This window comes from Lipophrys pholis (assembly GCF_963383615.2).
Source record: "Lipophrys pholis genome assembly, contig: SCAFFOLD_25, whole genome shotgun sequence".
Taxonomy (NCBI): Eukaryota; Metazoa; Chordata; class Actinopteri; order Blenniiformes; family Blenniidae; genus Lipophrys; species Lipophrys pholis.
The window spans coordinates 2,388,376-2,460,464 of record NW_028292149.1 but is presented as its reverse complement, the minus strand read 5'-3'; the positions used below and the strand labels follow the sequence as shown (position 1 = coordinate 2,460,464).

The 72,089-nt window shown below is 41.9% G+C and overlaps 1 protein-coding gene across 5 annotated transcripts; it reads right to left on the bottom strand.

The window, feature by feature from the left end:
- Positions 1-26,126: 26,126 nt before the first annotated feature.
- On the bottom strand, positions 26,127-48,602 carry LOC308128136 (NACHT, LRR and PYD domains-containing protein 3-like). 5 transcript variants are annotated; one of them, XM_080493795.1, is made up of 15 exons: positions 48,458-48,602; positions 47,650-47,723; positions 46,212-46,331; positions 44,938-45,057; positions 42,793-42,912; positions 41,343-41,444; positions 41,188-41,266; positions 40,668-40,875; positions 38,506-40,309; positions 38,252-38,425; positions 34,721-34,903; positions 33,082-33,264; positions 27,944-28,126; positions 27,475-27,648; positions 26,127-27,170 (listed from the first exon to the last, which is right to left on the bottom strand). In XM_080493795.1, the coding sequence occupies exons 2-15, from the start codon at positions 47,691-47,693 to the stop codon at positions 27,158-27,160; spliced, it is 3,507 nt and encodes a 1,168-aa protein (XP_080349921.1). In that variant the 5' UTR covers positions 47,694-47,723; positions 48,458-48,602; the 3' UTR covers positions 26,127-27,157. The 5 variants fall into 5 exon arrangements, with proteins under 5 accessions (XP_080349921.1, XP_080349920.1, XP_080349923.1 ...); XM_080493794.1 differs by lacking the exon at positions 26,127-27,170 and having other exon boundaries at positions 27,249-27,648; XM_080493797.1 differs by lacking the exons at positions 26,127-27,170; positions 46,212-46,331 and having other exon boundaries at positions 27,249-27,648.
- Positions 48,603-72,089: the final 23,487 nt, after the last annotated feature.

The following is a 72,089-nucleotide window of genomic DNA, read 5'->3' as shown; positions in this document are numbered from 1 at the left end:
TATAGTGACTATCAAAGGAAAATAAGATTTTTTTTTTCAAAATAAAGTGACAATCAAAGGGAAAATAGGATTTTTTTTTCAAAATTAAAGTGACTATCAAAGTGAGAATATGAGTTTTTTTCAAATTAAATTGACTATCAAAGTGAGAATATGAGCTTTTTTCAAATTAAAGTGACTATCAAAGGGAAAATATGAGGGTTTTTTTTCAAATTAAAGTGACTATCAAAGGGAAAATGTGAGGGTTTTTTTTTCAAATTAAAGTGACTATCAAAGTGTAAATAGGAGTTTTTTTCAAATTAAAGTGACTATCAAAGTGAGAATATGAGCTTTTTTCAAATTAAAATGACTATCAAAGGGAAAATATGAGGGTCTTTTTTCAAAGTAAAGTGACAATCAAAGGGAAAATAGGATTTTTTTTTCAAATTAAAGTGACTATCAAAGTGAGAATATGAGGTTTTTTTCAAATTAAAGATACTATCAAAGTTAGAATATGAGCTTTTTTCATATTAAAGTGACTATCAAAAGAAAATATGATTTTTTTTTTCAAATTAAAGTGACCATCAAAGGGAAAATATGAGGGGTTTTTTTCAAATTAAAGTGACTATCAAAGGGAAAATAGGAGGGTTTTTTTCTAATTAAAATGACTATCAAAGTGAGAATAGGAGTTTCTTTCAAATTAAAGTGACTGTCAAAGGGAAAATAGGAGTGTTTTTCAAATTAAAGTGACTATCAAAATGAGAATAGGAGTTTTTTCAAATTAAAGTGACCATCAAAGGGTTAATAGGAGTTTATTTCAAATTAAAGTGACTATCAAAGTGAGAATAGGAGTTTCTTTCAAATTAAAGTGACTATCAAAGGGAAAATAGGAGGGTTTTTTTCTAATTAAAATGACTATCAAAGTGAGAATAGGAGTTTCTTTCAAATTAAAGTGACTGTCAAAGGGAAAATAGGAGTGTTTTTCAAATTAAAGTGACTATCAAAATGAGAATAGGAGTTTTTTCAAATTAAAGTGACCATCAAAGGGTTAATAGGAGGTTATTTCAAATTAAAGTGAATATCAAAGTGAGAATAGGAGTTTTTTTCAAATTAAAGTGACTATCAAAGTGAGAATAGGAGTTTCTTTCAAATTAAAGTGACTGTCAAAGGGAAAATAGGAGTGTTTTTCAAATTAAAGTGACTATCAAAATGAGAATAGGAGTTTTTTCAAATTAAAGTGACCATCAAAGGGAAAATAGGAGTTTATTTCAAATTAAAGTGACTATCAAAGTGAGAATAGGAGTTTCTTTCAAATTAAAGTGACTATCAAAGGGAAAATAGGAGGGTTTTTTTACAAATTAAAGTGACTATCAAAGTTAGAATAGGAGTTTTTTTCTAATTAAAGTGACTATCAAAGTGAGAATAGGAGTTTCTTTCAAATTAAACTGACTATCAAAGTGAAAATAGGAGTTTTCGTTCAAATTAAAGTAACAAATCAAAGGGAAAATAGGAGTTTTTTTCAAATTAAAGTGACTGTCAAAGGGAAAATAGGAGTTTATTTCAAATTAAAGTAACAAATCAAAGTGAGAATAGGAGTTTTTTTCAAATTAAAGTGACTGTCAAAGGGAAAATAGGAGTGTTTTTCAAAATAAAGTGACTATCAAAGGAAAATATGAGTTTTTTTTTAAATTAAAGTGACTATCAAAGTGAGAATATGAGTTTTCTTTCAAATTAAAGTGACTATCAAAGGTAAAATAGGAGTGTTTTTCAAATTATAGTGACTATCAAAGGAAAATATGATTTTTTTTTTCAAATTAAAGTGACTACCAAAGTGACAATATGAGCTTTTTTCAAATTAAAGTGACTATCAAAGGGAAAATATGAGGGTTTTTTTTCAAATTATAGTGACTATCAAAGGAAAATATGATTTTTTTTTCAAAATAAAGTGGCTATCAAAGTGAGAATAGGAGTTTCTTTCAAATTAAAGTGACTATCAAAGGGAAAATAGGAGTGTTTTTCAAATTAAAGTGACTATCAAAGTGAAAATATGAGTTTTTTTTCAAATTAAAGTGACTATCAAAGTGAGAATATGAGTTTTCTTTCAAATTAAATTGACTATCAAAGGTAAAATAGGAGTGTTTTTCAAATTATAGTGACTATCAAAGGAAAATATGATTTTCTTTTCAAATTAAAGTGACTATCAAAGTGAGAATATGAGCTTTTTTCAAATTAAAGTGACTATCAAAGGGAAAATATGAGGTTTTTTTTTCAAATTATAGTGACTATCAAAGGAAAATATGATTTTTTTTTCAAATTAAAGTGACTATCAAAGTGAGAATATGAGTTTTCTTTCAAATTAAAGTGACTATCAAAGGGAAAGAGTGAGGGTTTTTTTTCAAATTATAGTGACTATCAAAGGAAAATATGATTTTTTTTTCAAAATAAAGTGACTATCAAAGTGAGAATAGGATTTTCTTTCAAATTAAAGTGACTATCAAAGGGAAAATAGGAGGGGTTTTTTTCTCATTAAAATGACTATCAAAGTGAGAATAGGAGTTTTTTTCAAATTAAAGTAACTATCAAAGTGAAAATATGAGTTTTTTTCAAATTAAAGTGACTATCAAAGTGAGAATAGGAGTTTCTTTTCAAATTAAAGTGACTATCAAAGTAAAAATATGAGCTTTTTTCAAATTAAAATGACTTTTAAAGGGATAATAGGAGGGTTTTTTTTCAAATTAAAGTGACTGTCAAAGGGAAAATAGGAGTGTTTTTCAAATTATGGTGACTATCAAAGGAAAATATGATTTTTTTTTTAAATAAAGTGACTATCAAAGTGAGAATAGGAGTTTCTTTCAAATTAAAGTGACTATCAAAGTGAAAATAGGAGTGTTTTTCAAATAAAGTGACTATCAAAGGGAAAATAGGAGTTTCTTTCAAATTAAAGTGACTATCAAAGTGAAAATAGGAGTGTTTTTCAAATTAAAGTGACTATCAAAGGGAAAATAGGAGTTTTTTTTTCTAATTAAAGTGACTATCAAATTGAGAATATGAGTTTTTTTTCTAATTAAAGTGACTATCAAATTGAGAATATGAGTTTTCTTTCAAATTAAAATGACTATCAAAGGGAAAATAGGAGTGTTTTTCAAATTAAAGTGACTATCAAAGTGAGAATATGAGCTTTTTTCAAATTAAAATGACTTTTAAAGGGATAATAGGAGGGTTTTTTTTCAAATTAAAGTGACTGTCAAAGGGAAAATAGGAGTGTTTTTCAAATTAAAGTGACTATCAAAGTGTAAACAGGAGTTTTTTTCAAATTAAAGTGACTATCAAAGGGATAATAGGAGGGTTTTTTTCTCATTAAAATGACTATCAAAGTGAGAATAGGAGTTTTTTCAAATTAAAGTAACTATCAAAGTGAAAATATGAGTTTTTTCAAATTAAAGTGACTATCAAAGTGAGAATAGGAGTTTCTTTTCAAATTAAAGTGACTATCAAAGTAAGAATATGAGCTTTTTTCAAATTAAAATGACTTAAAGGGATAATAGGAGGGGTTTTTTTCAAATTAAAGTGACTATCAAAGTGTAAACAGGAGTTTTTTTCATATTAAAGTGACTATCAAAGGGAAAATAGGAGGGTTTTTTTCTCATTAAAATGACTATCAAAGTGAGAATAGGAGTTTTTTTCAAATTAAAGTGACTATCAAAGTAAGAATATGAGCTTTTTTCAAATTAAAATGACTTAAAAGGATAATAGGAGGGGTTTTTTTCAAATTAAAGAAATTATCAAAGTGTAAACAGGAGTTTTTTTCAAATTAACACTCCTATTTTCACTTTTATAGTCACTTTAATTTGAAAGAAACTCCTATTTTCCCTTTGATAGTCACTTTAATTAAAAAAATAACTCCTATTCTCACTTTGATAGTCACTTTAATTTGAAAGAAACTCCTTTTCTCATTTTGATAGTCACTTTAATTTGAAAAAACTCCTATTTTCACTTTCATAGTCACTTTAATTTGAAAAAACCCTCATATTTTCCCTTTGATAGTCACTTTAATTTGAAAAAAATTCTATTTTCTTTTTGATAGTCACATTAATTTGAAAAAAACTGTTATTTTCCCTTTGATAGTCACTTTAATTTGAAAAAACTCCTATTCTCACTTTGATAGTCACTTTAATTTGAAAAAAAACTCCTATTCTTACTTTGATAGTCACTTTATTTTGAAAAGAAAACTCTTATTTTCCCTTTGATAGTCACTTTAATTTGAAACAAAACTCCTATTCTCACTTTGATAGTCACTTTAATTTGAAAGAAACTCCTTTTCTCATCTTGATAGTCACTTTAATTTGAAAAAACTCCTATTTTCACTTTGATAGTCACTTTAATTTGAAAAGAAAACTCCTATTTTCCCTTTGATAGTCACTTTAATTAAAAAAATAACTCCTATTCTCACTTTGATAGTCACTTTAATTTGAAAGAAACTCCTTTTCTCATTTTGATAGTCACTTTAATTTGAAAAAACTCCTATTTTCACTTTGATAGTCACTTTAATTTTAAAAGAAAACTCCTATTTTCCCTTTGATAGTAACTTTAATTTGAAAGAAACTCATATTCTCACTTTGATAGTCACTTTAACTTGGAAAAAAAACCCCTCATATTTTCTTTTTGATAGTCACTTTAATTCGAAAAAAACTCCTATTTTCACTTTGATAGTCACTTTAATTTGAAAAAACTCCTATTTTCACTTTGATAGTCACTTTAATTTGAAAAGAAAACTCCTATTTTCCCTTTGATAGTCACTTTAATTAAAAAAAATAACTCCTATTCTCACTTTGATAGTCACTTTAATTTGAAAAGAAAACTCCTATTCTCACTTTGATAGTCACTTTAATATGAAAAGAAAACTCCTATTTTCCCTTTGATAGTAACTTTAATTTGAAAGAAACTCATATTCTCACTTTGATAGTCACTTTAACTTGGAAAAAAAAACCCTCATATTTTCCCTTTGATAGTCACTTTAATTCGAAAAAAACTCCTATTTTCACTTTGATAGTCACTTTAATTTGAAAAAACTCCTATTTTCACTTTGATAGTCACTTTAATTTGAAAAGAAAACTCCTATTTTCCCTTTGATAGTCACTTTAATTAAAAAAAATAACTCCTATTCTCACTTTGATAGTCACTTTAATTTGAAAAGAAAACTCCTATTCTCACTTTCATAGTCACTTTCATTTGAAAAAAACCCTCATATTTTCTTTTTGATAGTCACATTAATTTGAAAAAACTCCTATTTTCACTTTGATAGTCACTTTAATATGAAAAGAAAACTCCTATTTTCCCTTTGATAGTCACTTTAATTTGAAAAAAATTCTATTTTCTTTTTGATAGTCACATTAATTTGAAAAAAACTCTTATTTTCCCTTTGATAGTCACTTTAATTTGAAAAAACTCCTATTCTCACTTTGATAGTCACTTTAATTTGAAAGAAACTCATATTCTCACTTTGATAGTCACTTTAACTTGGAAAAAAAAACCCTCATATTTTCTTTTTGATAGTCACTTTAATTTGAAAAAAACTCCTATTTTCACTTTGATAGTCACTTTAATTTGAAAGAAACTCCTTTTCTCATTTTGATAGTCACTTTAATTTGAAAAAACTCCTATTTTCACTTTGATAGTCACTTTAATTTGAAAAGAAAACTCCTATTTTCCCTTTTGATAGTCACTTTAATTAAAAACATAACTCCTATTCTCATTTTGATAGTCACTTTAATTTGAAAAAACTCCTATTTTCACTTTGATAGTCACTTTAATATGAAAAGAAAACTCCTATTTTCCCTTTGATAGTCACTTTAATTAAAAAAATAACTCCTATTCTCACTTTGATAGTCACTTTAATTTGAAAAGAAAACTCCTATTCTCACTTTCATAGTCACTTTCATTTGAAAAAAACCCTCATATTTTCCCTTTGATAGTCACTTTAATTTGAAAAAAACTCCTATTTTCCCTTTGATAGTCACTTTAATTTGAAAAAAATTCTATTTTCTTTTTGATAGTCACATTAATTTGAAAAAAACTCTTATTTTCTTTTTGATAGTCACATTAATTTGAAAAAAACTCTTATTTTCCCTTTGATAGTCACTTTTATTTGAAAAAACTCCTATTCTCACTTTGATAGTCACTTTATTTTGAAAATGAAAAATCTTATTTTCCCTTTGATAGTCACTTTAATTTGAAACAAAACTCCTATTCTCACTTTGATAGTCACTTTAATTTGAAAGAAACTCCTTTTCTCATTTTGATAGTCTCTTTAATTTGAAAAAACTCCTATTTTCACTTTGATAGTCACTTTAACTTGGAAAAAAAAACCCTCATATTTTCTTTTTGATAGTCACTTTAATTTGAAAAAAACTCCTATTTTCACTTTGATAGTCACTTTAATTTGAAAGAAACTCCTTTTCTCATTTTGATAGTCACTTTAATTTGAAAAAACTCCTATTTTCACTTTGATAGTCACTTTAATTTGAAAAGAAAACTCCTATTTTCCCTTTTGATAGTCACTTTAAATTGAAAAAACTCCTATTTTCACTTTGATAGTCACTTTAATATGAAAAGAAAACTCCTATTTTCCCTTTGATAGTAACTTTAATTTGAAAGAAACTCATATTCTCACTTTGATAGTCACTTTAACTTGGAAAAAAAAACCCTCATATTTTCTTTTTGATAGTCACTTTAATTCGAAAAAAACTCCTATTTTCACTTTGATAGTCACTTTAATTTGAAAAAACTCCTATTTTCACTTTGATAGTCACTTTAATTTGAAAAGAAAACTCCTATTTTCCCTTTGATAGTCACTTTAATTAAAAAAAATAACTCCTATTCTCACTTTGATAGTCACTTTAATTTGAAAAGAAAACTCCTATTCTCACTTTGATAGTCACTTTAATATGAAAAGAAAACTCCTATTTTCCCTTTGATAGTAACTTTAATTTGAAAGAAACTCATATTCTCACTTTGATAGTCACTTTAACTTGGAAAAAAAACCCCTCATATTTTCCCTTTGATAGTCACTTTAATTCGAAAAAAACTCCTATTTTCACTTTGATAGTCACTTTAATTTGAAAAAACTCCTATTTTCACTTTGATAGTCACTTTAATTTGAAAAGAAAACTCCTATTTTCCCTTTGATAGTCACTTTAATTAAAAAAAATAACTCCTATTCTCACTTTGATAGTCACTTTAATTTGAAAAGAAAACTCCTATTCTCACTTTCATAGTCACTTTCATTTGAAAAAAACCCTCATATTTTCTTTTTGATAGTCACATTAATTTGAAAAAACTCCTATTTTCACTTTGATAGTCACTTTAATATGAAAAGAAAACTCCTATTTTCCCTTTGATAGTCACTTTAATTTGAAAAAAATTCTATTTTCTTTTTGATAGTCACATTAATTTGAAAAAAACTCTTATTTTCCCTTTGATAGTCACTTTAATTTGAAAAAACTCCTATTCTCACTTTGATAGTCACTTTAATTTGAAAGAAACTCATATTCTCACTTTGATAGTCACTTTAACTTGGAAAAAAAAACCCTCATATTTTCTTTTTGATAGTCACTTTAATTTGAAAAAAACTCCTATTTTCACTTTGATAGTCACTTTAATTTGAAAGAAACTCCTTTTCTCATTTTGATAGTCACTTTAATTTGAAAAAACTCCTATTTTCACTTTGATAGTCACTTTAATTTGAAAAGAAAACTCCTATTTTCCCTTTTGATAGTCACTTTAATTAAAAAAATAACTCCTATTCTCATTTTGATAGTCACTTTAATTTGAAAAAACTCCTATTTTCACTTTGATAGTCACTTTAATATGAAAAGAAAACTCCTATTTTCCCTTTGATAGTCACTTTAATTAAAAAAATAACTCCTATTCTCACTTTGATAGTCACTTTAATTTGAAAAGAAAACTCCTATTCTCACTTTCATAGTCACTTTCATTTGAAAAAAACCCTCATATTTTCCCTTTGATAGTCACTTTAATTTGAAAAAAACTCCTATTTTCCCTTTGATAGTCACTTTAATTTGAAAAAAATTCTATTTTCTTTTTGATAGTCACATTAATTTGAAAAAAACTCTTATTTTCCCTTTGATAGTCACTTTAATTTGAAAAAACTCCTATTCTCACTTTGATAGTCACTTTAATTTGAAAAAAAACTCCTATTCTTACTTTGATAGTCACTTTATTTTGAAAAGAAAACTCTTATTTTCCCTTTGATAGTCACTTTAATTTGAAACAAAACTCCTATTCTCACTTTGATAGTCACTTTAATTTGAAAGAAACTCCTTTTCTCATCTTGATAGTCACTTTAATTTGAAAAAACTCCTATTTTCACTTTGATAGTCACTTTAATTTGAAAAGAAAACTCCTATTTTCCCTTTGATAGTCACTTTAATTAAAAAAATAACTCCTATTCTCACTTTGATAGTCACTTTAATTTGAAAGAAACTCCTTTTCTCATTTTGATAGTCACTTTAATTTGAAAAAACTCCTATTTTCACTTTGATAGTCACTTTAATTTTAAAAGAAAACTCCTATTTTCCCTTTGATAGTAACTTTAATTTGAAAGAAACTCATATTCTCACTTTGATAGTCACTTTAACTTGGAAAAAAAACCCCTCATATTTTCTTTTTGATAGTCACTTTAATTTGAAAAAAACTCCTATTTTCACTTTGATAGTCACTTTAATTTGAAAGAAACTCCTTTTCTCATTTTGATAGTCACTTTAATTTGAAAAAACTCCTATTTTCACTTTGATAGTCACTTTAATATGAAAAGAAAACTCCTATTTTCCCTTTGATAGTCACTTTAATTAAAAAAATAACTCCTATTCTCACTTTGATAGTCACTTTAATTTGAAAAGAAAACTCCTATTCTCACTTTCATAGTCACTTTCATTTGAAAAAAACCCTCATATTTTCCCTTTGATAGTCACTTTAATTTGAAAAAAACTCCTATTTTCCCTTTGATAGTCACTTTAATTTGAAAAAAATTCTATTTTCTTTTTGATAGTCACATTAATTTGAAAAAAACTCTTATTTTCCCTTTGATAGTCACTTTAATTTGAAAAAACTCCTATTCTCACTTTGATAGTCATTTTAATTTGAACGAAACTCCTTTTCTTACTTTGACAGTCACTTTAACTTGAAAAAAAACCCTCATATTTTCCCTTTGATAGTCACTTTAATATGAAAGAAACTCCTATTCTCATTTTGATAGTCACTTTAATTTGAAAAAACTCCTATTCTCACTTTGATACTAAAGGAAGAAACCAGTGTTATGAGTGATCAACACATTAGTTTGCATAGCAGTATAATCCGTTTGTATCTTTTCTGCTCAGAACTGTTAATAACATGACCATATATGTAAGAACCATCCGGTGTGTGAGGCAGAACAATTGAACTATTGAGTCTTAGGAATAAGCAGACCATTGACCTTGATTCCCAGGCAGATAACGCCATGCTGGAGAAGGGAGTGAGGGAATCTTATCTCGTGGAAAGCCAGCTGGAGAAGGTAGTAAATCAAGAAGTCGCTAATTTAAAGCCGGGAAGATGTAAAGCCTGGTACTATTATGAGATCACAAATCTTCCCGGGACAGAACAATAGAGATGTGTTCAGTTTCGGTAAAAACAACCTGTGGCATCCACATCATATGTGCAGGGAGGGGTGAAAGAAAATGCTTAGAAACCAATGTTTTTGGGGACTCTGGGCTCTTCCACTCTGATGCCTGGTCCTCCCGAACAGTCTGATGGTTGAGCCCGAGATCTCGCTATATTCCATGTATTCTGCCTGAAGGTAATTATCAATAAACCCATTGTGATCAATATCTTTCTGTTCCTTCATCAATTTAAAGAACACATCAATGACTGCATTTCCTTCAATAGTCACTTTAATTTGAAAAAACTCCTATTTTCCCTTTGATAGTCACTTTAATTTGAAAAGAAAACTCCTATTCTCACTTTGATAGTCACTTTAATTTGAAAAAAAAAACCTATTCTCACTTTGATAGTCACTTTAATTTGAAAAAAAAAAATCCTATTTTCCCTTTGATAGTCACTTTAATTTGAAAGAAACTCCTATTCTCACTTTGATAGTCAGTTTAATTTGAAAAAAAAATCCTATTTTCCCTTTGATAGTCACTTTAATTTGAAAGAAACTCCTATTCTTACTTTGATAATCACCTTAACTTGAAAAAAAAAAACCTCATATTTTCCCTTAGATAGTCACTTTAATTTGAAAAAGAAAACTGCTATTCTCACCCCGATGTTCAATTTAATTTGAAAAAAACATTTTTTCAGGATATGTTCAATTTAATTTGAAAAAAACTCCTATTCTCTCTTTGATAGTCACTTTAATTTGATAGAAAATCATATTTCCACTTTCATGTTCACTTTAATTAAAAACCTTCTATTTTCACTTTGATACCAACCAGTGAGCCACAGGAGCAGCAGGCCAGGAGGTAAAAGGAGGGACAGCAGACGAGCAGAGGATGAAAAAGGACAACGAGGACGGAGCGTCCACTGAAAGTCAGTCCATGTAAACTTAAGATGCTATCAGAAGAGGAAGTTTTTGACACAATGACTGTTGAGTAATTTCATCTGTGACGTTAGCAGAAGCAGCTTTTCCAGCAGAAGTCTAGTAAAGGTGGTGAAACCATGATGAGGCTGTTTTCATTGACTAGATGTCCATGAACGCACCATGCTGAGCTGCTCTCTCTGGTTCCATGGTGTCATGGTTAGAACTCTGAGCTCTGAGTCCACTGATCTGAGTTCAACTCTCAGTGGAACCAAACTTTACTGCTGCTGCTCTGCTGTGGTCAACATTCACCACAATAGTAAGAACATGGACAATAACAAAATACACAAACAATATTGTACTGTGAAAGATTGGACCCTGCTGACCTCCATGTAGTGACGGTCAACTGCTTTATCTTCTGTCTCCATCAGGTGGCACTCTTGGTTTGAAGATAGAGGCTAAATGACTGACACTGAAATGTGTTTTCAAACGTTTGTTCAATAGACAGCGCCATCTAGTGGCTTCAGACAGACATCAAGACAGTGGTTGATGAAGCTTCATTGGGCCATCACTACCTCCAGGTACCATGCACCTCGTCCACTGGTGACTCTTGTGGGAGGAGACATTGTGAAACGTCTTCCTCCTGGACGCCATCGCTATCATGACTTTGTCTCTAGAGCGCCACTGTTTGCAGTTTGCTGTATGAATGAGCTAACCTGCTAATGTGTGCTGTGTATCAATAAAATAACAGGAACAATGAAAAAGTATCAATAATTACTAGTGCTGTTAAAAATAACACGTGATTTAAATTAATTGATTAGAAACATTTAATTCGTTATAACATTTTTACATGATTAAAGCAGTTTTGTTTACTTCCGTTTTTTGTTTTTGTTTTTTTACTCCTTTACCGGAGCAGCATGTGCAGTGTCTCTGGGTAGATCGCCATGACTACAGAGCAGCACAACACCGAGTGGAATAATATTAAGGTAGAAAGTTTCACTTTAAAAAGTTCCCTGTCAGTTGATTGAGAAAGTAAAAGTCATTAGTTTAACTTAGAAAAGCCGAATTTAACGACCACAGAAGTAATTCTGCAGCAGAACAACAGGTTGTCACCAGACTGCTAAAGCTGGAGGAAATACTTACAGGTGGGGGGGGGGGGGGGGGGGGGGGGGGGGGGTATTACAGTATATTTTTGCCATAAGTTTACAACTTTGTTTCTGGAAATATTAAAATTCTCTAAGTGGTGAACCTGCACTCTAACAAAACCCAGACCGTTGTTAGATGTTTATTATTAATTTATTCATGTTTTTATTATTTTGCTAATCTTGGAGAAAAACAGTTTCGCCCAAAGCTAAAAGGACGTTATGAAAATGGTCTTTGAATTTAAATATAGTCTGCGTGTTGAGTCGACATTAATGTGTGTTTAGTTACATAATCAGAGAGCAGCAGAGTCCATCAATGTCTCATTACCACCTGTGGATTCAATTCAGCAGATGAGAGAGGATCAAAGGAGATCAAAGGAGAACAGTGTCTGTTACCATGGAGATGCTCAGGAAATTAAACCCCCAGCTCACACATGACACTACAAATGAGATATTGTTCCTCAGATTTTATGAGAACCATCATCCATCAAAACTCTGGACTTCACTTGGTACCAATAGATTGAAGTCAGAGGTAAGTAGGAGAGCTGAGAGTGCTGCAGCTCCCCCTGTAGGATGGTATATGAACTGCATATCTTCCACTTCAATCGTCTAGAAATCAGTGTGTCCACCACTGCAAGTCAACAGATAGAACCAAACCTTTGAGTTTCAGTGAGGAGTCAGTCTTCTCTTGTATTGATATTAGTACTGTGACAGGCTGAGTTCTACTTTATTATTCTGATCATAGAATAAAAAATGTGTTTTTTTCTCCATCTTTTTCAGGCTATTATTAAATATAAAGATGTGTTCGCAGTACATCTGACACCAGGTAATGCAGCACTAAAAGTGCCTCAAAGGAGGCGCTGTGGCTTAGCTGGTCAAAGTGCCTGTCTAGTAAACAGGAGATCCTGGGTTCAAATCCCAGCAGTGCCTCACAACATTGATTCACTTCAACTTTACTTATATAGCACCAAATACAACACAGTCATTTCTTGGTGTTTTTACAGGAGAAACCCAACAAGTCCACATCATCAAGCATGATCATGTGGACACCCGTCCCCCCGATGTGCCAGGTACCTCGAAGAGGGTTACTGTTTGATACGGTACTTTTGGTACGATCCACAACTTTAGTCAGTGAAAACACATGAAAACCTGAAGTGTATCATAACATATTGACACATACTGAGTGGTGGAAACAAGACATTTGTTTATTTCAAACACAATGAATATGAAGGAGTTGTAGACAAGGTGAAGCATCGGCAACGGGGTCAGAGACGTACCGTGGAGACGTCTGTACCTGTAAGACTTATAACTGCAAGCTTCAGGTTCTAAGTCAAGACAACGTGTTGTGTAACCATGGAAGGTTCACTGTAATGTCCTACACAGAAGACCACCACTGTTGACTGTGGCTTGCCCACATTGTAGAAACTACATTGTTGTTGTCAACAAACAAGATGTTGTCTCTTAAAACGTTGATGAAATCAGGGCCTAAGACTCGGGTCAGAACCGACCCGTTAACATGTGACTGGGTTGTGAAAGCTTACACAAGAGGTTAAGAAAAGATCTGTTGATTGACTTGGAATGGAACCCTGCATAGTCCTATAAGAACCCAGAAGAACAAGAAGAACAGTTGGGCAGTGACATCAGCCAGCTGCTGAAGAAATGCTTGTTAGGCAGGAGAGTTCATACTCTGAGAAGAAGCTGTCAAACTCACAGGACCTGAAGGTTCTGCTGGGGTGAAAGTTACCAGGGGTGGAGCAAGTCTCCAACATAGTGGGAGCAGAACTGATAGCAGCATCTCATTACTTGCTGATTGGAGGAAGTAAATCCATCCAAACTTAGAAAGTGGCAGGATTTGAACCCACATACCTCCTGAGAGACTGGAACCTTAATCCAGCACCTTGGACCGCTCGGCCACACTACTGCTTCAGCTTGAATAGAGTGCTCATCACAACAGAACAGAGTATCTGGTTCATGTTCACCAGGGATGGGAATTGAAAACCGGTTCTGACTGAGAACCGGTTCCAATTGATCAATTCCATCGGAATCGTACATCTTAAATGTGTTTGATTCTTCTTAACGATTCATTTCCCAGCATGACGTCAAGTGGCATTGCGGTACGTTGCATGACATCACACACTGCGACGAAGAGCTCCTTCAACCAGGAGAAAACATGGAGAGGAAGAAGGTCTAACCACAAAATAATAGGATACGGTAATACATGTTCACAGAATTGAATCGTTAAACAGAATCGAAAATGGAATCGGGATCAGAAAAATCGTATCAATTCCCATCCCTAATGTTCACACACAAAAAGATGAAAGATGGACTGTCCCGCCACCATTCATATGTTTACTCTGAAATTAGACTGATTGGTTGTCTCAAGACATAAAGGACCAGTTTGTCCTTCTCTTCTTAAAGTTGGAAAACACTTTCAATGGGCCCAACAAATGTATTAATGAACTAGTTTATGAGCTTCTGTTCATCTCCTCCAGGTCATCGGGTCCAGTTCTACAGGATGTGGTCCAGTTCTACATTCACATACGTTTACATACAAAGTAAAAGACAGGGGATGTAGCTCAGTGGTGCAGCGCATGCTTTGCATGTAGGAGGTCCTGGGTTCAATCCCCAGCGTCTCCAAGCTTTATGTCTGGCATCAAGAGCAGCAAGTAGATTAATAGTGTCCTGGGGATCTCAGATGGTAGAGCCTCAGACTTTTAATCTGAAGGTCCAGGGTTCAAGTCCCTGTTCAGGCACTTTGTGGTAAGAAACTTGAAATTTACCAGGATTACTATTGCAGCTACACATCATCAATAGAGTAACTATGTCAATTCAGAACAGTTCTCTGGAGTCTCCATCCAGAGGAGTGTTACTTTCATGATCTCCACCCAATTGTCAAATGACTGATATCCTGAGGAGCTGCTGTTCAGTAGAGAAATACTCTGGTGGAGCTGCTGTTTATCTTGATCATATCAAGTATGAAAAGTCTCTGAGGTTACATAACCAGCAAACATAATGACTTTATTTCTATAGTACTTTTCTAAACTCAGTTACAAAGTACGTTTACATTAAAACCACAATACAATTTACAACAATGAAATACAGAGCATACAAAGTTCTTGGTACCACTAGTAGACCCCTTCAGAGGAACGGTCTGGCTTATTTAACTTTGTGAGGTGACCTTGAGTGGTTTGAAAGGCGCCATACATATGCATTATTTTGTTAATGCTGAAGGCAGTCACACATTAGTGATACAAAATCTTTAGTATTATTATTAGTATTATGACTTCTTTGCCATTCAAATAAAAAAAAAAGTGCAGCTGGTTCATGAGATGACTGCTGTGCTGTTTGCTTTTTATATCTTTATCTGTTTCTGAATAAATCATAAAAAAACTTTGAAAAAATGTCCCAAACAAAGCAGATGGGCGAGGCACCTCATGGAGATCAGAGCAGATCAAAGCAGGAGAAAATCTTTGATCATAGCATCTCCATGGCAACAGGTGATGATCTCCATCAATTTGATATAATCTCAGCACTGGAGCCATGAAGATGCGGAGATCAAAGGAGATCAGGTTTGTTCAACCTTCAGCATTCACACTTGCATTTTCTTCTAGAAATGCAAACCTCTAGTAATTATTATTATCATAACAGGTCTCTGATATCTGGAGGAGTCAGACCATTCAAGGCTTTTAAAACAAGCAGTAGCATTTTAAAATCTCTTCTAAAACTCCCTCTGCTTCATCTGATGATGTCATCACCATGGTTGTGAAAAAGTCCAATAACAAGAACCTTCATTGTGATCAGGTGTGGTGCAACCCCACGGGATGCTAGCGCTCCAGGACCAAAGTTGGACACCCCTGTCCTAGACCAAGTGCTGACATGTTCAAAAAGCCAAAGGAATCAACTCATTGTCATAAATAAGGCAGGAGATGAAGACTCTGGATGGTCTCCAGTCCATCAAAGGACAAACATCAGGACAAAAATTGCCTCCAACATCTGGAGGTAATTTATCATCACCAGTTAAACTCACATTCTTGTTTTTGGACTGTGGAAGGAAACCAGAGTACCTGGAGGATGGATGGATCCATGTAAAGTTTCTTGTTCAGTATTTTAAATCAAACCTCAGCATGGAGCTAGTGGAGCAATGGACAACGCGTCTGACTACGGATCAGAAGATTCCAGGTTCAACTCCTGGCTAGCTCGATAATGTTCTAGTTAACTTCATCAACAACATTTCATTTATTGTTGTTGGAACCGTCACATTGTTCTACAAAGACCCCAAAAGCCTTAAAAGTCATGGATTCTTTAAAAAGTTGAAAAGAAAAACTTTCTTCTATCATTTGTTCCCAAGATTCACACCAATACTGAGTAAAGGAAACTTTTTCCAAGTGAACATAAGTCATGTCTGTATAGTCCATCCATCCATCATCCATCCATCCATCCATCCATCCATCCATGATCCATCCATGATCCATCCATCCATCCATCATGTGATCCAGTAAACAAGCAGTAATGTTGTGTTGTTGCTTCTCATTGTCAATAGAACCATGAGAAAGTATGAGAGTGACTGATACTCTTGTATGATCACTGGACCTTTTGAAAGCAGTCAGACTCTCATACTGTACCAGGAGCATCTGTGTCGTTCACAACCCGCCTACATTTTAACTGGACTTTCTGTGGTGGACCAAACAACACAGTTGGGTCTGGGTGAGCTTTGCTTTACCTTACCGTTCTGGTCCGCTCTGGAACATACGACTTGGTAGAACCAGGGCTAAACTAAGCTTTGAAAAGTCATGATCGTTATCAATGAATGCTCTTTAATCTGAGCTTCCACCATTAAAATCCCTGTTCAGGTTTGCTGTAAAACCAAGCAGTTCTTCATTCCAGCTTCAAATGGAGAGAAAACTGGTTTTCCTGAAGCAAAACTTCTCACCTGCAGCCAATCAGGCAGTGAGAAAATATCATGCAATACAGCCAGCAGTCTGCTCAGATGTTTCCTGATTGTTTTCAAATCCAGAGCGGAGCTTTTCAGCATCTTCAGGAAGGAACAATGGACGACAATTTGTTGAGTTTCAAAACAGCGAGCAAGAAGAGTCTCCACTTCTGCACCTTGGTGGTCAGGATCAGTGTCTGCTTCGTCTCACTCAGAAGTGAGAATCATATGGAGACACAACACTGTGTTGGCAGGCCTTGGTAGCTCAGATGGTAGAGCATCAGACTTTTAATCTGAAGGTCCAGGGTTTGAGTCCCTGTTCAGGCTCTTTGTGGGAAGAAACTTTACACTGAGCAGGATGACTATTGCCGCAACACATCATCAGTAGGATAAAACTAAAATTCTGGGCCTGAAGGGCCGGTGCCCTGCACGTTCTAGCTCTCCCAGCTTCAGGACACCTCAGTCTTATGTTGATGTCATCATCAAACTTGTAAAAAAGCCAAGTAAGGAGGCTCTTATTGTGTTCAGGTGTGTTACAACTGGGAGAAACCTAAAACCTTGCCAAGAATTGGGGAACTCTGATCTACAATCAATTGTCAAATGACTGATATCCTGAGGAGCTGCTGTCCAGTAGAGAAATACTCTGGTGGAGCTGCTATTTATCCTGATCAAATCAAGAACGAAAAGTATCTGAGGTTACATAACCAAAAAACATGATAATAATTTTATTTACTTCATTTACTTTTCTAAACTGTTACAAAGTGGTTTTACATTAAAACCACAATATAATGTACAACAATGAAATACAGAGCATATAAAATAGAGATAAGAAGAAAGAAAAACAAAATCAGATGGGAGAGGCACCTCATGGAGGTCAGAGCAGATCAAAGCAGGAGAAAATCTCTGATCTTAGCATCTACACAGCAACAGCCGATGAGCTCCTTCAATCTGATATGATCTCAGCACTGAAGCCTTGGAGACGCTGAGATCAAAGAAGATCAGCTTTATTCAACCTTCAGCATTCACACTTATATTTTCTTCTGGAAATACAAACCTCTAGTAATTATTATTATCACAACAGGTCTCTGATATCTGGAGGAGTCAGACCATTCAAGGCTTAAGCATATACCTAAATTGTGGACCTCTTTTCAAACATTGCTCGATGAGCTACCAAGACTAGAACAAAGGTTGTTAAAACCACCAGAACAGGGTCCATTGGGGGCGATCAAAATGATTTCAGTTCTTAAACTGTTCATCTGTAAAACATTTTTGGACTTTGGTTCTTTACTTTTGTGAGGAAGGACAGGATAGAGGCAGAGTCCGTAGAGCAAGGCTTTATAGGGAAGTTCAGTTGTGTGTCGTCATAAAAATTAAAGTTAACTTAGTTTGCTCATGTTGTAGAAGTTATCTGGTGATGTAGAAGCTACGTCCACTTCAGTGCAAAAGTGAAGAGACGCAACATGACAATGAAAAAAGGTGTAAAGAATGTTGACTTCAGCTCCTCTCAGGATCTGAGCTTTGTCCATCTAGTTGGCAGATTTTCATGTTTCTCTTACTATTGACAGTTTGACTCTTATTTTCCAGCAGGAGACAAAAAGTGTCCGGTCACAGTTTGGTTCAGTTTCACTCAGTGACAGTGAGAATCACTCAAACTGTGGGGGAGGGGTTCATGGAGCACTGAAGGTGGAACGCTTCACATTTCCTGGCTGGAATGAGCTGAAGTTTAAGCTTTGGTGGTTCAGTGGTAGAATTCTCTCCTGCCATTCAGGAGGGTTCGATTCCCGGCCAATTGATGCAATAGATCTTTTCTTCACCCTCCTCCTGTGTGAGCTTTCACAACCCAGTCTCATGTTAACGGGTCGGTTTGGACCCCATTTACATCACAAGGTTCCAAGTGACAACAACTTGTCTGTTAAAGAAAAGTGTTACTTTTACACAACAGCAGCAGACACACTGACAACAATGGAGTTTCTACAATGTGAGCCGGCCACAGTGAGCAGTGGTCGTCTCATGTGTAGGATATTACAGTGAACATTCCATGACCACAGAACAAGTAGCCTGGCTAGCTCAGTCGGTAGAGCATGAGACTCTTAATCTCAGAGTCGTGGGTTCGAGCCCCACGTTGGGTGGAGCTCTGTTTTCACACAGCGGTGTCCTCAAGGACGGAAGACTTGGGATCTGAAGGTTGCAGGTACAAGTCTTACAATTGAGAGGTCACCACTGTGGATCCAGAGCATGATCTTCGACCCCCATCAGCTCCTTAGGAGCTTCACCGTGTCACCAACTTCATCATACTGTATCACTTTGTTCTTCATTTTAATTTGAAAAAAAAAAAAGCTCTTTCACTATTTCCACTTGGGTGTGAGAGATGTGTGTCATCAGCCATGGCTGAATGTCATTGACCTTCTCTCCTTTGTTTCCCACTCTGCTTAACTTTTTAACCTTTATCTGACCAAGTAGCTCATTAATAGTCAAATCTATGGAGCTGTCCATGGTGCTGAAGTAGCGCAAATTGTGCCGCACAACTCAATGTAATCCACACTCTCTCTGTTCTGCCTTCTGTCTCAGTTTCGATTATTATTCTCTTATTGGCAGCGGTGAAATTCAGGTCAGATCCAGATCAGGGGCCTCATTTATAAAATGTAGTGTAGGATTCCTACTAGAAATGTACGTGCACCCAAAAAGCTGAAAATGATGTGCGCCCAAAATAATTTTAATCAATAAAACCGTGCGTACGCACATCTGCACGCACTTTTCTTTTATAAATCACAATCCACCTGGAAGGTGGTGCAGCTCATATCCCCGCCCTCAACATGCCCATTTTCTACCAGAAATGCTCAATGCAAAATTTTTGTATCTCATTCAGCCTGTTAATCGCCGGCATTTGACGCTAAATCCTGACAGAAAAGACAAAGAAAAAGAATTTTACGGAGAGAGAAAAAGTGATGGAGGAGGTGGAGGTCAGGAGATGATAATATTTGGTATCACAGTAGTGGAATCACTAATAAATGGAGAAAAAAAAACAACGATCGGCAGCACGTCGTCACCGCTGGAATCCTGCGCCTCCAACTGCACCTCCTCCTGCGCACATCCTGCACCCCCTCCTGCGACTCCTCCTGCAACTCCTTGTGCACAATCCTTCGCCTCCTCCTGCACCTCCTCCTGCGCCTCCTCCTGCACATCATTCTGCGCCTCCTCCTGCACACATAATGCGCCTCATCCTGCGCCTCCTCTTGCACATCCTACTGCGCCTCCTCCTGCTCCTCCTCCTGTAGCTCCTCATGTGCCTCCTTCTTCGCTGCCTCCTCCACCTCCTCCTGCGCCTCCTTCTTTGCTGCCTCCTCCACCTCCTCCTGCAACTCTCCTGCGCCTCTTGCACCTCCAGATGCAGATCATCCGGCAGTTATTCCTGCAGCTCCCCTAGCACACATCCTACGCCTCCTCCTCTGCCTCCTCCTCCACCTCCTCCATCACCTTCTCCTGTGCCTCCTTCTGTGCCTCTTCCTCCACCTCCTCCTGCACCTCCTCCTGGGTCTCCTTCTGTGCCTCCTCCTCCACCTCTTCCTCCACCTCCTCCTGCGCCTTCCCCTGCGCCTCCTCATGTGCCTCTTCCTGCGCGTCCTCCTGCACCGCCTTCTGCACCTCCTCCTGGACCTATTCCTGTGCCTCCTCCTAAACATAAACATAAACATACATACATACATACATACATACAAATCAATAAATGTAGCTGAAAACATAAAGTTCTTGACCTACTTCATTGGCGAAGTTAATAAATGAGAATTTTTTATTTTAGGAATTTTTTAATATTGTCACTTTAATCCCTCCCATTCTTTTATGACATCACTATGACATCACCAAACAGAGTTAGCAGATAGAACCATCAGGGTATCACACTTCACAGCCTCCCTGGGAAAGTTCTGGAAGACATAGTAGAAAAAGTGTCAGTAGCAGAGGAAGGTTTGGATCCATGGAGCTCTGGGTTCTGGGCCCAGCAGGCTTCCACTGCTCCACTCTGCTCAGGTATATCAGTATAATATACTATTTCTGAATGTATAATATACAAACAATTATGGCCGCAAATGATCCTATATTATACAATCTGTAATAGTATCTTCCATGCAGTATTTTGTATATGAAAAAAATTCAGCAGAGCTCGTGACTTGAATAATTTATGATTACGATGTGAGAAATTAGAGGTCTATACTCCGGCATTTTAGAGTCTAATCTTTTATAAATGTTGTGGTTTATTTTGCACAAAATCAAATAAACAGTTCATAATAATCAAAAGATATCTCACCAAACAAAGAAAAGAAAAAAGTATAACTTATCAAACCCCACCCCCTCTCCATAAATACTAGCAGGTTTATTTGTTATTGTATAAAGGTGGGTGATATGTACAGTATCTCACAAAAGTGACTTCACCCCTCACACTTCTGTAAATATTTAATTCTATCTTTTGATGAGACACTGAGGAGATGACACTTTTCTTCAGTGTTGTCTCATCGAAAGATATAAAAGTTCACAGAAATGTGAGAGGTGTACTCACTTTTCTAAGATACCTTCTGGTATATAGGGCTGAAGTATTTTTATATTACAAATCAGTTAAAAATACTTTTTCTTGAAATGACTTATTTTATAAGCCAACATGTCATACCTATTGTTGTAGTGTTCTACCATGTGATACATAGGATTTACTTTCACAGTTATCATTTTACCTGTATATACTATTACTTTAGTTTAATTTAGGATATGGTGGTTTAATTTAGTATATTGCTCCTTTTCCATTTGATCTTTTCTTTGGTCTTATTCTGTGTTAGTGGCCATTATTCATTTCATATCTGCTCTTCATTATTATTCTGTTTTGGTTCTTGTTCTGCTGGAACACATAGATTTACACCCGGGGAACGTCAATAGATCTACTACCTTAGCTCTGAGATGTCCACGGTACAACTGATTGAAATATAAAGTACTCCATAAAGCATATATACAAAGGAGAAAACACAAAAAGTCAAAACTATTGTATTATTCTTTATTCAGTCATCTGTGTGACATTCGCAATGTCCCTCATAATGTCTTTTGTCAAGGATTTCTTAACAAAATGTCCACATATTGACCACAATATTAGGAAAAACTAATTTAAATGGCTGGAAAAGTGATTGATTTTCTGACTCGTCCAGGAATACTTCGTTACACGAGATTTAGTACTGCAGACCAGCCTTGGTCTGTTCCTGCTCCCTCATGTCCAGTACTAAAGGGCCTGTTCCTGCTCCCTCATGTCCAGTACTGAAGGGCCTGTTCCTGCTCCATGTCCAGTACTAAAGGGCCTGTTCCTGCTCCCTCATGTCCAGTACTGAAGGGCCTGTTCCTGCTCCCTCATGTCCAGTACCGAAGGGCCTGTTCCTGCTCCATGTCCAGTACTGAAGGGCCTGTTCCTGCTCCCTCATGTCCAGCACTCAAGGGCCTGTTCCTGCTCCCCCATGTCCAGTACTGAAGGGCCTGTTCCAGCTCCCTCATGTCCAGTACTGAAGGTCCTGTTCCTGCTCCCTCATGTCCAGTACTGAAGGGCCTGATCCTGCTTCATGTTCTCCTGAACCCACTTTGCTGCATGTCTGCAGTCACCAACAATCCCTGTTTCACACGTGTCCTCTGAAAAAGACAGACAGAAAAATGATATTTCCAATGCTACATTAATAGTATTTGACAGACAGAGACTGTGAGACAAGAGTCCACTCCACTGTTGTCTCCCCACCTGGTGGACTGACGTCCAATCTGAAAGAAACATTAGTGCACTGCTCTTCTTAAAACAAACAGACACACATAAAGACGTTTCAATATTCAAATACAAGCAAGACACTATTAGAGTTTTGAAGTAATACACACTGACATTATATTAGTCATTTCAAGAAAGATTCATTGTTTCTTCAAAACCTTCCAGACATTTGAACTCAACATGGTGTGAAAGAACAAGACAACAAACCAAACAGCACAAGACAACACAACTTATATAAAACTAATATTTTTTTATGAACATTTGATAATTATCAATAAAAGTGACATGTCACAGTGAGCATCCTTACTTACAGAGAGCAGGGAGTGAGCAGGGAGTGAGCAGGGTTCCACACAGGAACCACAATGGCGTCTTTGACTGGAGCATCGTTCTAATATAAAGGAATATTTTGAATGAAAACAGTGAAAATGCTTCAGAATTAGGATTTGATTGAAAATCAGTATGACATGTTACACTTAGGGGTAAAGTTTGGAGTGTGTTGCAGGCTGTTGGTTGTCACCATGTTGGTACGTCATAGAGATCAACCACAAAGTTTCTTTTCCACTATGGAATACATGGTAAATGTAAATAAATACCCATATAAATTAAAATCAATTTAAATAAAGGAGAAAATTAAAAGCAGCCACTTCTATCAATCACTACTGGATTAATATTACTCCTGCATTTTATATATGTTAATTTCTTCACTACAACTGATTAAGGTTGAGGTATTTTTAACAACTTTAGATCCTAATATGAAGTACAGTAATGAATCATGTTGCTTTACATGATTTGTTGATACTTTGACCTGTGAGAACCACGCTTCTCTAAAACCTTCACAAGCTGAGAAAAACACCTTTTCTACTTCATTGCAATGCATTAGCTACTGCATGGAGGCTTTATCTTGCTGTACTCTTTACAAACTGTTTCACTATTCGGATATACAAAGTTACTTTACTTTGTGTAGTGAAACAAGTTCAACCTACGGTGCTTTAATGCAGACTATAAGAAAATGTAAACAACATTTTAACATCGTTAACATAAAAACATGGTATTAAATGACAGAGGAGACACTTCTGCTCAAAACTTCTGTACAGTGGTCATTTTGACAACAAACTCTGATTTAGTCTCAGTCTTTTGAGGAACTCACCATTTAGTTTTAGTCTTAGTTTAGTCATCAGAAATCTTTCTTGTCTTAGTCTAGTTTAGTCGACTAAATCCACAGTGGACTTAGTCCATGAAGTGTTTCTCCAGAATATCCAGTCATTGGAAATATCCATCAGTCTGTTCTAGAAGGTATTCAAGTTTCAATTAGCAATACAGACTCAGATTGAACTGTTGGATTACAAAGAATGAATTTCATTTTATTCTCAATGTCAAAAACTTGAGCAAGGCATTTTTTAGTCAGACGCGTTATCCATTGCGCCACTAGCTCCTTGCTGAGGTTTGATCTAAAATACTGAAGAAGAAACTTTACAAGGATCCATCCATCCTCCAGGTACTCTGGTTTCCTTCCACAGTCCAAAAACAAACATGTGAGTTTAACTGGTGACAGTAAATGTCCTCCAGGTGTGAAGGTGTGTGTGGCTGTTTGTCTCTGTGTGTTTGTCCTGTGATGGACTGGAGACCATCCAGAGTCTTGATCTCCTGCCTTATTTATGACAATGAGTTGATTCCTTTAGCTTCTTGAACATGTCAGCACATTGGTCGAGGACAGGGGTGTCCAAGTTCGGTCCTGGAGCTCTGGCGTCCCGCAGGGTTTAGCTCTCTGCAAGTTGCACCACACCTGATCACAATGAAGGTTCTCGTTATGCTGCTTTTTCACAACCTTGGTGATGACATCATCAGATGAAGCAGAGGGAGAGAACTAAAACATGCAGAGCAGAATGCTCTTGCATGTTTGCTGTAGAATGCTGCTACCAGCTTTTTAACAGGCACCAGGAGGAGGGACCACATTTCACCAATCCCTTCTTCCTTTCACTGGCTGCCTGTCAGTTTTAGAAGAGATTTTAAAAGGCTACTGCTTGTTTTTAAAGCCTTGAATGGTCTGACTCCTCCAGATATCAGAGACCTGCTGTGATAATAATAATGACTTTAGGTTTGTGTTTCCAGAAGAAAATGCAAGTGTGAATGCTGAAGGTTGAATAAAGCTGATTTCCTTTGATCTCATCATCTTCATGGCTCCAGTGCTGATCTCTTATCAGATCAAAGGAGATCAGTGCCTTATGCCATGGAGATGCTCAGTTCAAAGATTTCCTCCATCTTTGGTCTCCATTGATCTCCATCCAGTGACTCTCCCATCCACTTTGTAATGAAAGGCTCGTATACCAGCCAGCCTAATACTGGGCTGGTGAGCTGTTGCCTCGGTAGGTGGGACTGATGCGCTAGGCAGCTATTGTTTACCTTTTGCTTTGTGTCCATCAACTGAGTCCGACGATCCGGTAAGATACAACAATCTCTTTATTTCAGTGCAAATTATATTACTTTAAAGTTCAATTCACCAGAGCACAAAACACAAGCATATTCTGATAAACTCCACCAGAGCGGTCAAAAACATCTGTGTCCTTCCGGGATCAGCACCTGTTTCCTCCTTCATTGCCCCAGTCTATATGTGCATGACGTCAGTGACACAGCCACACAGGTCAAAACACTTGTACACAATCCAATAATATCACTTTTGGCTTCTACAATAGTCATCCTGCTCAGTTTAAAGTTTGTTCCCACAAACAGCCTGAACAGGGATTTGAACCCTCTCCCATCCACTTTGTGATGAAAGGCTCATTATTATTCTTTTTCACAACCTTGGTGATGAAGTCATCATTAGATTCAGGTATGCTGAAGCAGGCAGAGAACTAAAACATGCAGGACACCAGCACTCTCTGACCCAGTTTGGACACCCTGTCGTAGACCATCAAGAGACAGCTTAGTTTTATCCTACTGATTATGTGTTGCTGCAACAGTCATCCTGCTCAGTTTCAAGTTTCTTCCCACAAAGAGCCTGAACAGGGATTTGAAACCTGGACCCTCAGATTAAAAGTCTGATGCTCTACCATCTGAGCTGCCCAGGCCTGCCAACACAGTGTTGTGTCTCCATATGATTCTCACTTATGAGTGAGACGAAGCAGACACTGATCCTGACCACCAAGGTGCAGAAGTGGAGACTCTCCTTGCTCGCTGTTTTGAAACTCAACAAATTGTAGTCCATTGTTCCTTCCTGACGATGCTGAAAAGCTCCGCTCTGGATTTGAAAACAATCAGAAACATCTGAGCAGACTGCTGGCTGTATTGCATGATATTTTCTCACTGCCTGATTGGCTGCAGGTGAGAAGTTTTGCTTCAGGAAAACCAGTTTTCTCTCCATTTGAAGCTGGAATGAAGACCTGCTTGGTTTTACAGCAAACCTGAACAGGGATTTTAATGGTGGAAGCTCAGATTAAAGAGAATTCATTGATGACGATTATGACTTTTCAAAGCTCAGTTTAGCCGTGGTTCTACCACGTCGTACCTTCCAGAGTGCACCAGGACAGTAAGGTAAAGCAAAGCTCACCCAGACCCAACTGTGTTGTTTGGTCCACCACAGAAAGTCCAGTTAAAATGTAGGCGGGTTGTGAACGACACAGATGTTACAATATAACAATCTTAAATAAAAAGGGAAGGTGTGAGATCCGAGCACAGACTGTTCCAAACCAGTGAATTGTCAACAATAAATACACAATAATCACCAAGAATCGTTCAATTCAGCTAACAGGCGTTTATTAACAAAATGGATTAATTCAGAAATCATTCAGAAATCATTTCATAAATCAACACATTCATGGAGCAAACGACATCTAACATGGAGATCTAATCTATTAAACAGCAAACACTATGTACAAAGAGTGTGTGTGTGTGTGTGTGTGTGTGTGTGTGTGTGTGTGTGTGTGTGTGTGTGTGTGTGTGTCTGGCCGGACTTCTAACAGGACATGCAGTTAGAACTCTGGTGATGGATGTGGATGTGGTTTAGCAGCACCAGATAGCAGTTTGGCTGCTAAATGTGACTGTGTGTGTGTGAGCTTATCTGATCAGATAACAGGAGCGGCGGTGGATTAGTGAAGGAGGGAGAGAGAGAAGGGAGTTAAAAAGTTCTGGGCCGGTCCACGTGAGTTAACACGCGGCTCCTTGTGTCTCCGTACGAAGTCCTGCGTCTGGATGGACGTGAATCCGTCTTGGAGACGGTGTGTCTTCACAGGTCGGACTTTTATACCGGCACATCATGGTCCGGCTCCCTGCTGTGCTCACCATGGCCTTGGCCAATCAGAGCCGGGTTGGCTTCAGAGTTTCCGGGGCGTTTTCTACGGCTGTGGATGGAGTTGGTGGATCCCCCTGGTGGTGAGGTGCAGGGATGCAGCTTCCAGGGAGGGGTTGCTGTGGACCCCCTGGTGGGGGTCACGTGACCAATGGTGAATTTTTCTAGTGGCGACCACATGTTCCTTTGTCCGGAGGGGGTGAGCCATGGAGGCCAGGCCCAACACAATGAACCAACACATGAGGAGGAGGAGGAGGAGGATGAGGAGCAGGAAGAAGAGGAGGAGGAGGAGCAGGAAGAGGAGCAGGAAGAAGAGGAGGAGGAGGAGGAGCAGGCTGAGGAGGAGGAGGAAGAGCAGGAAGAGGAGGAAGAAGAGGAGGAGGACGAGCAGGAAGAGGAGGAGGAGGAGGAGCAGGAAGAAGAGGAGCATCCCAAGGAACCCTGGTTAGATGGGGGTGGGTCTTCAGGACACACAGCGTCCTCTCTACTCCCTCCACCTGCAGAGAGATGAGAGAGATGAGAGGTGATGAGGAGAGTCTCTGTGGAGCAGCCAGGACTTCAGTCCTGTCCACAGCAGCAGCTCAGAGCTCATGAAGGACCACCACTGTCAGACCAACACAACAAGCCTGAGGCTCCTCTGATTGGCTGACTGTGTCCTCTGCTGTCCAATCCTGAAGCTGCTCAGCGTTCTCCTCTCACAGCCTCACAGAGCAGTCAAACTCTGGATCTTTGTTCTCACACTAACTGTGTTTAGTAGAAACCTGCTGGAAGCAGCATGGACTCACTCCAACATCTACTGACCTGAGAGTCTGCAGGCTGCAGTCTGGACTCTGCTGAAGACCAACCAGCTGCTGCACATCTGGATCCTGAAGGTTGTTGATACGCAGGTCGAGCTCCTTCAGGTGGGAGGGGTTGGACTTCAGAGCCGAGGCCACAGAAGAACAGCTGATCTTTGACAACCAGCAGAACCTCAACCTGAATAAAGAGAGAAAGCAGCAGAATGAACGAGGAGAACCAATCAGATGTGTTGATGGAGAAATGAGCAGCTCCACATTACTGTGTCCTGATCAATGAGCTGTTCTGTTGCTGTGGATCTTCATCACACTCATCCTCCACATGTCAGCACAACATTGCCACTCCTCCTCATGTCCACACACATCAGTAACAAGCTGCTGAGCTCAGTCCATCTCTCACTGCAGGATCAGAGTCTCACATCACAGCTGCTCACAAACATTTCTCCTTCTACAACAGTAACAGACAGTCAACTGACCCCAGAGTCTCCAGACTACAGAGTGGACTCTCCAGAAAACCACACAGCTGCTCAACTCCTGAATCCTGCAGCTCGTTCCTACTCAGGTCCAGATGTTTCAGATGTTTCAGGAGGGAGGGGTTGGACTTCAGAGCTGAGGCCACAGAAGAACAGCTGATCTCTGACAACCAGCAGTTAATCAACCTGAATAAAGAGAGAAAGAAGTGAGATTAGAGGACAAAGTTTGATGTTGAAGTCATTGAGACTGAAGAAGGTTCAGACTGGAAGAGTTTAGAAATGTAAAGTCCAAACAGCTGAAGCCACCAGGAGGAGAAGAGTCTCATCAACATGCTGATCACTAACATGCTGCAGAGCTCAGTCCATCTCTGTCCTCCAACATCTGGATCACAACACACACACACACACGACACACACACACACACACACACACACACACACACACACACACACACACACACTGTCCTCCTCTTCCTCCTTCCCCTCCTCCCCCCTCCTCCTCCTCTTGCTGTGTTCTCCTCCTCCTCTTGCTCCTCCTCTTCCCCCTTCCCCTCCTCCTCCCCCTCCTCCTCCTGCTCTGTTCTCCTCCTCCCCCTCCTCCTCCTCCTCTTCCCCCTCCTCCTCCTCCACCTCCTCTTGCTGTGTTCTCCTCCTCCTCCTGCCCCTCCTCCTCTTCCCCCTCCTGCTCCTCGTCCTCCTCCTCCTCTTCCTCATCCCCCTCCTCCTCCCACTCCTCCTCTTCCCCCTCCTCCTCTTGCTCCTCCTCTTCCTCCTTCCCCTCCTCCTCCCCCTCCTCCTCCTCCTCCTCCTCCTCCCCTGCTTGCTCTGTTCTCCTCGTCCTCCTCTTCCTCTTGCTCTGTTCTCCTCCACCTCCTCCCCCCTCCTCCTTGTCCTCCTCCTCCTCCCCCTCCTCCTCTTCCCCCTCCTCTTCTTCCTCCTCCCCCTCCTGCTCCTCCTCCTCCTCCTTCTGCTCCTCCTCCTCCTCTTGCTCTGTTCTCCTCCACCTCCTCCCCCCTCCTCCTCCTCCTCCTACTCCTCTTGCTCTGTTCTCCTCCACCTCCTCCCCCCTCCTCCTTGTCCTCCTCCTCCTCCCCCTCCTCCTGTTCCCCCTCCTCTTCTTCCTCCTCCCCCTCCTGCTCCTCCTCCTCCTCCTTCTGCTCCTCCTCCTCCTCTTGCTCTGTTCTCCTCCTCCTCCTGCCCCTGCTGCTCTTCCCCCTCCTGCTCCTCCTCCTCCTACTCCCCCCCCTCCTGCTCCTCCTCCTCCTGCTCCTCCTCCTCCTCCCCTGCTTGCTCTGTTCTCCTCCTCCTCCTCCTCCTCTTGCTCTGTTTTCCTCCACCTCCTCCCCCTTCTCTTCCCCCTCCTCTTCCTCTTCCTCCTCCTCTTCCCCCTCCTCCTACTTCTCCTCCTCCTCCTCCCCTCCTCATCCTTCTCCTCCTGTCCTCCCCCTCTTCCCCCTCCCCCTCCTCATCTTCCTCTGTTCTCTTCCTCCTCCTCCTCCTCCTCTGTTCTCCTCCCCTCCCCCTCCTGCTCCTCCTACTCCCCCTCCTGCTCCTCCTCCTCCTCCTCCCCCTGCTCCTCGTACTGCTCCTCCTCCTCCTCCCCCTCCTCCTCTTCCTCCTCCTCCTCCTCCCCCCTCCCCCTGCTCCTCCTCCTCCTCTTGCTCTTTTCTCCCCCTGCTGCTCCTTTTCCTCCTCTTTCTCTGTTCTCCCCCTCCTGCTCCTCCTCCTCCTCCTCCTTCTCCTCCTGCTCCTCCTCCTCCTCTTGCTCTGTTCTCCCCCTCCTGCTCCTCCTCCTCCTCCTCCTCTTTCTCTGTTCTCCCCCTCCTTCTCCTCCTCCTCCTCCTCCTCCTCCTCCCCCTCCTTCTCCTCCCCCTCCTCCTCCTCCTCCTCCTCCAGTGCTATAACAAACCTTTAAATTCAGTGTCTGTAATGAAATTCTCTATATTTTTCCATCAGTTCCTGAAAATGAAGTCAGTTTAACTGAAACTTATTGTGAAAATCCACTGAAATGTGAAAACAAAGTGTCTAAATCCTTTAAAGCTCCTGGCTTGGTGGGACCAGATTGGACCTCTTGGTGGGTTCTGGTCCACGGGCCTTATGTCCTCTGCTGTTATGTGAAAGTCAAACTTAAGGACTGGTGACGTCACACTCCTCCTCCTCCTCTTCTTCCTCCTCCTCCTCCTGCCGCTCCTCCTGCTCCTCCTCCTCTTCTTCCTCCTCCTCCTCCTCCACTCCTCCTCCTCCTCCTCCTCCTGCTCCTCCCCCTCCTCCTCCTCCTCCTCCTGCTCCTCCTCCTCCTCCTGCTCCTCCCCCTCCTCCTCCTCCTCCTCCCCCTCCTCCTCCTCCTCCTCCTCCTCCACCCTGTGCTGGAGGCTCCGCCCCTCTGCAGGGATCTTTGGGATCATTATGTTACATTACTGCATGGAAGTGAAGCCAGAGTGTTTTATGAAGTAATCATGGAACCTGATTGGAACTAACTTCACTTCCAGGTCTTGTATGGCGTTCTGACCGCAGGCTGAGGTCTGCATGAGGCAGCAGGGGGCGCTCCGCTATGAGACGCATCATTAATAGAACTTCTTTCTAATGAAGCCAGACTTTTGCTTCATCAGTAACGACTAAACAAACCACATACTACTGGAAAGGAAAGCTTGGATTTGGAGCCATAAAATGATCCTTTTAACGGCTTCATGTGAAAGAAAAGTAGAATCAGAGTGTTTCTGTAGGTTGTCATTGTCCCTCATCACGGTGTGTTAACAGTTAAATATGTGTCCGTGCACAGTGACGTGTCTGCTCAGTACAGGGTGGAGCTCTTACCGCTCCACACCTCACAGGTTCTACTGGAGTCACAAGAAGTTGGAGGAGCATGGAGCGGTGAGGTCAGCGTGAACAGAGCCGCTCGGAGGGGCCTGGCGGCTACAATGACGTCATTCGGCCGCACGGAGCCGTACAGAGCTCGCCAACGCGTCAAGAATAAAACAGGCTTTAAGGATCAGTGGCGCCACCAGCTGGACTCCTGTACTCACTGTGAGTACAATTCTTTGGAAGGTGTGGAAAAAATAAAAGTTAAAGCCTTGGGCTGCTGTTTGTAGAGCTACAGACTCAGAACTAATTCATAGAGCTACACAGAAAAGAATCTCACATGAACACACCTCTCTCCCTCGTCACAGTTGCATGTTTACCAACTCGTCACAAGAGGGCAGTATTGCACCGTGTGTGTGTGTGTGTGTGTGTGTGTGTGTGTGTGTGTGTGTGTGTGTGTGTGTGTGTGTGTGTGTGTGTGAGAGAGAGAGAACCAGCACTGCCGATGTGGACATCAAGAAGAAATGATTGTTAATGAAGAACCGTATCAAATAAAGACAAAATGTCGCGTCATTCAAAGCACAAAACCTTTAAACTGGACGAGGAGGCGGATTCTGTGTTCAAAACTTTGACGACTAATAAAAACAGAACCGCTCCACCACTGAAAATGATATTGGGGATTATTGAGGAGGAGAGTCTCCTCTGTCATTTAGTAGGTTTCTGAAGTCGATAGATATTCGTGCTCAGAGTAGCTAGCGTTTGAAAATCTTACTTTAAAAGGAAAATTGCAGACTTCCTGTTGGATTTAGGTTCAGGGGTTCCAGCATGTGATTTGTCGGGCTCGATGAGACGAACAATTAAGTTTTGGTTTGATCGGTCTACGACATTCCTATGGGCCGTTTAAGTGTTTTTGGTGGCCGTTGTAGTGTTTGTAGGTGGCGCTAGAGAGCACATTTTGGCTCTCTGGGGGTTTATTTTTACATTTTCATTTAATATCACCCAGTGTTAATGAGTGTGCCAAATTTGGTGAGTCCCTGAGCATGTTTAGGGGGTCAAATGTATTCTCCTTCAGAGGTTGAGGGCCGTTTTTGATAGAAAATCTTACTTTGAAAGGCAAACTGCGGACTTCCTGTCAGAGTTAAGTCAGGGGTAGCAGTATGTGATTTTTAGGTCTCGATGAGACGAACAATTGAGTTTTGGTTTGATCTCTCTACGACATTCCTATGGGCTTTGGTCACCGTTTTGGTTTTTCTAGGTGGCGCTAGAGAGACATTTTGGCTCTCTGGGGGTTAATGATCGTGCCAAATTTGGTGAGTTTTTGAGCATGTTTAGGGGGGTTTTATACAGGTTTTTTTTTTTTTTTTTTTGCAAAAAACTAATAATAAGAAACATTCCAAATACAACAGGGTCCTGGCCTCCAGGTCCAGGCCTCCTTTGGAGGTCCTGGTCTTTCTGCTCGGTCCCTCATAATGGTCACATCAGCTCAAACATCTGCAATTAAAAAATCTTTTACTGCCAGAGTGCAGAATACCTGCGGATGTTCCAGCCCTTGGTTTGGCATGCTGCTCTGGTTTTGGCCCTCGAGGAAAACTAATTGAGGAGCCCCGGTGTTAAGGATAAAAAAAAGGTGCTGCAATTTAAAGCGTATTTAAAAGATGTTAAAAAGTCAATAGGACTAAATTACAGCTCAGGGTTAAAACAATAAATTAAATAAGTTCAAAGTGATTAAAGCTAGACCCCCTATAGATATATTTTATTTTGCTGTGTCTCAAATAGAGTTTAAAAGGCTCAAACAGAGTTGTACTTTTCAGGTGAAATCAGTAGTGTGTTACTCTAAAAGGCCAGCAGAGGGCGCATGGCGATTGAAGGAGCCTAAAAGCTGCACAGAGGCAGCAGCATATTAAATCCTGCAGCCGAGCCAAACACCAGCTCAAGTTGTCTGCCTCTTTGTTTCCTATTACAGGATGGAATCACACCCCTACATGACACACACTGGGTCAGGGGGGCAACAATGGCAGAGTGAGGGAGAGTTTGGAGCTCCAGCTGGGAGATCAGTGACTCTTCATCCAGGAGAGATCAGCCTGCTTTGAAAGCTGAAGCTCAACATGGAGCGTGTCAGAGGTTGACGGAGAATTCTCCACTGCAGCACCTTGCTTCTTCTACCAAGCTTTGAAATGTGGAGCTCCACACGGCTCTGCCACAGTCACAGGACTAAAGCCCAGAGAAGAAGTCTCAGTTTCTCATGGAGATCCTCAGTGTGGATCATCTCATATCAGCCTGATGTCTGACCTTTAGTGTCAACACAACTTTCACTGCACACAAACTCAAACATGGAGTCTGACCTCAGAGTCTCCAGACTACAGAGTGGACTCTCCAGAAAACCACACAGCTGCTCAACTCCTGAATCCTGCAGATGGTTCACACTCAGGTCCAGATGTTTCAGATGTTTCAGGAGGGAGGGGTGGGACTTCAGAGCTGAGGCCACAGAAGAACAGCTGATCTCTGACAACCTGCAGCCCCTCAACCTGAATAAAGAGAGAAAGAAGTGAGATTAGAGGACAAAGTTTGATGTTGAAGTCATTGAGACTGAAGAAGGTTCAGACTGGAAGAGTTTAGAAATGTAAAGTCCAAACAGCTGAAGCCACCAGGAGGAGAAGAGTCTCATCAACATGCTGATCACTAACATGCTGCAGAGCTCAGTCCATCTCTGTCCTCCAACATCTGGATCACAACACACACACACACACACACACACACACACACACACACACACACACACACACACACACACACACACACACACACACACACACACACACACACACACACACACACACACACACACACACACACACACAGTTCTTCAGATACAGTAGAACCTCTGAGGACCAGGTCAGAGCTCCACCCTGTACTGGACACGTCACTGTGGACGGACACATATTTACCTGTTAACACACCTTAATGAGGACAACCTGCCTGACGAGGACAACAGACAGGTTCTCCTGCTAAATTTCAAGCTGAGCGACACTGAAAGGACCAGAATACTTGGTCTGGAGCTGATTATTGTAATATTCAGACATTGTGGTGTCAGGAGGTTAGTTTGAGAGGTGAATTCTGGCCGCCTCCCTGCAGCCCAGTGCTGCTCTGTGGAGCTGCTCTCCTTTAGTTTCACTTTCCCTTTCCAGCAGAGAACATGAGGCCCAAACTGACCAGAGGCTCTAATCTGGTCCCACCAAGCAAGGAGCTTATAGAGGATTTACACAACTTTCTTTTTCACATTTCTTTGTATTTTGCACCTCAATGTTTCATTAAAATTGACTTTATGTTGAGATTGTTGTCATTTTCAGTACTAACTGTTTGATCTTGTAAAAATATAGATAATTTCATTACATCCACTGTGACAACAACAAAGAAAAACTTTGAAGTGTAAATTTAAAGGTTATTATAGTAATATTGTACCAGTCTGGTCCACTCAGGATGAAACTGGACTGTATGTGGTCCCTGAAGTACATTAAATCTGATTTAATAATTATCTTGTATACATCTTATATACATGTATATATGGATATATATTGTATACATCTTTGTACTGGTTCAGTTATGTGCTTTTAAATAACCAGAACATATTTAGTGTTTGGTTTGTTCAATATCAACTGGTCCTACAATTTGAAATGTTTTAGTTTTTTATCCCATTAATCAATTAATCTAAAAATAATCACTGATTAATCGACTATTATAATAATAGTTAGTTGCAGCCCCAGTTGACGGAGAATTCTCCACTGCAGCACCTTGCTTCTTCTACCAAGCTTTGAAATGTGGAGCTCCACACGGCTCTGCCACAGTCACAGGACTAAAGCCCAGAGAAGAAGTCTCAGTTTCTCATGGAGATCCTCAGTGTGGATCATCTCATATCAGCCTGATGTCTGACCTTTAGTGTCAACACAACTTTCACTGCACACAAACTCAAACATGGAGTCTGACCTCAGAGTCTCCAGACTACAGAGTGGACTCTCCAGAAAACCACACAGCTGCTCAACTCCTGAATCCTGCAGCCGGTTCCCACTCAGGTCCAGATGTTTCAGATGTTTCAGGAGGGAGGGGTTGGACTTCAGAGCTGAGGCCACAGAAGAACAGCTGATCTCTGACAACCAGCACCACTCCAACCTGAATAAAGAGAGAAAAAAGTGAGATTAGATGACAAAGTTTGATGTTGAAGTCATTGAGACTGAAGAAGGTTCAGACTGGAAGAGTTTAGAAATGTAAAGTCCAAACAGCTGAAGCCACCAGGAGGAGAAGAGTCTCATCAACATGCTGATCACTAACATGCTGCAGAGCTCAGTCCATCTCTGTCCTCCAACATCTGGATCCTCCTAAACTCCTCTCAGTGGTTTGACTTCAACACATTCTAACTTCAGACAGTGAACTGACTGTATTACCGTCTGTTGTCCTGATTGGTTTGTAAACAGTTGATGTTGTTGGGAACACTGGTTGTACATCAGGCAATTTGACTGTTGATGATGATGAGTAACAGTGATATGAACACTTTTTTCAGTAATGAGTAATCTAACGCGTTACTATTTCCAAACCAGTAATCAGATTAAAGTTTTTTCTCCAAGTCACCATGCATTACTGTTGCAGCATTACTATTGCAGCATTACTATTGTAGCGTTACTATTGTAGTGTTACTCTTGTAGCGTTACTCTTGTAGCATTACTATTGTAGCATTACTATTGTAGCATTACTATTGTAGCATTACTACTGTGGCATTACTATTGTAGCATTACTATTGTAGAGTTACTATTGTGGTGTTACTCTTGTAGCATTACTATTGTAGCAATACTATTGTAGCGTTACTATTGTAGCATTACTATTGTAGCATTACTATTGTAGCATTACTATTGTAGCATTACTATATGAGCGTTACTATTGTAGTGTTACTATTGGAGCGCTATTATTGGAGCGTTACTATTGTAGTGTTACTCTTGTAGCATTACTATTGTAGCAATACTATTGTAGCATTACTATTGTAGCGTTACTATTGTAGCATTTCTATTGAAGCGTTACTATTGTAGCATTACTATTGTAGCCTTATAACTGTAGAATTTCTATTGTAGTGTTACCATTGGAGCTTTACTATTGTAGCTTTACTATTGTAGCGTTATTACTGTAGAATTACTATTGTAGTGTTACCATTGTGGCATTACTATTGTAGCATTACTATTGTAGTGTTACTATTGTACCGTTATTACTGGAGAATTACAATTGTAATGTTACCATTGTAGCGTTACCATTGTAGCGTTACTACTGAAGTGTTACTGTTGTAGCGTTACTATTGTAGCGTTATTACTGTAGCAGTACTATAGTAGCATTACTATTATAGCGTTACTACTGTAGCATTAATTTGTAGCATAGCTATTGTAGCATTACTATTTTAGCATTAATATTGTGGCATTACTATTGTGGCATTACTATTGTAGCATTACTATTGTAGCATTGATATTGTAGCATTAATATTGTAGCATTAATATTGTAGCATTAATATTGTAGCATTACTATTGTGGAGTTACTACTGTAGCATTACTATTGTAGCATTACTATTGTAGTATTACCATTGTAGCATTACTATTGTAGCGTTTTTATTGTAGCGTTACTATTGTAGCGTTGCTATTGTAGCGTTACTTTTGTGGCATTACTATTGTTGCTTTACTACTGTAGAATTTCTATTGTAGTGTTACCATTGTAGCATTACTATTGTGGCGTTACTATTGTAGCATTAATATTGTAGCATTACTATTGTTGCCTTACTATTGCAGCATTACTATTGTAGCCTTACTATTGCAGTATTACAACTGTAGCATTAGTATTGTAGCATTACTATTGTAGCATTAATATTGTGGCGTTACTACTGTAGCATTACTATTGTAGCGTTACCATTGTAGCGTTACCATTGTAGCATTACTATTGTAGCATTACTATTGTGGCATCCAGCAGGATGAGTTTCTTCTCTACAAAGACACTTTATTATTAAACAGAAGCGGCTGCTCGTTCTCTCCTCCAAACTAACAGACACACACAGAGCATGCAGTCCGACCTGACCCGCCCCCTTCTCCACTCTCAGCCAATTACAGACCGACTCGATCTAATGGTGCGTTCAGGTGACACAAAAGAATTGGAACCAAGAAATGTCAACACTAAACTATATCATTGCAACAAGAACTGCAGAGATGTTGAACTCTTTTTGTATATTTTTCTTTTCAATCAATCAATCGATCAATGAAAGACTTTATTTGTCCTCTAGGGGGGTAATTAAAAGGTTGAATAGCGCAGAGAGTGCAAATATATAAATATATAGATAAATAGATATAAATATATAAATAGATAAATAGTGCAACAACAGACTACAACTACATCACCACATAAATAACTAGCTGCAATATTAACAATCTGATAATAAAAGCGTGAGTCAGATATAAATACAACAAAGAATGAAGGTCAAAGGTTAAATATGTATCAGCAGGAGGCCAGGCAGTGATCAGAACTGAGTTTGTGGCAAAAAGGAGTAACTAGTAATCAGTACTTGGATTACTTTTTCAAACTAACTGTGGCAACACTGATTAGTATTGATCAAAGAGTCATGACTCATGAACAAAATATGGAATCTGATGTGTATCAGAAAACCTCGGGGCACCACCTGTTTAACAGGAAATAATGCCAATTTATATCATTCTCATCAAGATGTACTGTACAAAACTATTCATTTGGAATTTGAATTCATAGTAAAATTAATAACAATTAACACAATTAATCATAAAGGAAGAAGAATTTCAGAGTTCCTGACATAGAAGAGGTCGACATTTCATTCACCTTTCTACACATTAATAAGACAGCAAGTAGTGACAGTAGGATTCCTAAGATTATATTCATTTAAAATGAAAAGAAGAAAACTACACAGATTCTGTGTGAGGGTCAGAAAGTAAAGACAGTGGTTCATGAAGCTTCATCTGGCCATCACTAGAATAAACTATTCTATTCTATTTTGTCCCGTCGCTGTGCTTCACTCCACTGATTTGACTGGTTGCTTCATAAGAAGTACTGGTCACTGTGAGGCTCTTGCCTCTGCTCTCTCATCCTCCTCTCTCTCCTTGGTGGATCCTCAGCCTCCTAAGTGATGATATTTTCATCCAGCCACAGGAGCACACCTGAAGTGAGTGTCCTGCTGCTGCTGGGCTTGTCTCATGTGTGGTGTTCTTGCTCGTAGTCGTGTCGGTGTCAGAGTCTGAGGCAGAACTCTGTGACATGGAGCATCACAAACACAGTGAGTGGAGGAAGTAAAGCTGCTGCTCTCCACCTGAACTTACACTGGAAACTTTACTTTGTAGTTTTACTTCCTGATTAATAGAGGAGAAAGCATCAAGAGGCTGCAGTGTTCTACTGAGATGTTTTACTGATGTTCTAGAGATGTGAGCAGGAGAACAGAGAGTGGTGGATATTAATGATCAATAATGTCAGAACCTGAGAGCTTCCAGTTTACAGTGAGGACTCTCCAGTCCAGCAGAGAGCCGCTTCACTCCTGAATCCTGCAGCTTGTTGTCACTCAGGTCCAGATGTGTCAGACTGGAGGACTGAGAGCTGAGGACTGAGGACAGAGCTCCACAGCTTCTCTCTGACAGACCACAGCAGCTCAACCTGAAGAAGAAGCAACAATGAAAACCAGTTCAATGTTTGTCATGGACTCAGTTCTACATATTTGTTCATGAACCACGTACACAGCTTTGTTGGAGGCTTTGACCACTGGCAGCAGCTTCAGAAGAGCCTCCTCTGAAGCAGAGTATTTCTTCAGGTCAAACTCCTTCAGATCTTCTTCTGATGACAGTAAGATGAAGACCAGAGCTGACCACTGAGCAGGAGACAGTCTATCAGTGGGGAGACGTCCTGATCTCAGGGACTGTTGGATCTCCTCCACCAGAGAACCATCGTTCAGTTCATTCAGACAGTGGAACAGATTGATGCTTCTCTCTGTAGACAGATTCTCACTCAGCTTCTCCTTGATGTACTGGACTGTTTCCTGATTGGTCTGTGAGCTACTTCCTGTCTGTGTCAGCAGACCTCGGAGGAGACTTTGGTTGGTCTGCAGTGGAAGACCCAGGAGGAAGCGGAGGAACAAGTCCAGGTGTCCATTTGGACTCTTCAAGGCCTCGTCCACTGCTCTCTGATGGAGATGGTGGAGATTAACTTTCTTCTTCAACACTTTTGACCTCCGGGAGGTTTGTTGTTGTTCATCCAGGAGGTTGATTCCAGAGTCGATGAAGGTCTGATGGACATGAAGAGCAGCCAGAAACTCCTGAAGACTCAGATGGATGAAGCAGAAGACCTTGTCCTGGTACAGGCCTTGCTCCTCTTTCAAGACCTGTGTGAACATTCCTGAGTACAGTGAGGCTGCTCTGAGATCCAGGCCACACTCTGTCAGGTCGGAGTCATAGAAGATCAGATTTCCTTTCTGCAGCTCATCAAAAGCCAGTTTTCCCAGAGACTCCACCATCTCCCTGCTCTCTGGACTCCAGTGTGGATCTGTGGCAGCTCCTCCATCATACTTTACCTTCTTGACTTTGGCCTGGACCACCAGGTGGTGGATGTACATCTGAGTCATGGTCTTGGGCAGCTCTCCTCCCTCTCTGCTCTTCAACACCTCCTCCAGAACTGTAGCAGTGATCCAGCAGAAGACTGGGATGTGGCACATGATGTGGAGGCTTCGTGAGGTCTTGATGTGGGAGATGATCTTGCTGGCCTGCTGCTCCTCTCTGAACCTCCTCCTGAAGTACTCCTCCTTCTGTGGGTCAGTGAACCCTCGGACCTCCGTCACCATGCCCACACAGTCAGGAGGGATGTGATTGGCTGCTGCAGGTCGTGTGGTGATCCAGAGGCGAGCAGAGGGAAGCAGGTTCCCCCTGATGAGGTTTGTCAGCAGCACATCCACTGAGGTGGACTCTGTAACATCAGTCAGGATCTCAGGGTGCTGGAAGTCCAGAGGGAGTCGACACTCATCCAGACCGTCAAAGATGAAGACCACCTGGAGGTCTTCAAAGCTGCAGAGTCCTGCTTCTTTGGTTGGAGTGAAGAAGTGATGAACAAGTCCCACCAAGCTGAACTTCTTCTCCTTCAGCACATTCAGCTCTCTGAAGGTGAATGGAAATGTGAAGTGGACGTCCTGGTTGCTTTGGTCTTCAGCCCAGTCCAGAGTGAACTTCTGTGTCAGGACTGTTTTCCCAATGCCAGCCACTCCCTTTGTCAGCACTGTTCTGATTGGTGGAGATCTTCCAGGTGAGGCTTTAAAGAGGTCTCCTGGTCTGATGCTGCTTTCTGCTCTGGCTGCTCTCCTGGATGCTGTTTCAATCTGTCTGACCTCATGTTCCTCATTGACCTCTGCAGTCCCTCCCTCTGTGATGTGGAGCTCTGTGTAGATCTGCTTCAGGAGGGTGGCCTCTCCTGCTTTAGAGAGCCCCTCAAACACAACCTGGAACCTCTTCTTCAGGGCACATTTCACCTTCTGTTGGCAGACTCCAGCAGAAGTTCCTGAAAAGAAGAAACCAGGGATGAGTTGAGTGTGTTTGACATTGAATGTGAAGATGACAGTGTGTTAGTGGAGATGTTTCTCCTCCATCAGCTCCATCCAGCTCCTCAGTGGAGACCAAACAGCCTCTGATCTGATGCAGATGTTTGCATCACAGGAGCAGCAGAGTTCAGGAACTCTCTTTGTGTCTCCTCTTCTCTGCTGCTTGTTTTGGACTTTCTGCCTGTTTCACACTTTCTGTGTCTGACCTGGAAATGACCTGTGTTCTCTGGATGGACTCTGTTTCTGACTGCTTTCTGCTCCAGCTGAGAACATTTCAGCTTCATCTCCATCCTGTGAAATGAGATCAAATCCTCTTACTGCTCCTCAGACGCTCAGCCAGCTCCTCCTGCTTCATCCTCCTCAGGAAGTCCAGGGTGATCCTCAGAAATGACTCTCTGCTGCTCCTCTGCTCTTCATCCTCATCCTCCCTCTCACTCTCTGAGCATGCTGGGTAATCTGGACTCAGGAGCTTCTTCATCTTCTTCAGCTCCTTCTTCATGAAAGTCACCATGTTGTCCTCCAGCAGCTGGAACAGAGAAACATCTGGAGTTTACTTTGAGCTGAAACTGAAGCCAGATTGAGATGTGAGTGTAAATCCAGTGCAGAGAGCAGGATGGACAACATGTGAAGCCAAATCACACTTCATGTGGGATCTCCAGCAGAAGCAGCTTCAAGCATCAGTGAAGACTGGAAGCTGGATGAAGGTTGGACTGTTTCACTTTGGACCTGAATGGATCTAATAAGCTGAGTGTCTGCTTCATGTTTCAGCTGGAAGTCACAGCAGCTTCTTCTGTCTCATGATGTGACAATAAAGTGTTGAATGGAGACGTGTTCTCACCATAAATGTGGAGTCCAGATGTCTTTGATGCTGAGGGGCGGAGCCACCAGGGAGAAGCTGGGAGCTCTGCTGGCTCACGCTGCAGAAACATGTTGACTTTGTTAAAGCTGCTGTGTGGTGTGATGAGGAATCCTGAGACAAACACTGATTCTCACCCCTCATCAGCACTTCCTGCTCCACATTTAAAGAGTAATGGTCTCTCCATAGAGCAGTCACTCTTCATGGACACACAGCTGGATGGAAACCCAGAGTCAGAGCTAAAAACAAACACAACATCAGGAACAGACTGACTGGAACAATGGAAGATACATGGAAGAACTGAGACTTCGAGACATTTTAACATGAAGAATTTTAAGTGCAGAACCAGACTCAGAGGTGACTTTCTGTTCTTCTGGTTGAAGGTTCAAAGATAGAAAGTGATGAAGAGAGAGGACAGGGACAGAGAGCAACAAGCAACATACAGATTTGTCTTTAGTTGCATTGAGCTCATTCAGTTCAAATCTTTTCCATCCCCCCGATCCCCCTCTCCTCTGGTGTTCCCCAGGGCTCTGTACTTGGTCCCACCTTCTTCATTGTCCATCTCCTCCACTTGTCCATATTTCTCATAAATACATCATGAAGTTTCTTTGCTATGCAGACGACACACAGCTCTATGTCTCCACCAAACCAACTTCACCCTCCCACCCACCTCCATCAGTGACTATCTACAGGACATCAAGTCCTGGTTCTTCTTCAAATTGATCAAACTCAGCAGTGATAAAGAAGTTCTCCTCATATGATTCAGGTCCATTAAAGGTCCTAGTTTGTCCTCCATCATGGACAGCTCGTCTGGTTCCCCTCCAGTCAGGGTGAGGAGTCTGGGTGTCTTCCTCGACAGCCCTCTGTTATTTCCAACCCACGTCAATAGAATGACTGAGTCAGCATATTTCCACCCTGGTAACATCAAGCACTGTTGCTCCTCCCTCTCACCCAGCAGCATCTCCACACTGCTCCACACCCTGGTCACCTCCATCTGTTTCCTTCTCTCTGGTCTCCCTCTCAAATCCTCCAGAAACTCCATCTGCTGTCAAATTATTCAGTATGAATCATCATCAGAACACCTTCCATCCTTCACATGACACTGCTTCTCCAGAAACTCCACTGACTTCAGTTCAACAGCTTCACTTCACAATTCTTCTCCAGACATTCAAGTTCCTGATGAAGCTCCTCCCTCTGTACCTCATTGATCTCCTCTGTCCCTCACCCTCCTCCTTCACGTCTCACCAACGTCCACAGTACTTCTCTGACCTCCTCTCTCAGCCTCACTGACCTCCAGCCTGGATGAACATCAGGAGGTCCAGAGCCTTCAGCCAGCAACTCTGGAACTTCTTCTCAACCAACATCCAAATCATCCAATCACTGACAACTTTCAAATCTTGTCTTCAAACTTTGAAACCAGCAGATTCATCATCAAAATGGGACTTTTGAAAGAGTGGAGGATCAGACTTTGCTGCTCAGTTTGCAGTTTGGACTCTTGTACTAAAATACTGGAAGTGAATCTTAGAGTGAGCACAACTTCTCTCGCTCTGGTTTTGAGGAAAGAAAAGAAAAGAAAGAGTTTCTTACTTTGTGTCTGAAGGTCCAGGTTCAGCACTGAAGTGTGGTGGTGTAGCTTTGGACCAGTCACTCTTCATAGACAAGCTGCTGGATACTGAAGACCCTGCTGTGTGTCTGAGCTTCTCACCTCTACACACACACACACACACACACACACACACACACACACACACACACACACACACACACACACACACACACACACACACACACACACACACACACACACACACACACACACAGTCAAAATGTTGTATTAGATCAACAGATCACACTTGGTTCTTATCATTTCATTTCCTGTTTTCAACAAAAGAACTTTAATGTTATTTTCTTCTGGAAAAGTTTTCAGGAATTGATCAGTAAAAATATGTTTGATGAAAGAACTTCAATAAGCTTCATGTCATTTCCAATCTGCCTTTTGTTTCAAAGTTCCTGGAAAAGTAGTAGCATCTGATCTGGACTCTGACTTTTCCCACAATAATCACTATGAACAGTTCCAGTCTGGTTTCCCTCAATGAAGCTCAGAAACAGAAACTCTCATCAGAATCACCATCAACCACCTGACTGCAGCCGACTCTGGACTTTTACCCTCCTCCTCCTCCTTCTCCTTCTCGTCATGCTCCTGCTCCTCCTCCTCCTCCTTGAATCACCAACTCCATGTAACCCTCCACCTCAGACTGACATCCATCAGACTGTCCATCACATCACTGGATTGGTTCCATTCAATTCCATTTGATTCAATTCAATTCATAGAGAACCACAATAATCTCAAGGTACTTCTACAGAGAAAAAAACTCAACTGTTCCACCACAGCAAGTAAAAGCAACAGTAGAAAGAAAAAACATTTTAACATGAAGAAGAGTTTAGAACCAGACTCAGGGGAGACTTTATGTAGAACCAGACTCAGAGGAGGAAACTTTCTGTAGAACCAGACTCAGAGGAAGACACTTTCTGTTCTTCTGGTTGAAGGTTCAAAGACAGAAAGTGATGAAGAGAGAGGACAGGGACAGAGAGCAACAAGCAACATACAGATTTGTCTTTAGTTCAAATCTTTTACATCCCCCCCATCCCCCTCTCCTCTGGTGTTCCCCAGGGCTCTGTACTTGGTCCCACCTTCTTCATTGTCCATCTCCTCCACTTGTCCATATTTCTCATAAATACATCATGAAGTTTCTTTGCTATGCAGACGACACACAGCTCTACGTCTCCACCAAACCAACTACACCCTCCCACCCACCTCCATCAGTGACTATCTACAGGACATCAAGTCCTGGTTCTTCTTCAAATTGATCAAACTCAGCAGTGATAAAGAAGTTCTCCTCATATGATTCAGGTCCATTAAAGCTCCTAGTTTGTCCACCATCATGGACAGCTCCTCTGGTTCCCCTCCAGTCAGGGTGAGGAGTCTGGGTGTCTTCCTCGACAGCACTCTGTTATTTCCAACCTACATCAATAGAATGACTGAGTCAGCATATTTCCACCCTGGTAACATCAAGCACTGTTGCTCCTCCCTCTCACCCAGCAGCATCTCCACACTGCTCCACACCCTGGTCACCTCCACCTTTTATCTTCTCTCTGGTCTCCCTCTCAAATCCTCCAGAAACTCCACCTGCTGTCAAATTCTTCAGTATGAATCATCATCAGAACACCTTCCATCCTTCACATGACACTGCTTCTCCAGAAACTCCACTGACTTCAGTTCAACAGCTTCACTTCACAATTCTTTTCCAGACATTCAAGTTCCTCATGAAGCTCCTCCCTCTGTACCTCATTGATCTCCTCTGTCCCTCACCCTCCTCCTTCACGTCTCACCAACGTCCACAGTACTTCTCTGACCTCCTCTCTCAGCCTCACTGACCTCCAGCCTGGATGAACATCAGGAGGTCCAGAGCCTTCAGCCAGCAACTCTGGAACTTCTTCTCAACCAACATCCAAATCATCCAATCACTGACAACTTTCAAATATTGTCTTCAAACTTTGAAACCAGCAGATTCATCATCAAAATAGGACTTTTGAAAGAGTGGAGGATCAGACTTTGCTGCTCAGTTTGCAGTTTGGACTCTTGTACTAAAATACTGGAAGTGAATCTTAGAGTGAGCACAACTTCTCTCACTCTGGTTTAGAGGAAAGAAAAGAAAAGAAAGAGTTTCTTACTTTGTGTCTGAAGGTCCAGGTTCAGCACTGAAGTGTGGTGGTGTAGCTTTGGACCAGTCACTCTTCATAGACAAGCTGCTGGATACTGAAGACCCTGCTGTGTGTCTGAGCTTCTCACCTCTACACACACACACACACACACACACACACACACACACACACACACACACACACACACACACACACACACACACACACACACACACACACACACACACACACACACACACACACACAGTCAGAATGTTGTATTAGATCAACAGATCACACTTGGTTCTTATCATTTCATTTCCTGTTTTCAACAAAAGAACTTTAATGTTATTTTCTTCTGGAAAAGTTTTCAGGAATTGATCAGTAAAAATATGTTTGATGAAAGAACTTCAATAACCTTCATATCATTTCCAATCTGCCATTTGTTTCAAAGTTCCTGGAAAAGTAGTAGCATCTGATCTGGACTCTGACTTTTCCCACAATAATCAGTATGAACAGTTCCAGTCTGGTTTCCCTCAATGAAGCTCAGAAACAGAAACTCATCAGAATCACCATCAACCACCTGACTGCAGCGGACTCTGGACTTTTACCCTCCTCCTCCTCCTCCTCTTCCTCCTCCTCCTCATCCTCCTCCTCCTCCTTGAATCTGAGTGCAGCCTGTGTCACCAACTCCATGGAACCCTCCTCTACAGACTGACGTCCATCAGACTGTCCATCACATCAATGGATTGGTTCCATTCAATTCCATTTGATTCCATTTGATTCAATTCAATTCATAGAGAACCACAATAATCTCAAGGTACTTCTACAGAGAAAAAAACTCAACTGATCCACCACAGCAAGTAAAAGCAACAGTAGAAAGAAAAAACATTTTAACAGGAAGAAAAGTGTAGAACCAGACTCAGAGGAGGAGAATGTCTGCAGAACCAGACTCAGAGGAAGAGACTTTCTGTTCTTCTGGTTGAAGGTTCAAAGATAGAAAGTGATAGGACAGGGACAGAGGGCAACAAGCAACATACAGATTTGTCTTTAGTTGCATTGAGTTCATTCAGTTCACATCTTTTACATCCCCCCCATCCCCCTCTCCCCTGGTGTTCCTCAGGGCTCTGAAACCAGCAGATTCATCATCAAAATAGGACTTTTGAAAGAGTGTAGGATCAGACTTTGCTGGTCAGTTTGCAGTTTGGACTCTTGTACTAAAATACTGGAAGTGAATCTTAGAGTGAGCACAACTTCTCTCACTCTGGTTTTGAGGAAAGAAAAGAAAAGAAAGAGATTCTTACCTTGTGTCTGAAGGTCCAGGTTCAGTACTGAAGTCTGGTGGATCATCTTTGGACCCGTCACTCTTCATAGACAAGCTGCTGGATACTGAAGATCCTGCTGTGTGTGTGAGCTTCTCATCTCTACACACACACAACACACACACACACACACACACACACACACACACACACACACACACACACACACACACACACACACACACACACACACACACACACACACACACACACACACACACACACACACACACACACACAGTCAAAATGTTGTATTAGATCAACAGATCACACTTGGTTCTTATCATTTCATTTCCTGTTTTCAACAAAAGAACTTTAATGTTATTTTCTTCTGGAAAAGTTTTCAGGAATTGATCAGTAAAATATGTTTGATGAATGAACTTCAATAACCTTCATGTCATTTCCAATCTGCCATTTGTTTCAAAGTTCCTGGAAAAGTAGTAGCATCTGATCTGGACTCTGACTTTTCCCACGATAATCTGTATTCTGAATTTTTCCTCTTACAGATTAAACTAGGATTAGAAAGGCCCAGTCAGTCACCAGATCTCAATCCAATAGAACCTGAATTTCTCCTCTTACAGATTAAACTTGGATTAGAAAGGCCCACAAAGCAACATCAAGTGAGCGGCTCTGCGGTGAAGCCTGGAAGAGCATTAAAATAGAGGAAACCCAGCGAGCGCCTGCTGACGTCATGAGTTCACAACTTCAGCCAGTCATTGCCTGCAAAGGCTTTTCAACAAGTGTGAGAGATGAAGGATTGATTCTCTCTTATTTCATTGGTTCAGTGACTTTTGAGCCTCTGACATGAAGGGATTGTGTTCAAATCCTTTAGTTCCTCACATTGTTATGGGATGTTTTAGTTGAAGTCACTGAATTAAAGCTGAAGTCTGGAGGGTTTCATTTCTATTTACTGTGGTAATATACAGAACACAATGAGACAAACTTTGTCTCTGGACATATCTTTGTGGACCAAACTGTAAGTTAGTGATGTGGGACGTTTGGACTTCAGTGTCATGTGGAGACGTCCACTTCCTTTAAACTCCCTGTTGGAAAGGTGACACTGCTCTGACCTTGGATCAGGTTAAGAGGAGTTAGAAACTCTGACCTGAAAGACAACACATGATCTTCTAGTCTTTGTCCTTTCCACTGCTTGTCCTTGTGTCTTTCATGATCACATTGGGACTGATCATGGGGACGGTGGAATGTCTCTGCACCTCATGTCCTTTACTGCAGCTCTTTTTCTGCTGCCTGTTGAAATTACTTCAGCTCACTTTGGATGACTTGAAATCACTGAGCCTTGAGACGAGTCAATACAGCAGAGCCACTTTTACTACATTTCATCTTTCTATGGAGTTTACATTTAGTGTCCATTCTTCTGTTTGCTGTTTGACTGAATGCAGGAGGGGGGGACGTCTCTTACCTGTCCACACACTCTGGTGGGTCTTCTTCATCCACGTCCCACATGTTGAGTCAGACAGAGAGAAACACACCAACCTGCTCAACACACACACACACACACACACACACACACACACACACACACACACACACACACACACACACACACACACACACACACACACACACACAGAGGAAATCATGTGGGTGGTGCAGCAGGAAACAGAAACCCACATCCTGGTAGTTCCAGTTAGAGACGGTATCATTCAGTAGACTGAGATCAGAGAGCGACAGCCGAGACAAAACAGAGAAAGAAGAAAGACAAGAAGCATAAATAATGAACAAACAGAAGAAATAAGATGAGAGAAGAAAATATAGAAACATGAAAAATACAACAATCATTAGGATTAATGTCAGTTGGAGGTTTCAGGGAAAAAATGAAGCGTCTGGATGATAAATAATGAGATGATTGAGTCGTGTGTGTGTGTGTGTGTGTGTGTGTGTGTGTGTGTGTGTGTGTGTGTGTGTGTGTGTGTGTGTGTGTGTGTGTGTGTGTGTGTTTGAATGTTTTAGATTTACACAAACGTGAGCCAATCAGAGTGAAGGAGGGCTGAAGCCCCGCCCACTGCTGAATGTTTTCAGAGTTTCTCCATGGAGAAGAAAAGAAGTGAAGAAAGGAGTTAAATGGAGGATGAAATGTTTGTCCAACAGGTGAAGAAGAAGAAAGCAGCTGTCAGAGGTTTGTGATGGTGTGAATGAAAGAGAAAAAGAGAAGTTAGAAAGTCTTTTGCTCCGTTGTGGAAGCTTCTAAAGAGCTGACAGATTCTCACCTGAACTCTCTTCTCTTCTTCTTACAGACACTTTTCCACGTGTGAGGAAACTTGTGGAGAGAAGAAGCTGCTCTTCGTCCCTCTGAGTCCCTCTCAGTCCGTCTCTGATGTCTGACAACCTCAACGTTCTCTGTCCTCCTCTCACACACCCAGATGAGGAAGCAGCATGCGGGGCCCAGTGGGGGAGTTGTTTTCACATAAATCACGTGTTTCCTCCGTTCTACTCAGGAAGAGCAGAAATGTGTCAGAGGGGAAGTGATGAAATATGAGCTCCTCTAGGCACAGAAATCACCATTATAAGAACTCAACAATGTGTCTCATTCAAACACAATCATCAATATAAACGGTACAAACCACAAACTGTTTAAATCACTTGAAATATGTGGTTTGATGAAAACAAGACAATATTGTAAAACTATTGTAAAAACATTTGAGTTTGACGTGGCTGTCACAAATACACACCAGTCATGAGAACATAGCCTCTGTGATTTAGAGTCCAAGACGCCTGCAGATAACAGAATGTTGATTCTGAGGGTCTGAGAGTCTGAGAGTCCAGACTCCAGAGTCTCAGAGTCTGAGAGTCTGAGAGTCTGAGAGTCCAGAGTCTAAGAGTCTGCGAGTCTGACAGTCTGAGAGTCTGAGAGTATGAGAGTCTGAGAGTCTGAGAGTCTGAGAGTCTGAGAGTCTGAGAATCCAGAGTCCAGAGTCTAAGAGTCTGAGAGTCCAGAATCTGAGAGTCCAGAGTCTGAGAGTCCAGAGTCTGAGAGTCTGAGAGTCCAGAGTCCAGAGTCTGAGAGTCTGAGAATCCAGAGTCCAGAGTCTCAGATTCTCAGAGTTTCAGAGTCTCAGAGTCCAGAGTCCAGCGTCTGAGAGTCTTGAGGGAATTCTTCCATGGTGATTTCAAACTAACACAGAATGTTACACTTGAGCTGATTGGACCTTCCTGGTGGATTAACCAGAGTCCTGGACCAGGAATCAGGATCTTCTCTTATGGACGCTCTTCAGCGTAACTCTGAGTTTCTGTACTGCCACGCTGGTTCACTTCTTACCTGGTAACTCACTGTGGGAACTTTCTGAACCTCTAACCTGCTCCGGAGCAGGTTATGTTCTGGATCAGAGACCAAGGAGCATTAAAGCTCCGCCTCCTGACGAATCAGATTTCTTGGATAATGACCAGCCCATTCTAGAAGATTGAGAGGTTCACAGATTGAGAGGGAAGAGGAAGACTTTTTAGAGATAGAGGCAATCTTTTTGACAGGATTTAGAGTTCTTTTGTTCTTTGACTTTCTGTTTTGGCTAAATAAATGAGTTGTTGGTTCCACAGGGGTGTCTGGCATCCATTGACTCCACCTTAGCCCACCTGAAACGTAACCCAGTCTGTGACTGTGTGAGTGGGTGGGGAGGTAAGGAGGCAATCTGGAGAACCTCATAGAATCACAGAGGAACTCTCATTGCATTGAAGTGAGCACTTCTTGGAAAACAGAAGGATCATTAGATTCATTGATGACTTTGTTATTGTTTGGGTTGAACTCCCTCAGAGCGACTGGCTGGATGAGAATTCAGATGAGAGAAGGAAACCTCACGGCCACAGTAATTCATCCCCTCGTCTCTGTCTGGAGGTTTCACTTAATATTTGATGTTTTATAGAACAAGGTTGTGTTTCAGTTCTCATTCAAATTGACAAACTAGATTCCCATGAGAGAGAGAGAGAGAGAGAGAGCACATGGGGTCGGGGTGGGAGGGGCTTGTATTGGAAACATGCTGATGGTGCACAAAAGCAGCGCGCCCACACACTTCCTGTGAGCTCTTGCCTAGAGACACACCACTTCCTCATCCTCATTCCACAAATACAGAACACACACACACACACACACACACACACACACACACACACACACACACACACACACACACACACACACACACACACACACACACACAAATAAAGAGCATACATACACATAAATAAACAGCGTACAAACCTACACACAAAAAACTCATACACACACATACACACAAGCAAAGAGCACAGAAAGATTTCATTGTGATTTGTAAAATGGAGGAGGAGCGGGGGAGGGGAGGGTGTGTGTGTTTGTGTTTTTCTTCTCTGCTCAAGTCGGGAGTCGACAGCAGAACAGTGACATTGTAGGATAGGGGTGGTATTACACGTCCAGGCTGTAGATTTTACCTGCAGAATGTTGCACGTCTTTCATTGTTTCTATTTCTTTTTGCTATTTTTCATGTGATTCATTCATTTAATCTGATTTGATTCTTGGTTGTTTTATTTCCTCCTTTTATTTGATCTACTTCTCTTTTGTTTCCTCTTTGGGCCGCTCCTGTCTCGGCTGTTTTCCACTTTCAGTCCGTTCAGACATTCTGACTCTCCCAGCCTTAGAAATTGTGTCTCTTTTTAGAACTCTTTAGGCATTTTAAACATTTTCTGACATTTATTTGACTCAATTGCTTTTTCCAGTGAATCATTCAGTACAGCTGTTTAAACCAGTTTGATTTGCTTGTTTGCTTGAGTTTTATTTCTTCATTTGTCGGTGTTTTGGGTGTTGAAACGTCTTATTCTTAGTCCTTTCAGCCATTTAATCTCTTTTATAAATCTTGTCTTACAGTCCAGACACAGGACCCACAGACAGACACATTCACTTCCTCTTATTAACACACAGAAAGTAGCACTCCAGCCTCAGTGAACTGCTTCCCAGTGGTTTTTCTCAGTGGACACATCAGGGTGGCAGGGACTTAAACACATCAGGGAAAACAGTGTCGATGTGACTGCTGTGTTTCTGAATTCCCCTCCCTAATTCCAACACAATAAGGTTCAGAACCTGAGCAGAGAGAGAAAGGTAAGAACCCTGTAAGGGAGAGTGATCTGGCAAGTCCTGCAGGAGCCATACGACAGTCGGACTGGATTTTCTTGGAGGCTCATTAGAGCGATGAGGATGTAAACATTTAGTATAATAGTATAAAAGCTGTTTCTGATCTTCCCGTCCCTAATTACAACAGTGATCAATGAAAAGTTCTGCAAGGGAGATCAGAGTAGATAAACCCTGATAGAAGCAAACTGTTGTGTTTTACCCACTGGGTTCTGCTTCTCAGTGGGTTGGGGGATTAAAAGTATGTGTGGAAAAAGGCAACGATACTCAAAAGCATGTGTGGAGTAATGCAGTATTACTAAGAATCTAATTCACCTTGAACCTTTGAATCGAGGCAGACCCAGCTCTTAAAGGTTCATATAGAATCAGATAAAAGCACAAAACCTGTCAGTCCAGGATGGTGAACATTTCAGTGCCTCATGTTTGATTGAACCTGTTTCATCTTTCAAGTTCAACATTTTGGAGATGATTTCAACATTTCAGCTATTTTCACCATTCTGGCTCCGTTTCAAGCAGTAGTACTCGTGTTTCCCCACAATGTTGTAAGATTTTTATATTTAAACATTTCAGTCATTTTAGGGCTTTTTTAGTTGTTGTGCCTTTTTAATAAAAACAAACAAAAAAACAACCTTTTTAGCCAAAAGATGAGAGTCCTTTTGAAAATGACCCTGGTGTGTAAATAGAATAAAAATAAGAAACAATGTTGATTTCAGTGTGATTCAGTGAAGCTTCAGTGAGCCGCTACAGAGGAGCTGAAGAGCCACATGTTGAACCGTCTTGTTAAATCCTGTCCCTGACGCCGATCTGTAAAGAATATTTTCCTTGCTTCCCCGGTGATGAGCAGTTTCAGAGGGATGAATGAAGACAGACAGTGACTTGATGTAAAGGGTGTTTCTTCAAAGCTGCAGCAGGAATTCCATTCTCCATGAACATGTGGACACATCATTGTCTCACCTCCTGCTCCTTACTTAAAGCTCTTCTCTCCTCATCTCCTCTCCCCAAGGTCTGGGTTCGGTGTCAGCCAAACACTTAGAAACAGTGGGATAGACACCACAGCAGCTCCTCTGGAGTCACCAGAGTCCACTAATCACTGATAGAGTGACCCCAGGCTGACAATAGAGCATAATATAGGGCAGAGGGCACACAGGAGTGAGAGGAGACCAGGACCCATCTGTGCATTCCACAGATAAGATCACACAAGGATGGCTCTGTATTAATATGTCAGAAACCTTAAGAGGCCTTAAGATATTCCATATCAGCCCTGTGAGAAGAAAAAACTTCTTCCTCCAAATAAAGTGTCAGACTTTATATTAAAGCTCCATGTAACACTTCTGGAGTCATTACAGTGCCTAAATCAGTACTAGGGTCAGTGCTAGGTTCGACTACTGGAGCAGTAATGAGTACCACATACTTCAAAGACCACAGACCACAGAATAATTAGAATTTTTGCCGGCTTAAGTTTATAAAATTAAAACAGAAACAGTTGACATGTAATTAACAGACAGTTGACATACAATGAACAAGTTCCAATTCCCTTTTTTTTTTTTAGAGGAATAGCCCTTTAGGCTTTGAGATAATAGTTACACTTGGATTAGGTTATTTAAATTCAAGGTTTGTCTTTCCACTTTTTTTATTCGAGTTAACTCATGGTTTAGTTTTAGTTAATTTCTTTAGTTCCAAAATTCTAATTCCAGTTGATTAAGGTTCTTTTCAATTAATAACCATTTCAGTTTTGCACAGAAATTACAACCATAGTTCATTTAACACCATTTTGCATTTCATGTATGATTGAAAAAAGTAAAAAAAATAGGAAAATCACAACTCAAACTAATTCAGCAAACGACTGAACAATCAAATGTCTCTTTTCCTTCATGCATGAATCCTGTGTTTCCCAGAGCGCTGCAGGTTGCAGAGGAGTGTGGATAAATACCAGTTTTTGATGAACCCACAGAACCTCCAGTAAAAGGGGGTTTGCTTTTCAGGACTCACACAGTTCAATGGTTCCTCAGGTGGCTCGCCATTGGATTTCCTGAACCTGGAGTCCAAATTCTGACGGAATGTCAGAATTCTCCTGGTCCAACTTAAAAGGCCTGGTGTATGAACGGGATAATATGCTTAGGTAACTTAAATCTCACATTCCATGGCTTTAAATTAAAGTAAAAGTCTGTAAAAGTTCCAGCTTATTTGAACTTAATAAGTTCCAATTTACCCTTTGATCCACTAAAGTAACATAAAACAGCAGAATTCTGCTATAATGCTCTCCATGTCCATAAAACAAAATAAATAAATGAAGAAAATATCCTTAATATGAAAATAAGTTTGTTTTTCACAATCACCAAGTCCCGTCCAGCAGTGTGTGTAACCATGCACAACCACACTTTACTGCCGGTGGCTGGCTCAAGTACTCCTCGACTCTACGTTGTGTTATTTTATTTAATGAGACGGGAGGCTGGAACCGTCTTTGTGTCGTCGTTTATTGCTTGGATATGAAACAAGAATTGCTGGTCAGGTTCACGGCTCGCTATGGACGTTGACACACAGCAAGCTCGTGCATGCCTCCGGTGAACTGACCATGCTGATATTATGCCACACAATGCCACACAAATAATAATGAACATATGTACCTGGATATGAAACAAGTGCTGGTCAGGTTCACGGCTCGCTATGGACGTTGACACGCAGCACGCTACAACAGAAATACACATTCATTACCGGAGGCTAACAAGCTAGCCCACAGAGTGAATTAAACACAGATACACATTTAAACTAGTGAGACACACATCAAACACATGAAAAGCAACACTCTGGTAAAATACAATACACACACGATTACAAAATGAACAAGAATGAACATGAATATAAAGTATTTCTACGCTGTACTGTGCGCAACAACCCACCTCGTGCACGCCTCCGGTGAACTGACAATGCTGGCCTCTTGGCAGCAGCATATACCTACAATTCCTAAGGGAGGCGCTATAGAGCCATTTAAATAATTTCTGAACCCAATTCATAACAAGTGGAATTAAATAACACATAACCCTTGTTACATTAGCAGCAGCAGCAGCGGTGGAGGATGGAGGTGAACAGAGGGAGAGAGCAGTGAGAGAGGAAGAGTGGAATGAGGAGGGTGAAGGAGAATCAGATGAAGAGGATGATGATGTGGAGCAGGAAGAGAAGGTAAAGAAAGAAAAGAGGCCAAGAGAGAAGAAAGCAGTTCCACCTAGGACCAGACATCTCAGGTCACATCAGGTTGATTCCCCATGTGAAGCTGCTTTTAGCCTCCACATCTGGGTGGAGTGGGGAGTTTGTCAGAACCACTAGATTTTCCTCCTTCAGTAGCTGGGCAGTGTCCAGAGGATCAACCTGTGAGCCGCTGGCTGGACCATGTGGTTCAGCATGTGGTCCAGGCATGTGCCAGAGACCACTCTGATTTAGTTCCGTCTCACAAAATCCCACAGCAGTGCTGCAGGTGTTCCGCAGGTAAAGTGTCCTGCAGTGCTGCAGTGGCAGTGGATGGATTGGTTGATTCTGGGAGCCTGAAAGCAACTTTTCCCCACAAATTGAAAAGTCTTTAAATAAACATGAACATGAATCCAACATGTTGTTGTGAAGAGAAAACTGGAGGCAGACGCCTCACAGGAGCTCTTTCAACCTGGCATTGCTTCACTGGCAGCACAGGACAAGCTTCAACCTGTCCCTCCAAGCCTCCTGCACACAAAGAGGAGGCTCCGCCTCCATCGCTGCTGAGCCAATCACCAGGCCATGTTACATGCTGGCTCTGTCAGGCTCCCCAAGAGAAGATTCAGTCCCAGCTGACTGAGAGCCCAGGCAGCAGGACACAGGAAGGCGTCAGAAAAATACTCTTCGATAGCAGTCTGACAAATATACTGATGAGTGAAGAACAACACACACATCATACAGTTTTGACTTGCAAGGGGAGATGAAGTCTGACTCACTCAGCTTCCTGAATATCTCCGTCCAGCTTCAGTCTCCCTGCAGCTTTTATTCACACAGTTGGTTCACACAAGCATAGACGTTTCCTGATCTAGTAATCATGAGTGACTCGCAATGCATTTCTATCCCCCGGGCGTCAGTCTGCACAGACAGTTCCAGCAGATTAAGCGGTTTATCTAAGAACACACACACATGGTCCTTACACCCAGTGTTTCTCCACCAGCAGATAGGATTTATGCAGCACAACAATGTCTACAAACACATGAATTAATGATAATTGAGAAGATTTCTCTAACACCTGTAATAATGTGAGTGCACAGCTTTACACATTTAGAAAAAACTACTTTTGGGATATTCAGGGCCTAATTCTCACACAGTATATCTGCCTACACTACAAACTCAAGTCAACACTCTTGTTCTGATGGAAATGTCAGGATGAACAGATGAACTATTGAGTTATCAAGATCAAGCTGCAAATAACAAAGTCTTGAAAAAGTTCTATTTTCTTAAACCTAACAGGCCAACATGCGATATTTAAACTTGATTCAAAGTACCTAGAAACTGTACTTCATTTTTTTACATTGGAAGTAGCAAATATTGTATGCATTAAACTAAATGTCAACATTTATTTCTCTTTCAAAGAACATAAGTATTAAAAAGTTCAAATATTTTGGGGTGTCATTTATCTACAGACAAAAAATGACAAAGTATTTTTCATTCTCCTGGAGACTCTTCAGAATAAATGTTCCATTTGAAGAAGAAGCAGGTAACACTGCTACATGGACAATATCCAGTGATCAACTTAGCAGGTCCTCCTGAAGGAGAGTATATTGATCTTCATTAAAGGAAACAACCAGGCTTCTGAGGACACACACTCTTCCTCCTGATGGTGAAGACATCAGACTGAAACAGGAGACGGACAACAGAGCAGTTTAGTCCCATTTAGAAGAGGACAAAGTCAGCATGAAGAGGACAGACTGTGTGAAGTGCAGGCAGCCTGATTTGACTTGTTTTCCACAGGAAGACTACCAACACTCTTAAAACCACACAAATGTACCTGGAGTTGTCATTTCTAGTGTGCAAGGGGTCGTTGGTGGGTGTACATGGAGTACAATGAATACACTGTCCAACACTGGAAATAACAACACTTCACAATCATTTATGGAAAGATACCTCAGACAGTTTGTCTTCTTCTCAATGCTCGCTCTCAAACTGTAAGATAATCCCAAACTGTAAAAAAATGGACTCTTAAGAAGATAAAAATGATGAAAATGCTGAAATACTTAGCTCACAGGTGTGTTGAGTTACATAATCAGAGAGCGGCAGAGTCCATCAATGTCTCATTACCACCTGTGGATTAAATTCAGCAGATGAGAGAGGCACCTCATGGAGATCAAAGGAGATCTAAGGATATCAAAGGAGATCAGTGTCTGTTGCCATGGAGATGCTCCCTGCTCAGTGTTGTAGCTACCTGGTCTACCTAGTTACATCTTCATTTTGATTTTAAAAAGAGATTTCTGTCAAAATCAAGTAAATTAAAGTGAACATCATAATGAAAATAGGACTTTGTTCAAAAAGTTCTAAGTGAAGAAAGAAATCTTGTCAAATCAAAGTATGAAAATGAATTTTGCGAAACTGAAGTTCTTAGATTGTTATCAACTGAATCAGTTCCTGAAAGACAAGGAGGAAAACTCCTGAGGAGCTTGTCTTCACCATTCAATATCAAAGCTTTGATTGTGTTGTGTGTCCGGTTGCTGGAGCTGCTTTTCTTGGAAGGGTGTGGCTCATTTGTCCAAGAGTTGGTTTCTCTAAGTGGACATTCAATAATCAGGAGACTGAGTCTTTGAATAAAGGTTTGAAACTACTACTACTCTGAGTGGCTTCACCTGTCAAAGATGATAAAGAATATAGAGCGATGGTGAAGAAGACTTGAAGAAGTTTGTAGAGTGGGACAGAAAAGTGTCTCTTGTTTGTGAATGAGACGTGTCAGAGCCTGTTTGGCTTGTGTCTCCTCACCATCAAGAGACACTAACTCACTATTAATCTACCTGCTGCTGTAGATGTGAGACATAAAGCTTGGAGATGCTGGGGATTGAACCCAGGACCTCATACATGCTAAGCATGCGCTCTACCACTGAGCTACATCCCCTGTGTTGGTGGATTTTATTGAACTGAATCAGTTCATGTAAGACAAGGAGGACAAGCCCTGAGCAGCATGTGTCCCTCTCTCACCAGGACACTGTCCCTCTCTCACCAGGACACTGTCCCTCTCTCACCAGGACACTCTGGACTGTGGTGTGTGGCTGCTTGCTGGAGGGGAGGATTTATGGAAGTGTTGTCTGTTAGTGAGGATTTCATGGTTGGAGTCAGAGCAGTTTAGGAGATATTTCACTAACCTGACAACTAAATCTTTACCAAACCATTTCTTCACCAACATGTTTGTAAAGATGTATAATTACATGTAAGATGTTGAAAATGTTGAAAATCAACCCCCGTTGGAAACCCTGGAAAAAACCTGCTCAATTTATTGTCCCAATCTTTTTTTTTTTTTTAATTGGGCCTGAGTAACTTCTGAGTAGTGGTGTTAGTAACACGTCACTCTAGAATGAACACTTTTTTCTGTAAAGAGTAATCTAACACGTTACTATTTCGTGACCAGTAATCAGATTAAAGTTACTTCTCCAAGTCACTGTGTTACTACTGCAGCGTCTCGAAAGACGAGTTTCTGCTCTGGAAAGTCGCTTTATTATGAAATAGAACAAACAGAGATTAACCTGCTGCTCCTTCCTCACTTCTCCTCCAACCAGACACACACACACACACACACACACACACACACACACACACACACACACACACACACACAGGCAGTTTGTTTCCTTACGCTCGTGCACCTGACCCGCCCCCTCTCCACTCTCAGCCAATCACAGGCCACGTCACTGTAACGCTGCGTTCATGTACCATAAAATTATAGGAACCAACAAACATCATCATTGAATCATTACAACAATAACAACTGCAGAGACGTTACACTAGTTTTCTATTTTTCTTTAGTCAAAAGACAGAATGATAGGAAGCCCCCCGCCTGTTCAGACGGTGGGGGTGTTGTAGACAGCTCTTGGAAGTAACTAAATAAGTTACTTGCAGTCTAAGCAAGTAATCAGTAAAGTGATGTGGTATATGATTTCCTTATGTTTCCTTATATTTTCTCTGTGTGTTATTCTTTGCTTAGTATTATATCATGCCGTCTCCTTAGAATGCTGGTTGGTGCCTATAGGTCTGGCCAGGTCATTGCCCATCTTGTGAGGGGGGCTGAAGGATAGAGGAATCCTCTCAAACTAAGCCAGATGTCATGAGATCATCAAGGTATATTAGAATATGCGAATATGCAATGGTTCTCCATGACTAAACTAAAAGCCTCTCACTCCCCGTCGGGGAATTGAACCCCGGTCTCCCACGTGACAGGCGGGGATACTCACCACTATACTAACGAGGAGATGCTGATGTTACTGCCTGTCTGTCATAGTGTCTCAGGGGTGGAACACACACACACACACACACACACACACACACACACACACTCACACACAAACACACACACACACACACACACCACACACACACACACACAAACACACACACACACACACAGGGAGAGAGAGAGAGAGCGAGAGCGAGAGCGTTCAGGATCCTGGTGGACTGGTCATGCTGAACTCGGACCAGGTTTAGGATCCTGGTGGACTGGTCATACTGCACTCAGACCAGGTTCAGGATCCTGGTTGACTAGTCATACTGGTCATACTGGACTCAGACCTGGTTTAGGATCCTGGTGGACTGGTCATACTGGACTCAGACCAGGTTCATGATCCTGGTGGACTGGTCATGCTGAACTCGGACCAGGTTTCAGATCCTGGTTGACTGGTCATGCTGAACTCGGACCAGGTTTAGGATCCTGGTTGACTAGTCATACTGGTCATACTGGACTCAGACCTGGTTTAGGATCCTGGTGGACTGGTCATACTGGACTCAGACCAGGTTTAGGATCCTGGTGGACTGGTCATACTGGACTCAGACCAGGTTCAGGATCCTGGTGGACTGGTCATACTGGACTCGGACCAGGTTTAGGATCCTGGTTGACTGGTCATGCTGAACGCAGACCAGGTTTAGGATCCTGGTTGACTGGTCATACTGGTCATACTGGACTCAGACCAGGTTCAGGATCCTGGTGGACTGGTCATACTGGACTCAGACCAGGTTTAGGATCCTGGTTGACTGGTCATGCTGGACTCGGACCAGGTTTAGGATCCTGGTTGACTGGTCATGCTGGACTCGGACCAGGTTTAGGATCCTGGTTGACTGGTCATGCTGGACTCAGACCAGGTTTAGGATCCTGGTGGACTGGTCATACTGGACTCAGACCTGGTTTAGGATCCTGGTGGACTGGTCATACTGGAGTCAGACCAGGTTTAGGATCCTGGTGGACTGGTCATCCTGGACTCAGACCAGTTTAGGATCCTGGTGGACTGGTCATACTGGACTCAGGCCGGGTTGAGGATCCTGGTGGACTGGTCATACTGGACTCAGACCAGGTTCAGGATCCTGGTGGACTGGTCATACTGGACTCGGGCCAGGTTCAGGATCCTGGTGGACTGGTCATACTGGACTCAGACCAGGTTTAGGATCCTGGTTGACTGGTCATGCTGGACTCGGACTAGGTTTAGGATCCTGGTGGACTGGTCATGCTGAACTCGGACCAGGTTTAGGATCCTGGTGGACTGGTCATACTGGACTCAGACCAGGTTTAAGATCCTGGTGGACTGGTCATACTGGACTCAGACCAGGTTTAGGATCCTGGTGGACTGGTCATACTGGACTCAGACCAGGTTCAGGATCCTGGTGGACTGGTCATACTGGACTCGGACCAGGTTTAGGATCCTGGTTGACTGGTCATGCTGAACGCAGACCAGGTTTAGGATCCTGGTTGACTGGTCATACTGGTCATACTGGACTCAGACCAGGTTCAGGATCCTGGTGGACTGGTCATACTGGACTCAGACCAGGTTGAGGATCCTGGCGGATTGGTCAAACTGGACTCAGACCAGGTTTAGGATCCTGGTGGACTGGTCATACTGGACTCAGACCAGGTTTAGGATCCTGGTTGACTGGTCATGCTGGACTCGGACCAGGTTTAGGATCCTGGTTGACTGGTCATGCTGGACTCAGACCAGGTTTAGGATCCTGGTTGACTGGTCATACTGGTCATACTGGACTCAGACCAGGTTCAGGATCCTGGTGGACTGGTCATACTGGACTCAGACCAGGTTGAGGATCCTGGCGGATTGGTCAAACTGGACTCAGACCAGGTTTAGGATCCTGGTGGACTGGTCATACTGGACTCAGACCAGGTTTAGGATCCTGGTTGACTGGTCATGCTGGACTCGGACCAGGTTTAGGATCCTGGTTGACTGGTCATGCTGGACTCGGACCAGGTTTAGGATCCTGGTTGACTGGTCATGCTGGACTCAGACCGGGTTTAGGATCCTGGTGGACTGGTCATACTGGACTCAGACCTGGTTTAGGATCCTGGTGGACTGGTCATACTGGAGTCAGACCAGGTTTAGGATCCTGGTGGACTGGTCATCCTGGACTCAGACCAGGTTTAGGATCCTGGTGGACTGGTCATACTGGACTCAGGCCGGGTTGAGGATCCTGGTGGACTGGTCATACTGGACTCAGACCAGGTTCAGGATCCTGGTGGACTGGTCATACTGGACTCGGACCAGGTTCAGGATCCTGGTGGACTGGTCATACTGGACTCAGACCAGGTTTAGGATCCTGGTTGACTGGTCATGCTGGACTCGGACTAGGTTTAGGATCCTGGTGGACTGGTCATGCTGAACTCGGACCAGGTTTAGGATCCTGGTGGACTGGTCATACTGCACTCAGACCAGGTTCAGGATCCTGGTTGACTAGTCATACTGGTCATACTGGACTCAGACCTGGTTTAGGATCCTGGTGGACTGGTCATACTGGACTCAGACCAGGTTTAAGATCCTGGTGGACTGGTCATACTGGACTCAGACCAGGTTTAGGATCCTGGTTGACTGGTCATACTGGTCATACTGGACTCAGACCAGGTTCAGGATCCTGGTGGACTGGTCATACTGGACTCAGACCAGGTTGAGGATCCTGGCGGATTGGTCAAACTGGACTCAGACCAGGTTTAGGATCCTGGTGGACTGGTCATACTGGACTCAGACCAGGTTTAGGATCCTGGTTGACTGGTCATGCTGGACTCGGACCAGGTTTAGGATCCTGGTTGACTGGTCATGCTGGACTCAGACCAGGTTTAGGATCCTGGTTGACTGGTCATACTGGTCATACTGGACTCAGACCTGGTTTAGGATCCTGGTGGACTGGTCATACTGGAGTCAGACCAGGTTTAGGATCCTGGTTGACTGGTCATGCTGGTCATACTGGACTCAGACCAGGTTGAGGATCCTGGCGGATTGGTCAAACTGGACTCAGACCAGGTTTATGATCCTGGTGGACTGGTCATACTGGACTCAGACCAGGTTTAGGATCCTGGTTGACTGGTCATGCTGGACTCGGACCAGGTTTAGGATCCTGGTTGACTGGTCATGCTGGACTCAGACCAGGTTTAGGATCCTGGTTGACTGGTCATACTGGTCATACTGGACTCAGACCAGGTTCAGGATCCTGGTGGACTGGTCATACTGGACTCAGACCAGGTTGAGGATCCTGGCGGATTGGTCAAACTGGACTCAGACCAGGTTTAGGATCCTGGTGGACTGGTCATACTGGACTCAGACCAGGTTTAGGATCCTGGTTGACTGGTCATGCTGGACTCGGACCAGGTTTAGGATCCTGGTTGACTGGTCATGCTGGACTCGGACCAGGTTTAGGATCCTGGTTGACTGGTCATGCTGGACTCAGACCAGGTTTAGGATCCTGGTGGACTGGTCATACTGGACTCAGACCTGGTTTAGGATCCTGGTGGACTGGTCATACTGGAGTCAGACCAGGTTTAGGATCCTGGTGGACTGGTCATCCTGGACTCAGACCAGGTTTAGGATCCTGGTGGAGTGGTCAAACTGGACTCAGGCCGGGTTGAGGATCCTGGTGGACTGGTCATACTGGACTCAGACCAGGTTCAGGATCCCGGTGGACTGGTCATACTGGACTCGGACCAGGTTCAGGATCCTGGTGGACTGGTCATACTGGACTCAGACCAGGTTTAGGATCCTGGTTGACTGGTCATGCTGGACTCGGACTAGGTTTAGGATCCTGGTGGACTGGTCATGCTGAACTCGGACCAGGTTTAGGATCCTGGTGGACTGGTCATACTGCACTCAGACCAGGTTCAGGATCCTGGTTGACTAGTCATACTGGTCATACTGGACTCAGACCTGGTTTAGGATCCTGGTGGACTGGTCAAACTGGACTCAGACCAGGTTTAGGATCCTGGTTGACTGGTCATGCTGGACTCGGACCAGGTTTAGGATCCTGGTTGACTGGTCATGCTGGACTCAGACCAGGTTTAGGATCCTGGTTGACTGGTCATACTGGTCATACTGGACTCAGACCTGGTTTAGGATCCTGGTGGACTGGTCATACTGGAGTCAGACCAGGTTTAGGATCCTGGTTGACTGGTCATACTGGTCATACTGGACTCAGACCAGGTTCAGGATCCTGGTGGACTGGTCATACTGGACTCAGACCAGGTTGAGGATCCTGGCGGATTGGTCAAACTGGACTCAGACCAGGTTTAGGATCCTGGTGGACTGGTCATACTGGACTCAGACCAGGTTTAGGATCCTGGTTGACTGGTCATGCTGGACTCGGACCAGGTTTAGGATCCTGGTGGACTGGTCATGCTGGACTCAGACCAGGTTTAGGATCCTGGTTGACTGGTCATACTGGTCATACTGGACTCAGACCTGGTTTAGGATCCTGGTGGACTGGTCATACTGGAGTCAGACCAGGTTTAGGATCCTGGTGGACTGGTCATCCTGGACTCAGACCAGGTTTAGGATCCTGGTGGACTGGTCATACTGGACTCAGGCCGGGTTGAGGATCCTGGTGGACTGGTCATACTGGACTCAGACCAGGTTCAGGATCCTGGTGGACTGGTCATACTGGACTCGGACCAGGTTCAGGATCCTGGTGGACTGGTCATACTGGACTCAGACCAGGTTTAGGATCCTGGTTGACTGGTCATGCTGGACTCGGACTAGGTTTAGGATCCTGGTGGACTGGTCATGCTGAACTCGGACCAGGTTTAGGATCCTGGTGGACTGGTCATACTGCACTCAGACCAGGTTCAGGATCCTGGTTGACTAGTCATACTGGTCATACTGGACTCAGACCTGGTTTAGGATCCTGGTGGACTGGTCATACTGGACTCAGACCAGGTTTAGGATCCTGGTGGACTGGTCATACTGGACTCAGACCAGGTTTAGGATCCTGGTGGACTGGTCATACTGGACTCAGACCAGGTTCAGGATCCTGGTGGACTGGTCATACTGGACTCGGACCAGGTTTAGGATCCTGGTTGACTGGTCATGCTGAACGCAGACCAGGTTTAGGATCCTGGTTGACTGGTCATACTGGTCATACTGAACTCAGACCAGGTTCAGGATCCTGGTGGACTGGTCATACTGGGCTCAGACCAGGTTGAGGATCCTGGCGGATTGGTCAAACTGGACTCAGACCAGGTTTAGGATCCTGGTGGACTGGTCATACTGGACTCAGACCAGGTTTAGGATCCTGGTTGACTGGTCATGCTGGACTCGGACCAGGTTTAGGATCCTGGTTGACTGGTCATGCTGGACTCAGACCAGGTTTAGGATCCTGGTTGACTGGTCATACTGGTCATACTGGACTCAGACCTGGTTTAGGATCCTGGTGGACTGGTCATACTGGAGTCAGACCAGGTTTAGGATCCTGGTGGACTGGTCATACTGGACTCAGGCCGGGTTCAGGAACCTGGTGCACTGGTCATACTGGACTCAGACCAGGTTCAGGATCCTGGTGGACTGGTCAAACTGGACTCGGACCAGGTTTAGGATCCTGGTTGACTGGTCATGCTGAACGCAGACCAGGTTTAGGATCCTGGTTGACTGGTCATACTGGTCATACTGGACTCAGACCAGGTTTAGGATCCTGGTGGATTGGTCATACTGGACTCAGACCAGGTTTAGGATCCTGTTGGACTGAGCATACTGGACTCAGACCAGGTTTAGGATCCTGGTGGACTGGTCATACTGGACTCAGACAAGGTTAACTCAGGCCATGACGGAGTTCATAGTGAAAGATATGATGCCCATTTAATGGGCTGGACATTAAGCACTGTCCGACCATCCGGGGCTAGTAAAAGCTTTGCTCGGGCAAGTGAATCATCTGCCCCCCTTGTCTGAACGGGCTAGTGGTCTTTAGGAATGGAGCCGATCCAGGATCGGGTTCTGATACCAACGTAATTCACGGATCAAAAATATCTGATCCAACCTGCAGAGATTTCTGATCCATGATCCTGGTCTGATCCATGATCCTAGTCTGATCCATGACTCTCGTCTGCTTCATGTTGCTGAAATGATCCACAGTGTTTCCCTGCTGCTGCTCTGCTCGCTGGCTGCAAAATGTGGACTGGATTTCCTGAAGGGAGGCGGGTCTCAATGAGACCAGGAGGAATAAGTCAGGAAATCCATTCCACAGTTTGCAGCCAGCGAGCATGCTAGGGAAGTAGCACTGTGCTATCCAACTTTTCATGGCAACATGTTGCTGATTGGATGGATTTTACACTCAAAACACCACAGCAACGTGGATGTTCGCAAAGCAACACATCAATGTGGATGTTCGCAAAGCAACACAGCAACGTGGATGTTATCAAAGCAATGCAGCAATGTAGATGTTAGCAAATTAACACAGCAACGGGGATGTAAGCAAAGCAACACAGAGACGTAGATGTTTGCAAAGCAACACAGCAACGTGGATGTTAGCAACGCAGCAACGTGGATGTTAGCAAAGCCATAGTCCAGCAGGGCGGCGCTCTGCAGCCAGACGTCAGCGTTTTCAAATTCCAGCTCTCGGAGGAGAACGGCGCTGACTCAGCACTGACATCAGAACAATGAACAGCAGCTCCTCCAGGCTGTCAGCAGGTGATTCACACCTCCGTGAAGCTGCGTCCGACTCCACGCTAAACTCCCTTAAAATAGTCCCAATCATTTGTGTTGTGTTAAAAACACTACTGTTGGTGCTGCCTTGCTAAAGAATTTCCCCAGGGATTAATAAAGTCACTCTGAGGTTCAAAAGATAGAACTAGTTTATTATGAGATGATGAAGTCATGCAGACCCCCACATTGTCCACATGGAACAAAAATACTTTGTACTGCTTCCTGTTCTGACCTGATACTAACCTCAAGTTTTCAGAGAATACATGTATACATTAGTACATTTCATACTTTACTGTAGAGAGGAGTTTATTACAGCCTCATATAGAATCAACAATAATTAGGTATGTGAAAACAAATTAAAAAGTCAACCAAATAGAATGTGGCTGGTACTACTGGAAAGAGTAGAACAAGAGCTACCAGTGGAGCAGGTAGTGTGGCCGAGTGGTCTAAGGCGCTGGATTTAGGCTCCAGTCTCTCTAGAGGCGTGGGTTCAAATCCCACCACTGCCAGTTCAAAGGCTTCACATTTCATCAAATCAGTAGACAAAGGAGTATTCAAGATGGCGCAGTACATGTACACTAATTTGCAGGCTTGAAAATTGTGAACCTTCTTGTGCAACAACCCAAAGAAAGGAGTGTTTTAAAACAATGTAACTTTTTGAAAAACTGAATCATAAATATAACTACCAGTTTTGTACGGTGGCCTGGAAGTTGAAAACACTACAAACCTCAGAAAACAATTCCAAATCCAAAAAACACTTCCAGATAGAGAAAATACTCCCCAAATGAGAAAACACTTCCTCCGCGCTTGCTCTCTCTCTCTCTCTCTCTCTCTCTCTCTCTCGCTCTCTCTCACGGTGCAACCTCAGCTCCGCCCACTGCTCCCAGAGTCCAGATCCATATTTCACTTTCTCTTGTATTGTTTGATTGTACACTCATAGTGACAGGGCGTCTTTTCCTTTATAAATGAGTTCCCAGTCATCCGATTGTACCTCAATAACTAGTTTATCCAGGGATTCCTCTCTTCTGACTCATTTGTAATGATATCCATCTGTTGTCTCTTTTAATCTTTCTGTGGTTTTTATTGGAAATAGTAAAAAAACAAACAGACATGAAATCACTGATATCATTGACTAATAAGCCCTTGTACGTTTTCTTCATTTGACTTTTATTTGCTGATTGTTTCATCTGAATGTTTAATCTGTTCCACCTCTTTAAGCTACACCAATAACCAATGTAATACGCCCCCTGGATTTGGTCACCACAGTCACACGGTCAAAGAGCAAGTCAGCCTCGCTGCTGCCCCCTGCTGGCCGCGCCCCGTCACTATCTGTCAAATCCTGTTACAGAGTGCTCTGGTGTCTGTGGGAAAAAACTTGAAACTGAGCAAGATGACTATTGCAGCAACACGTCATCAGTAGGATAAAACTAAGCTTTCTCTTGGTGGTCTACGACAGGGTGTCCAAACTGGGTCAGAGAGTGCTGGTGTCCTGCATGTTTTAATTCTCTGCCTGCTTCAGCATACCTGAATCTCTCAGACCCCCATCAGCTCCTTAGAAGCTTCACCGTGTCACCAACTCCTTCATACCGTATCACTTTGTTCCTCATTTTAATTTTAAATAAAAGAAAGCTCTTTCACTATTCCCACTTGGGTGTGAGAGATGTGTGTCATCAGCCATGGCTGAACGTCATCGACCTTCTCTCCTTTGTTTCCCACTCTGCTTTACTTTTTAACCTTTATCTGACCAGTGGCCTGAACTAGGAACCCTGATCAACATATCCAGGATCTCTCTGGTTCCTGGGTTGACTGATCCTGATCACCGTTACTACCAAGCAGGTTATCAACTCTCTGGTTCAACCCAGACCTACGTGTGCACGTTCACATGAAAGGGGCAGAGTTTGCAGCGTCTGACCAATCACACACAGAGAAACTCTGCAGAGCAGTTTACAGATTACTGAAGGAGCAGTTAATCTCTGAGATTATGAAGAATTAAAACACATCCAGCAGCTAAAAGCAACACTGCTGCTGCAGCCAAAGCCAGAATATTCCTGACTTGTTAATGCTGACTTGGTGAGATTATACCAGATTAATTCATCAGACAATATAAACAGACAGCACTGTGATCACTCAGTTTCTCTTTATTCCAGCAGAAACGTGTCGGGCTGAACTTCCTCACTGATCTTCTTTTAGTTTAGATTTTCCATCAGTTGTTTTGAGGCTGAGTTTCTCTTGTTAGAGTGTTTTATGTTGGAATATTAATTCATCACCGTGATGACAGGAGTAGTTCTGGTTCCATAAATTCATGTTTCTGCAGTTCTGTCAGTTGTAATCATTAACCTCATAAAGATAAACAAACTTGGAACAAGTCAAGACTAAAAACATTCTTCAAAGCCTCAGTGACGAGGATTTATTTTATTATGTCAAAAAGATTTCTAAATTCATTTCTCATCTCTCCGCTGCAGCTCAGCACTGAACCTGCCCACCAATCACCATCATTTTAGAATGGGCGGGTCATTTTTCAAGAGATCTGATTGGTCAGGAGGCGGAGCTTTGACCTCTTATCGAGAACATATTCTGCTCCGGTGTAGATTAAACTTTCAGTGTAAATTGCCGGGTGATTTATCCTGGCGTTGTAGTACAGGAAACCCAGAGTTAATCCTTGAAGGTTTCTCAATGAGAGAAAATCCAGCTTCGTCGTACCTCAGGTTTGAGATCATTTTTGCTAAAGTCTATGGAGCTGTCCATGGTGCTGAAATAGCCGGTCAGCAGTTGTGTTACTGGATTATCAGCAGGTTTAGTGATAAAGCCACGGTGCTGTCCATGGTGCTGAAATAGTGCAAAGTATGCTGCACAACTCCATGTGATCACTGCCTTCTGTCTGTTTCCATTATTATTCTCTTGTTGGCAGCGGCTCAATTCAGTTCAGATCCAGATCAGATCCATAATGTGATTAGTTAACAAGTCAAAGAGCCAATAGGCTGTAAGGACCCGCTACAAGTCCCTGCCCCCTCAGCATCCTCCTTTATATTTGGTAACAGTCTGAAATATATGGAGAAAAAAACTCATTTGATTCTATAATCAGAATAATAAAGTAGAACTCAGCCCGTCACAGTACAAATATCAATACAAGAGAAGACTGACTCCTCACTAGAACCCAAAGGTTTGGTTCTATCTGTTGACTTGTAGTGATGGACACACTGATTTCTAGATGATTGGAGTGGAAGAGATGCAGTTCATATACCATCCTACAGGGGGAGCTGCAGCACTCTCAGCTCTCCTACTTGCCTCTGTCCTCAATCTATTGGTGCCAAGTGAAGTCCAGAGTTTTTATAGAAGAAGGTTATCATAATATTTGAGCGACAACCTCCTCGTTAGTATAGTGGCGAGTATCCCCGGATGTCATGAGGGAGATTGGGGTTCAATTCCCTGATAGGGAGTGCAGGTCTTTAGTTTACTTACTGATAACCTTTGGGTTCGGATCAGAAATGTCCTCCCATTCACTTCCTTCCAGGTCATGCAGCATTTGGCGATGTTGATGTGTTTGTGAAAATATGAGTTTAAAAGAAGCACGAAGAGCGCCCTCTGGTGGCCCTCTGGTGGCGGTACCACAGGGCCGTGTAAAGGATGGACGTGGGCCAACGGAGACACGACCACCAGGTTATAAACAGAAACTACAACCCTTCAGGAGAAGCCAGGACTGGAATTCCAGCAGAAAAGTAAAACTTCAAGAAGGGAAATAGACTGTTTCCAGGTAAAAAATAATATATAAAGAAACCTAAGGTGAGAACTGAGTGACTTTATTTGCAAAGTTACTCAAACTCAAAGTTAGGCTTTCTCCTGTCTGGTGCACATGGATAATTTGCATATTGCAGGACTGACTCCAGCAGACTCTAGCCTTCAGTTTTGGATTAAGTTCATCTGCAGATACTTCTGGACAAAACAAACCTTGAGTTATTACCTCCTGCTGTGATTGAAACTCCAGTATTTAAAGCTTGTAGCTCACAGGTGTGTTTAGTTACATAATCAGAGAGCGGCAGAGTCCATCAATGTCTCGTTACCGCCTGTGGATTCAATTCAGCAGATGAGAGAGCGACCTCATGGAGATCAAATAAGATTAAAGGAGATCAGGGTCTGTTACCATGGAGATGCTCCCTGCTCAGTGTTGTTGCTACCTGGTCTACCTAGATAGCATTTAGATGAGCTAATAGATATCATGTTAGTGATGCTAACTCGGTTCTGGAAACAAAGAGGGCTTTGGTGAAGATCGATGCTCTACCGAGTGTAGTTCTAGTTGGTAGGTTATTGATACTTTTTCATTGTTACTATTATGTTCTGAAGCTTTTTCACTTTTACTAATACTTTATTGAAACGTCATTGCACTTAAAGAGCCTTGTTTTCATTGCTGTCTGTGTGGTGGAGCGCCGGGTCTGCTTGGTTATTGCTTTAACGACAGGCAACCATGTTGCTGCAACTCTGGTTTATTGTCCTGTCTGGGTCCATCATGTGTGGGAGAAGAAGAGTCTGATCTGAAGGTGGAGGTCAGAGGAGAGTGACATCATGGAGATCAGAGGAGAGTGATATCATGGAGGTCAAAGGAGAGTGACATCATGGAGGTCAGAGGAGAGTGACCTCATGAGGTCATCACCAGAGCACACAGATATTTGGAGATGAGAGTCTGACAGATGATCACCGTGCTGCAAATTCAGGATTCGGCCTAAAGTCTCATTAATGAAATATCGAGAACACTGCAGCTCAATAAAGGAACATCTGGTTCATTGATCATCTGGTTTATTTTCACCACTTCACCATCTGGTTCAATTCACCACTTCACCATTTGGTTCAATTCACCACTTCACCATCTGGTTCAATTCATCACTTGATCATCTGGTGCAATTCACCCAATTCACTAATTCACCACTTCACCATCTGGTCCAATTCACCATTTCACCATCTGGTTCAATTCACCACTTCACCATCAGTTCTACCAGTTTTCCCCCGTAACCAACCTTATAATCATAATAATCCACCTTTATAAATGAGGCCAGACATTGTTCTGGCTCCATCATGTTCCTGGTCCAGGATCAGTTTAACATCCAGACCCAGAGCATCGAGTGTTTTTAGGAGAAAATCATGAAATGTGTCGGCGTTGCTGTTTGAAAGCTCCTCAAAGTGAATAAAGGCCCGATACTGTTGGTTGAGTTCTTTTGCTTCTTGAATATGTTGCTGGTTGGTCTGGGAGGAGGATTCTCACACACAAAGTCAAAGCCTCTTTGGAAATTTAACACAAAGGATCATGGTTGATGACCAAAGGGCTCGTCCGGGAATTGAACCCGGGACCTCTCGCACCCTAAGTGAGAATCATACCCCTAGACCAACGAGCCCACATGTTGAAGAAGCTAAAGGACTCCAGTGATTGTCATAAATAATTCAGGAGATCAAGACTCTGACACTGTCAGGTCACAGTTTGACAGTCTGGTTCAGTAGCACATGCTCAGTCCCTGTGGGGGGAGTCGGGATTGTGAAAGAAAAGTTCCACCTTGAGAGCCGGGACCAAAAAGTGACGGTTGCAGTGGATCCGAGCACCACTGTCGTATAAACGGAGCCAAAATGTGACTAAAGTTTTGTTGTTGCACTTGTTTTTATTGTGGTGTAAACGGGCCTTAAATCATCTGTAAATTAGAACCCTGATTGTTGTGGGCTGAAGATGGAGATGTGCAGTCTGTAAGTCACCAACACTATCCTGAAGTGACTTTCTTCTTCTTCTTTTATCTTTAATGGCAGTTGGCATCTGTGAAGTACTATTACGCCATCTGCTGGTTCTAACTAGTCTATACTATTTCTAAGGATTGGGAAAGATCAAAGTGACAAAATTCCTTTCTTGTCTTTGATCTTTACTTTGATCAGAATCTGACATTTTGAATGAATGACAATCTTTGAATAAAGAAGAGAAACAGTGAAAATGCTCCACTGTATCAACTCAGCATGACCAACAAGAGATTAGCAGGGATACAAATATGTCAGAAAATAGGCTTTGTAAATGACCTGGATATTAAGTTCTTTTCTTGCAATAATTCATTATTGTTTATTTTATGTTGTACTGATAGTATAGTGCTTATGTTTTTACTTTTAAGGAACTCACAGACAAGGTGTGGTAAATCAGAAGTAACTGTTGTAAATCAGATGGAAGTACCAGGAACGTTGATGAGCAGTAAAAGCCATGCTTAGTGTACTGTGAGTTCAAGTTTACACTTTAATTGTAATGTAAAGTAAAATATAATTTATATTATTTCATGGTACAGACATATGGTTAAGGACAAAGTTGTAAATATACATGGAAATTACATATTAAGAGCACTCAAGGTAGAGATTGTCAACAGTTAATAATTTAAGGCAATTCATTTAAGGTAGTAAATATGGTAAAAGTTTAAAGGTAAAACATGCTGTTAAGAGTTGCTCATGGTATTTTTCTGTTTACATTGTAGTTCTTACGGTGTATTCACCTGCAAGGCTCAATAAAGGTGAGAAGCATCAGTTTGAGAGAGCATCTTTTCTACCGCGGCTGCTCCAGGCTTCACTGATCCACAAAGAGGTGCAACTGTTGGC

Bases quoted from the DNA above. Each gene is read 5' to 3' on its own strand.
- LOC308128136 (XM_080493794.1), bottom strand. From the start codon at position 47,693: ATGTGGGACGTGGATGAAGAAGACCCACCAGAGTGTGTGGACAG. The intron at 46,332-47,649 runs GTAAGAGACGTC...GTGTGTGTGTAG, and splicing joins CCACCAGAGTGTGTGGACAG to AGATGAGAAGCTCACACACA. The intron at 40,310-40,667 runs GTAAGAGGATTT...TCTTCTTTTCAG, and splicing joins GGCTGAGCGTCTGAGGAGCA to GAACTTCTGCTGGAGTCTGC.